Source organism: Epinephelus fuscoguttatus, linkage group LG11 (genome assembly GCF_011397635.1).
Source record: "Epinephelus fuscoguttatus linkage group LG11, E.fuscoguttatus.final_Chr_v1".
Classification (NCBI taxonomy): Eukaryota; Metazoa; Chordata; class Actinopteri; order Perciformes; family Serranidae; genus Epinephelus; species Epinephelus fuscoguttatus.
Genome location: NC_064762.1, coordinates 39,245,641 through 39,317,729, shown reverse-complemented (window position 1 = coordinate 39,317,729; position 72,089 = coordinate 39,245,641). Strand labels below are relative to the sequence as shown.

The 72,089-nt window shown below is 41.6% G+C and overlaps 2 protein-coding genes, 1 long non-coding RNA gene and 1 pseudogene across 3 annotated transcripts; all 4 read left to right on the top strand.

The window, feature by feature from the left end:
* The first annotated feature begins 17,931 nt into the window (after positions 1–17,931).
* Positions 17,932–43,627, top strand: LOC125897611 (uncharacterized; annotated as a pseudogene).
* LOC125897437 (uncharacterized) lies at positions 25,757–26,882 on the top strand. Its single transcript, XR_007450428.1, has 3 exons — positions 25,757–25,858; positions 26,190–26,483; positions 26,765–26,882. It is a non-coding gene; the product is annotated as an uncharacterized LOC125897437 (long non-coding RNA).
* Positions 43,628–46,541: 2,914 nt separating the features above from the next.
* LOC125897424 (trace amine-associated receptor 4-like) lies at positions 46,542–47,525 on the top strand (the record flags this gene model as incomplete). The annotated part of the gene is made up of 1 exon (XM_049590762.1): positions 46,542–47,525. A coding segment is annotated over one exon (984 nt), but the record flags the coding sequence as incomplete, so codon positions are not given.
* A 20,306-nt stretch (positions 47,526–67,831) lies between these two features.
* On the top strand, positions 67,832–69,204 carry LOC125897610 (trace amine-associated receptor 1-like). The gene is made up of 3 exons (XM_049591003.1): positions 67,832–67,862; positions 68,345–68,527; positions 68,600–69,204. Exons 1-3 carry the CDS (start codon positions 67,832–67,834, stop codon positions 69,202–69,204), a joined length of 819 nt encoding a protein of 272 aa, XP_049446960.1.
* The last annotated feature ends 2,885 nt before the right edge of the window (positions 69,205–72,089 follow it).

The window sequence follows — 72,089 nt, the reverse complement described above, 5'->3', positions numbered from 1 at the left end:
GTGTCTGACTTCCTGTTGCCAGTGGGTGGCACTATGTGTATGACTACGAATATTGTCAATGGATGTGTTCAGGGTGGGACTATTATCAAAAATTTGAAGTGTGGTGCAGATTGGACCATTTATGGGAAAGTGATAGGAATTTTGTGTTTCATGGGGAGACATCAAAACCTGATGCTACATCTTGGCCACACTGTTCAACACTGACCACATGTTGCAATAAGTTTTGATCACAAATTTGTCTTCATGGTACACACCAGTTTGAAGTCAATCAGATTATGTCTGCAGGAGGAATTCATGGAAAACGCCAAAATTGACCATGAAATTCACAATAGCCTACTTCCTGTTGGGTTTAGCCTATGGGTCCAAGAGGCTTTTAGTGCATCAGGGCGCGATATGTGTGCATACCAATTTTCATGTATGTCGGTGAAACACGCTGGCGTGGTAAAGCCATTTTGCTATGCCCATCAATGAAACTCATATTATGTGTCCAGGCCTACACTATTAAGGAGCATGTTAAGTCTCAGGCAGATTGAACAAAAAACACTTAAGTTAATGTCAATTGCTGTGTTATGGTAAAACATCGACCATAGCCACTCCGCCACGGTGACACACTTTGATGAAAACTCACAGTTTCAGACAAAGCTTCATGAGGCTTCATATGGACATCACAACTCTTCAGCTTTGGATAATGAGGCATGAACCTCAAACAGCACACTTTGTGATCAGAGACAGGGAACTGGCAGAGACATTACAGAGAATCACACCACCAACAGATTAAGTCCAGTGTATGACCTTTGTTATGTGTTGTGAGATTGGCACGCTGTGTAATACTGAGACAGTTTAGGAGTGAGATGAAATCACTGGCAAAAGGATTAGATGGGTCACCAATGTGGATAAGTCACCCAAGAGGATGATGATAGGGGACAGGGCACATACAAATGTTAATAGTGATGAGAATTCAGTGAGAAAAACTGAGGCGGGCTTGGATGGTTGATATATGGCAGCAATAATGATGGATTTGGAACCTGTGAGTTTTACTGCTAAGCATTCAAAAGAGGTATGATTGGGGTCAGTGACAGCAGTGACTCTGATGTTCTCATGATGATATAGCACAGCGGGATCAACCCCTTCACCCTGCGGCTAAAAGACCAGCGTGGCAGGATCAGAGGTGTAGAGAGTCTGCTGGTAATAATTTTAATATTATGTCTAAAAGTTTAATTCATTTATTGTCAGAAACAAATAAACTTAACCGTTACATTAAAATCGTATTCATTCATTAAAAAATAAATAAATAAATTAGTATAGAAAATTTTCAAAATATGTATTACGAGGATACGGGTGTGTGTAACACATGCACCAAAGTGCTGTACAAAATACAAGAATGACACACAAATATATAGCAATACAAAATGTACACAGTTATAAACAGGGCTGCCCCTGACCAAATTGGGGCCCTAAGCGAAATTTTATTTGGAGGCCCCCATCCCAAATGTATCATAGGTACAAAATGACCATACAACAACTTGCCATTTAACTTGACAACCTTTACTGGCAATAACAAATGTACTGTAGATACAGTAGTTTGGCTGTATGAGTCAAATAAAATAAAAAATTCAACCTGAAATAAATAAATAAATATTAAATAAAAATATCTTCAAACTGAAATAAATAAATAAACAAATCTGAGTCACAAATAGCCATCAATTACTCATCAAAAGAAAGTAACTTCCACCACCTCAATCCACCACCCTTGATTAAACACTGAAAATAAAATAAAAGAGGGAGACAGGTTTTTCCTATTTAATCTTATTTTGTTATATTTCTCCCTCTCCCCTCTCTGGAAGCGTCCGATCTCCCTCAGCCCTCCACCTCTCCCACCTTAATTAAACACTGAAAACAGAAATAAAATACAGAGACATTCTTTTCTATTTTCATCTTATTTAATTTCTCCCTTTCCCCTCTCTGGGAGCATCCGACCTCCCGGCCCCGCACATCCCCCCGAGGCTCAGGTCTCCCCCTCCGTGGAGCCTGCCCTGCCTTCCCAGCACATACTCCTGAGGCTCTTTTGGATGACATGTCGACAACTCTTCACCTGCTGCAGCTCTGCAAGTGCCTGCCAGCGCACCCCTCTTATTGTTCAGATGTCGAGTGCTGTCAATCATTGCAGCGACGCATGGGCGGTCAGGTCTCGTCTTTCCTTCCTCGAGCTGATTCTGATCCCCTCGCGCAAAATGTGGCCCCCCATGGAAGATGAGGCCCTACGCACAGCACGTGTTCTGCGTTTAGGGAGGGGCGGCCCTGGATATAAAACAGAATAAAACTGGTAAGAGCATGAAAAGATAAAATAAAATACTAAAATATTAAAATCACTACAGACAACCAAAGACCATTGAAAACATGTATGTTTTAAGATTTTTCTTAAAAGTGTCAATGGATGGGGAGCATTTGATTGAGAGGGGAAGGCTATTCCAGAGCTTTGGAGCAGTGACTGCAAAGGCACAATCTCCCTTACCGACCAGCCTTGCTCTTGGAATGCTTAAAAGACAATGTTCAGGGCCCAGTATTTCAAAACTCGTAATCTGGATCAGAATAATCCGGATAATGAAATCCTCCTTTTCTCAGTAAGGGATCAACGTGATCCTGCTGACTTTATCTGGGTATTTCAAAACATTGGCAGGGTGGATCACTTTGATCCCAATCTGACTCGATACAGATTTCCAAATCTCACAACTTTGCCGCTGGATCTGAAACATGGCGGACTACTTCACAAAGGAGCAGTTGGTAGCACAGCTTTCACATCAAAATGAAAGTTTAGCTTTATCTAATGTGTTGCGTTTTTAAGACCATACAAAGTCCCAAACCATCTTATGTGAGCCAGCTATTTCAATTGTCACCTACTTAAAACGTGGGCATACCTATCTCTAATTGAGCCAAGGTCATGCTAACGGTAGCTAACGCGGCTCCATTGACTTGCATGTTAAGTAGCTAGCAGGCTAGCAAGGTAGCTGGCTTTGCTGATGTATTTTGCGGTCTATGGTTTAATTTAAAAGGGAATTATTCTGAAGTACGGCATACATGAACTCAAGAGGGCGGTGAGACAAATTGAACTGGCTGACGAGCAGCTGAAGCTGACGCTGCTCCAGCAGAAAGACAGAATTGAAAATAAAACTTCTGGAAAAGAAGCTCACCTCAGACCTGTGAGCAGTCTTTAGGTTCTGTGACACTATTTTGATTTACATTTTGTTTCTAACTGCTTTTTTAATACTTTGTTTGAATTGCCATGTGCTTATTATGTTAATCCCTGTGTTGTTTCTTGCACTCTATGTAAAGAAAAGAATGTGCTATACAAAAAAAATTGCTTTGCATTGCATTTCCTTGCCTTTGTCTGACCACAAACATATGTTGGATGTTTTGGTACAAACAAGTTACAATGTTAGGTGAAACTAGTTGAGAAATATGTCTGTATTTGTTACTCTTATTTACAGCAGTTTCAGGAAGTATGGCCAAACAATATTTTCCTATGCTTGAAATTACTTACAACTAAAACTCAGGATCAGGATCCTCTTGATCTGTGTTGAAATACCCAGATCAAGGATTAATCCAATCTGGCCAGGATAATCCTATCAGATCACTTTGAAATACTGGGCCCAGAGGATCTAAGAGGTCGGAGGTTGTTTAAAAACAAATAAAAGAACCTTAAAATCAATCCTGTATTTGATGGGTAGCCAGTGCAGGGATGCTAGCACTGGTATAATGGTGTCTCTTTTTCTGGCACCAGTGAGGAGTCTCGCTGCAGCATTCTGCACCAACAAAAAAACAAGACAAAGATGACTGGCCAACACCCAGGTACAGAGAGTTGCAATAGTCCAACCTTGAGGAGATTAATGCATTGGTTGCAGTCTTGATGTCATTGTGTGAAATGATGTACTTGAGTTTTGCAATGTTTTGTAGTTCAAAATAATAGCCTTTCAGCACAGTGTTAAATTGTTTGTCAAATGTGAGAGAAGAGTCAAAAATGGCATCAGGAGACCTGGCATAAGTGTGAACATAAGATGTGAGTGGTCCTACGTGGCTGACTACGCTGTTTGTGTTGTTGGGGGACCGAAAACAATGACCTCGGTTTTGTTATCGTTTAACTGAAGGCCGTTTGTTGCCATCCAGGATTTCACAAGCTGGAGATAGTTCAGGATGGATGTGATGGAGCTGGAATCACCTGGGTTTAACAGAAGATAAATTTGTGTGTCGTCGGCATAACAGTGAGACATTAAACACTAGCAGAATTTCACGCTGCTTTTGGTGTCTTTAGAGACACTATTTGTGAAATTTTACAATGCAGGGAGGAGTTTGATGCATATTTCACTATTTTATCAGACCTTGCTCTTTTCTATGGTGGCTCTCTCTTTCATGTGTTTTAAGTGTTACAAATCCTTCTCTACCAAAGTTACCATATATATCCAAAAATTCAGTCAGATTGTATTGGTCTATAGTTGATCTGTCACTAAATCAGTAGACATTTTGCTGGCCATAAATCCCTTGTCTGCTTCATCTGTGGTTCATTCTCAGAGCAACAGGTACCTTTTCCCTCAGGATACAGGTCTCCCATCTGCATAAATTTAAATGAGAATGTTTGTATGTTTCCTAATTATAATGTGTGTAGTTGGTATGGATACAGCCACCCATGCTCTGTATGTCCCCAGAGGCTGCATCCAACAAAATTGGGGAAATAAATATGAAGCATGCTTCGACTCCAGTGAGTGTCCCAGCTCTCTCCAAGGCTCTTTCAGACCACCCCAACAGATGCTTTGTCAATTATCCGATCGCTGGCTTAGTTCAAGGATTCCTAGCAGGCCTATGCTGGCTCCCCAGAGGTACCCATGCCTGTAAAAACTTACAGTCTGCCCTCAAGCAGCCACTGGTAGTTGATGAGCTCCTGTCAAAGAAGTTAAAAAGGGCTACACAATAGTTGTATTGTCAAAATCCCCCTTTTCTGCAGAGTTAGTTCTATAGGTGTCACTACCAGGGAATATTCTCACATAAAAAAGTCTCATCATTAATTTCTTTAAGCTCCTCATGATTCTTCCACTCAAAGGATGAATAGTTTAATCCCTCAAGAGCCATGTTTCTTTGTTCTACACTTTTGTAGCTTATGCTGTGCAAATTATTAAGTCAGCAGGGGTCGTTGCACGGCTGGGAAAGGCAGACATTACAGATGCATTTAAAGTCATGCCACTCCATCACTCGCAGTAGCATCGTTTGGTGTAAAATGGTGTTTTTAAAAGTTTTACCTCTTTGTTAAATTGACATTTGGTTGCCACAGTAGCCCTCCTATTTTTAACACCCTGTAAAAATCCTTATGCTGGATTTTCTACAACACCTGCAAACTCCCCTTTGTCCTGCATCTTTTAGATGATTTTCTAGTACACTGCTCAAAAAACTTAAGGGAACATTTATTTGCCCCAGTATAACACCGCGTCAGTTAAACTTCAGGGATATCAATTTCCAACTTCCATTTAGGAAGCAAAAGTGATTGTGAAAGCAAAAGCAAGACAACCTCCAAAAGGGAAATGGTTTTACATGTGATGGCCACAGACAGCTGCTCTCTCCGAATCTTTCCTGATTGATTCTTCTCTAGTTTTGTGTTCTGCTAGTGTACTTGTCTCTTCTGGTAGCATGAGGCGGTACCTGCAGCCCAATCAGGTTGCACAGGTAGTCCAGCTTCTTCAGGATGGCACATCCATACATGCAGGCACAAGAAGGTTTGCTGTGTCTCCCAGCACAGTTTCAAGATCATAGAGGAGATACCAGGAGACCGACCATTACACGAGGAGAGCAGGACAGGGCCATAGAAGGGCATCATCCTAGGACCGGCATCTGCTCCTTTGTGCAAGCAGGAACAGGAGGAGCACTGCCAGAGCCCTCCAAAATTACCTCCAGCAGGCTACTGGTGTGCATGGTTCTGACCAAACTGTCAGAAACAGACTCCACGAGGGTGGCATGACAACCCAACGTCCTCTAGTGGGACCTGTTCTCACAGCCCAGCACCATGCAGCTTGATTGGCATTCACCAGAGAACACCAGAATTGGCAGGTCCGCCACTAGTGCCCTGTTCTCGTCACAGATTAGTGCAGGTTCACGCTGAGCACACGTGACTGGCGTGTGCTCTGGAGTCTGGAGACGCCATGATGAATGTTATGTTGCCTGTAACAACATCCACAATGACCGGTTTGGCAGCGAGTCAGTGATGTTCTGGGGAGGCATACCCTTGGAGGGTCACACAGACCTACATGTCATAGCCAGTGGTACCCTGACCGCTGTTAGGTACTGGGATGAAATCCTCAGAGTGATTGTCAGACCTTACGTTAGTGCAGTGGGCCCTGGGTTTCTCCTGGTGCAGGACAATGCCTGGCTTCACGTAGCCAGAGTGTGTAGGCAATTCCTGAATGACGAAGGGATTGATGCCATTGACTGGCCCCTTTGTTTCCCTGACTTAAATCCAATTGAGCACCAATGGGACATTATGTATTGGTGCATCTGATGCTGCCAAGTATCACCACCAACTGTCCAGGAGCTCACTGATGCCCTTATCCAGGTCTGAGAGGAGATCCCCCAGGACACAACCCACCAACTCATTAGGAGCATGATCAGACATTGCTGGGAGTGCATATAGGCAGGCAAAGGCCATACACACTACTGAGTCACATTATAAGTTGCCGTGATAAAATTCACATAAGTGGGATCAGTCTGTGATTTCAATCTTTTACCTTGATTTTTGGTGTGATTTGATGATTTTGATTTTGATCAACCAAGCCTCTGCAGGATCTTTTGTACTCCACCTCCAATTACATGCGACTGGGTATAGCCAAAACCACAACCACGGCGCCTATCTCTGAAACAGACAACAGGACAATATTACAGTATATACCGTACACCAAGAGTGTTCAATAGAGTATAGGCTATTGTGAAATATTGTAAAAAAAAAAAAAAAAAAAAAAAAAAAAGGACATCATTGGAGTACAATACAGTAGTGTGTCAGTGCTGATAGGACACAGTTGTGGAATGTATAGGACTTACTTGCACATAGTCATAGCGAATCTCCTTGATTCTGGCAGTGTTCCTCTCAAAAGGAACCCTGTATACCTGCTTCATCCTCATGGAGTTGCGTTGGAGAACACGGTCCACTGTGGATAAACTCACTGTTGCTATATTTTGGAATATGTGTTGGTCTGCAATGTCCACCTCCTCCTCCTCCTCCTCCTTGTCCTCTTCCTCCACCTCCTCCTCCTCCTCCACCTCCTCTTACTCTCACTCCTCCTTGTCCTCTTCTTCCACCTCCTCCACCTCCTCTTACTCTCACTCCTCTGCCTTGCTGCTCACCTCTCTCTTCAATGTTGCCACCATCCATTGTTCTCCAAACAAACCAGAAGCCCATCTGTGACCCTTTTATAACAAATTGCTGATTGCTAATTGCACAACAGCCTTTGGAGTTTAGAAGTGTGATTGGCAGTGTGTTATGTGTGAACAGCAAGAGAGGGAATTCAGGAAGAGTGTGCAAGATATAGGGAATTGTGTGTAGTGTTGTGAAAAATGTGTGGTATGGAATGGGAACGTGTGTCTCAAGCAGAGATTGTGCTTGGAGTTCAGCAGGATTGTTTTGGGAGTTGGTACATGAGTTTCAGATTGTGCACATTGTGTCTGATGTTCCAATTAATGTGTTTAAGCAATCGTGAAAAACGGCTTGCTATCTGCTTGCTATAGTGATGAGGCCTAACACAGGACACCTGGGTGGGTTTTCAGCTGCAAACTGCACTCAGCTGTGTTTGGAATTAGTATTATTTCATTTTATTGTCAATATTTTGATATCATTTTCTATAGATTTCAATATGGCTGCAGCAGAAATGCACATTATATTTCCATCATTCTGTTTTGTTGTGTTTTGAACAAAGTGTGTTAGCATTTGAAAAAATGTGCTTTAAAAGTCTAGTGTTTTGCAGGTGGTGAACTCTGACTGAGAAAAGAGTTCATGAATTTTGGTAACTGTGGTCACTGAATGCATTTTGTGTGAAAGCAATGAAAAGTAATTCACAGTTTGCTCAACATACACTTCTGTTTTGCTGACTGTGTGAAGAGTTTTGACAATGTGACTTCAGTTCTGACCAATGCTTGTTAGCAAGTGAAAAAAACTGTAAATCACCTCTGAGGTACCTTTCCCAAAGAGGGAAAAATTATAGCCAATTACTGAAATCAGTCTCATAAAATACTCAAACTATCAATGTGGAGCACTTATTAATAATTAAAACTAATAACGATAACCAAAAATACCATATTGATACCATGATTTGGGGAGTTCTTGACAAAGCAGAGGCTGACTATTCACTCACACTTATGCAATATTAGGCAGCAAGTATGATTTCAAGAGTATTCATTCACAAAGAAATAAAGCAAAATAAGATAAAAAAAAAAAACACACTAATCCTAACTAGAATATCCAAGAGTGGGTTTTTATATATGGTGTGTGTGTGTGTGTGTGTGTGTGTGTGTGTGTGTGTGTGCGTGTGTGAGTGTGTGAGAAACAAGAGCCGTCTGGCCTACAAACAACTGAAACAACAGAAACCTACAAAACGGGGCGTCGGTGGCTTAGTGGTAGAGCAGGCGCCCCATGTACAAGTTGTTGCTGCAGCGGCCCAGGTTCGATTCCAGCCTGTGGCCCTTTGCTGCATGTCACTCCCTCTCTCTCTCCCGCTTTCACGCTTGTCTGTCCTATCAATTAAAGGCTTAAAAATGCCCAAAACAAATCTTAAAAAAAAAAAAAGAAAACTATAAAACAAGATGTCAGAAAATTGTGGGAGGTTCAAACCTCGCCACATATGGTTAATCAGAACAAAGGGACAATAGAAGAAAAGCAGGAGCTTTGAGTTCCCACTGTAAGTGTAGTTATGTTGAAAGCTTGCATGTGTAAGTGTAAGTGAACTGCATTGTGTAAATGGTACCTCGCTTAGTGGAAAGGATGTTTAGTTGCATGCAAGACTATCTGTGTAAAATAACACTAAGCCCAGCATCGTGGGTACAAAGTTCAACAGTCCAGCTTAGCTTGTACTGTTGACTAATTCTGAGGCCAGTTGAAACGTTACCAGTCCATAGATGTAGGGGAAAAAGTGATGGCATGCTGCTTTTGTAAGGCAGCAGTTGTTCGTTGTGGACGAGCCTGACTTAGAAGAAGGGTTCCAATTGTAGTGTTGTACTTTTTCACATTAAAAGTCACAGGAGCAGGTGCTGTGCTGCACCTATAACTGCACCCAATAATGATATCAGTGTTCTGGTGCATCTCGGAGTACTCTTTTCTACATTACAGCAGAACATTTACATAATAAACCACTAAAGGTCAGCAAAAACATGATTTTCAGCTGTTGTTAAAATGCTGTTTAAAGGTGTCTAAAGAGCATAACCCCTAATTTTAATTATTTTCTAACCTCTAGAAAAACAGTTCAAATAAACACAAGAAATGTGTGCTCTAGAGAAAGGATCAGTGCTCAGTGAATAATCTCCTAAACCCTATGATAAGCTATCATGGCAAGGCTTAACTATACAGACCAATAAGCAGTGATAACTAATACGTCTTTGGGGTCATCAGGTGGGAACCTCCTTTCACCAGTGTTTCATCTAGTTGGTCCCAAGACACCTCCAGGAGGCTAGACAGTGATCTCTGGCATCCCAGAGACACTCCCCTAATGCAAGCTCTCACTGCTCCCTACACCAACCCAACAAACTCCTTTACCTTACTTACACATGGCTTTCTCAGCCCAAACAGCACTGCCACCTTCAACAAACCCAGGCTCCATTTATGCAAGCTCCAGGTAGTGACCGTGCCGATACTACCTTTCCTAGCACATTCACCTTACTCTATTTCACACACTACATAGCATAACTCCAATATAAGCTAAAGTTAAAGGAGACAGAGAAGTTAAACTCACAGGATCAGGATCAGCAAACATACCACCTTGCAGCATGGTCTCAAACAAAAAGGATTCAAATAGGCCACTCCCACACTTAAATACTTCCTCTTCCTGGATTTTCTCCTGAGAGGACTGATTGGTGGATCTCTCCACCTGATCTCAAGGAGTTATGTACCCTACTGAGTAGGTCCACCTGCTGCCCCCCAACTGACATTATTCCTCCTCATCCAAATCCACTGACTAGATCTAGCTGCTTAATCTGACAGGAGCCAGACAGCTAATCTTGCTATGAATCCCCTACACCCCACTTCCACTGGACAAATCCTAGTTTTCCACCCTCGCTGCTCAGCTTCTGCTCCTAAGTCTGCATACCTAAGCTTTTTTTTCATAGGCTTCTTCCACTGAGTCTTCCCAAGGAACTGTCAGCTCAATGAAATAAACTACCCGTTGACTCACTGACCACAACACTATGTCAGGCCTCTGATTGGTAAACTATTTCCTGGGGAACAACAAGCTTTCCCCCTAAATCTACTTGCATTTCCCAATCACAAGCACCTTCTAGGCGGCCACACTTTTGCCTCCTTACTAATTTATCACTTCCATATTTCTCCCCCTCACAGACAAACTGAACTGCTAAACTCCTATTCTTAACCCTATGGGCCCAAACGACGCATAGTGCGTCCAAATTCACACCTGTTCTTCTCTATTGATTTTCTCCGTGACCGTACGTCATAGCGATAAGCCACGCATATCACGTGAAACAGTGGAATTGTAGCTTTCCGACAAAGCACTTGTCAGTAGTCCAATGTTTTCACAGTGAAAAAAAATGATAAGGTTACACTAAAATTATGTATAACAGAGCTTTCATACAGCTTTGCACACACATTACTCTTGGATGGATTACTCGCGAATGCAGGCTCGCACAGAAATGCCACGCATATCACATGAAAGCACAGTACCAGGGCTTTCCACTGATACCACACACATCATTGTGCTGTCATCCCATCATGCTATAAATCCAGACTAATTGTCTACAAAACAAAAACCTGACGAATTTCTTTACAATCCATTATACAGATCTTGTTATCAGTCACTTCATATAGTGAGGAATATTGTATCTTACCACGTCTTAGTCTTGCGTGTGTTTCTCCCTGTCTATCCACATTTGTAGTCCGTAATTTCTTGCAATAATGAAAAAATACTGGCAATCATGTCTGCCTGGCACAAACCACATGTTTTGGACAGCTGTGAAGTGACAGAATGTCCCAGCATCATGGTTCTTATATTGCCATATTCCAGAGAGTCTCCCCTCTTAATGAAGAATATGACATTTTCCAACTTGCTATGGTGAGATACATGTAAAAATGTAAGAATTTAGTCACACGGATTTGTTTTTTTCATTGATATAAAAATTAATATAAAATCCAGGCACATAGAAGGACATGGAATGATGGCAAATCTGGTTAGCCCAGATTGTCCTGAAAAAAAAACAAGATATAGCATGTGTATGTAACCTTTATAATGACTGTGATATGAGCTTAGAAGTAAAGGCAGTAAAAATACCCCAAAAACGCCTAGGGCCCATAGGGTTAAAACCCTCTGAATTTACCTGCCCCTACCAGGAATCAAATACAATTCTCCTTCATACTCCACAGGTCCCTCCAACTAACCTTCCTCTTCTCTACACTTTCCCAATTCAACCACTGTCCCTGTTTAGCCTAGGCCACTACCTTTGCACCCCTTAATATCTCCTCCTGTCTACGTATCTGTTTGAACTCTGTTTTTAGCCTCATTGTAGCCTGTAGCTCTAACTGCCTCTCTGGGCACCACGTTCACGATTGCACGCGAGACCAGCAGAAGCACGTGAACACTTTTGTCTCACAGTCTCACGCAAGTGCGCAGATGTGAACGCGGTGCACAGAGAGGCAGTAAGAGCTACAGGCTACAATGAGGCTAAAAACAGAGTTCAAATGACGTTTTTCCAGAGATATTTTATGGTTTCGATTATTTGTTTTTGGACACATGAATGTAGCATTTGAATGTAGCATTCTTCTCCAATTTCCTTTCCAAACAGAAGACCCTTTGCTCACCAACATGGTGGTTATTGGGAATGGCAACATTAGCATCTCTGAAAGGTAATCTCAAGCAATAACGTCCATTGTCAAATTCAGCTGAGCTGTTCATAATTTCCATGAATTTGAGATCTTCTCTGGACATTTCTGGCTTTTCATCTGTTGTTTTTTCATTGAAATTGTGGTTGTATTGCTTCACCAGCAGTTCCTCTAGGTGAGCAATGGATATTCGGTTGGTAGTAACGGTGTGACAGCTGCTCTCAGTCTCACTGCCTTCTCTCAGTGGTCCATTTATAACCCAGCCCAGTAGGGTTCTGATGGCATACGGTCCTTCACCATTACTGTTGACTACCTCCCACGGTTCCATTACTTTAGGAACGTTAGTTCCAATTAAGAATTCCACATCAGCATCAATGACAGGAATTTCCACAGAGTTTAGGTAAGGCCAAGCACTTAACTCTTCCTGCCGTGGAATGTTATCACAGGTAACAGGCATCTTGCACTGTGTGTACACATCAGGTAATTCAAAGTATGCTACTACAGAGTGCAGCTATCTCCAGTCCTGAGATGACGTGACTGTTGACAAACCTTTCTTGGTTCATTGTTCTCAGGAGAACAATGACCTTTAGCTCCCTCATGAGTTGCTTAGAGCAGAAAGTGGCTGTGCTGCCAGGATCCAAGAATGCATAGGCGGTCAGCATTTTGCTGCCTCTGTTAACCTTGATCTGTACAGGTACAATTGCCAAGACGCCATCCTGTGCTCCAGCCCCTATATGGCCGCATGTCTTAGGAGAAACTGCATGACTGTCCTCTGGTGTTTCCTGCTGTGTGTCCTCTGGTTTGGTTTCTTTTTTTGAATGGATGTGGAGAATGGTAGGACGCTTCAGGTTACACAATTTGCAAGACAGACGCCTATGACAGTCTTTGCTCATGTGTCCAACAGATAAACACCCAAAACAAGCACCTTTCTCTCTTAAGAAGTCGATTTTGTCTCGGTGCAACTTCTTCTCCATTATGGGACACAACTCCATTTTGTAACCCTCTTCACACAGCAGACAAAACACCTTTGTTGGTTTATCAGGTAAGTTTTTCCCCTTTTGCATTTGAGTCAGAGTTTTAGAATTGACAGCTGCCACAGAACTTGCAGAACTGCTTCCTTTTCAGTGTTTCTCCATTTTCCCCTCAGTTTATAAGGTAGCTTCAGGATAATAGCATGCATGTTGGATGGCATATTCATTTCTGACATGTATCTGACATCCTCCATAGCATTACAGCAGACACAGAGAAACAAGGCGAAAGCTTGCAAAGCCTTGATGTCCTCTGATTTTACTGGTGGCCATCCAAGGGCTTTTTCCATGTATGCACTGGCTATTTTTTGCTCATTTCCAAAGCGTTCTTGTCAGAGTTCCTTTGCACTTTGATATCCCCTGTCAGGTGGCATGTGTTGACAGCTCTTAACAAGTTCTCTTGGTTGTCCTTTAGTATATTGCTCTAAAAAGTAAAGACAGTCTATGCTGCTGACAGCCTTTCCTTCTACTCCATGCTCAAATGCTCTGATGAATGCACTATACTCAAGTGGGTCTCCATCAAAGGTTGGTATATTTCTTGGAGGTAGTGACAGTGAGGACTGTTGCTGCACAAGAAGAGCTGTAATGTCATTTAGCCGTTGCATGATGGTAAGAAGATTGCCTTGGTCCATATTGGTTTGCATTAGGTCAGCACATTGAATGGGTTCCTGCATAAAATGCGTGGTGGGTTCCTGTGTGTGATGTACATGATGCGTTTCCTGAAATCCTTGAGACATGGTTGGTTTCGGATTCAGAGCATGAACCTTTGGTCCAACATGTACAAAGGTTTCCTTGGGTCATGCACCCATTGATATGGCAGCTTTGTTGCATCCTGTAGGTAGAAGATTGAATTGATTATTTGAGTCCTTGAGGTGTGTTGACATTGACACATTGCTGCCTCTTGTGGGTGGATGAATGAACTGATGGTTTGAATGTTTGGGCTGTGCCTCCATTGGTATTGCAGTTATGCTGCCTCCTGTTGGTGGATGATGGTATTGATGGCTTGAATATTTGGGCTTTGCCTCAGTTGGCATTGCAGCATTGCAGCCTCCTAGGGGTGGATGATGGATTTGGTGCTTTGAACCATGCGGAACAAATTCCATAGCATAGGGTCTGAGAGGTGTTTTGCGTTTTGACCTTTCCAGATATGAATTAATTCCATATGAATGGGCTCTGGAGCTCTGAACATCAGAACCTGTGTACTTCAGCACAGTAACTTTTGCAATGTGAGCAGCAATTTGACTTTGCAATTCCAGTAGTTCCTTTTTCCGTCTGATTTGCTCCTCCTGAGCCTCCAGTTCATGCTTTTCTGTGAAGGCAGCTGCCATAGCAAAAAGAGCAGCCCTTTCAGCCTCTGCTTTTAGACATGCAGAAGAGGCTGAAGACCTTGAAGACCTGTAGCTAGAGCGGCCAGCTGATGAGCCTGTTTTACCACCAACATTAGAAATGCTGTCACCTGGACCAATATCATTAGTGACCACAGCTATGTTTGGAGCATCTTTGTCATTGACCACAGAAGCAGCATCATTATTGACCACATCATCATCTTCACCACCACCACCATCATCATCATTTTACTCATTTTTATCAAGCAACCACTCTTCCATTTCTTGTATTATTTCTTTGCATTCGGGTTTCAAACCATTCATCTTGTTTTAGCATTTCATCCTCAAGTAGTATTGGTTTCAATGATTGATGCAACTCTTTGGTTTCCACACAGAGCTTTAAGAACATTTCACACATTGCCTGCACCACAGACACATTTTCCTTTGAAGTCATTAGATGCTCAACTTCCTTTGTTAGTTTATGGAGTTTCTTTATTCTGAAATTCCTTTCCTTTTGTTGTGACATTATTTTTGCTTCCAGTGCTTTAACAGTGAGTTTGACTGGTCTTTTTTTACATTCATTTTCCGCTTCACTTTGATTGACAGCTGCAATCACGTCACTCATGTTGATGGATATGAGCGCCAAAGGCTTTATTTTTTAATTGTAGCAGGATTTACCTGTATCCTTTTTGTGAGAAGGCCAATCTCTTCCACAGAGCTTAACAATTCTCAAACAATCCTACTGTGATTCTGCGTTGCTTTTGCCCAGGCTGAGGCTGTCACTTGTCTGCATCCCGTTCCTATCTCGTTACCTGGAGAGGTTGAAAAGATATACGTTTCTTCCCTGTTCCAAAACCAAAATCAAATACTGAAAAGTGTAGGGTTAGCTAGCTAGCTACTGAAGATCAATCAATCAATTTTCAATCAATCAATTTTATTTATAAAGCCCAATATCACAAATCACAATTTGCCTCACAGGGCTTTACAGCATACAACATCCCTCTGTCCTTTGGACCCTCACAGCAGATAAGGAAAAACTCCCCCAAAAAAACCCCTTTAACGGGGGAAAAAATGGTAGAAACCTCAGGAAGAGCAACTGAGGAGGGATCCCTCTTCCAGGACGGACAGACGTGCAATAGATGTCGTACAGAACAGATCAGCATAATAAATTAACAGTAATCTGTATGACACAATGAGACAGAAAGAGAGAGACAGAGACAGAGAGAGAGAGAGAGAGAGAGAGAGAGAGATGCAGGACAGACGGTAATGACAGTAGCTTTCAACAACATTAATGAAGGTAATAATATTATAGTTATAGTTCTGGCTACTGTGGTACAATATGTTGAAAGTATATATTAATATCTGGCAGTATACATGTGTGATAATAGTCATATGTGTATAATAACAGTAGAAGTATGACTAATGACTAATGATGGCAGCAGCAGCAGGAGGCATCTGGCAGGACCACGGCAGCAGCACAACCACATACATCACGCTATCCAGGCACCGCTGCGATATGAGTTAATCTGAGAGACAGTGGAGCACAAAGGCTCCGGAGAAGAAGCCAAGTTAGTGACATCCAGAATGGCCGAGTTAGCAAGATGCAGTAATAGGATACAAGAGAGACAGAGAGAGAGAGAAGGAGAGAAGGTGCCCGGTGTATTATAGGGGGGTCCTCCGGTAGACTAGGCCTAAGTCAGCCTAACTAGGGGCTGGTACAGGGCAAGCCTGAGCCAGCCCTAACTATAAGCTTTATCAAAGAGGAAAGTCTTAAGTCTAGTCTTAAATGTGGAGACGGTGTCTGCCTCCCGGACCGTAACAGGAAGATGATTCCACAGGAGAGGAGCCTGGTAGCTGAAGGCTCTGGCTCCTGATCTACTTTTGGAGACTTTAGGGACCACGAGTAACCCTGCGTTCTCAGAGCACAGTGTTCTGGTGGGATAATATGGCACTATGAGCTCTCTAAGATATGATGGAGCCTGACCATTTAGAGCTTTATAAGTTAACAGTAGGATTTTAAATTCAATTCTGGATTTTACTAGGAGCCAGTGCAGAGAAGCTAAAACAGGAGAAATATGATCTCGTTTCTTAGTTCCTGTTAGTACACGTGCTGCTGCATTCTGAATTAGCTGGAGAGTTTTTAAGGACTTACTAGAGCTACCTGATAATAGAGAGTTACAGTAATCCAGCCTTGAGGTAACAAAAGCATGGTCAGGATAGGCCTAATTTTCGCAATATTATGCAGATGAAAAAATGCAAAAAATGCAGTCCGTGAGGTTTGTTTTAAATGAGAATTAAAAGACAAATCTTGATCAAATGTTACTCCGAGGTTTCTTACAGTAGTGCTAGAGGCCAGAGCAATGCCATCTGGAGAAACTATGTCATCAGATAAAGAGTCTATGAGTTGTTTGGGGCCAAGAACAATAACTTCAGTGTTGTCTGAATTTAACATCCGATAAGTATGATATAGCCTACTGAATGTATACACATGCTGCTTTTGCTTTTTAATGATTATAACAGTGAAAAAAGGCCAACCCTCCTGTACAGGAACCAGTGAAGGGAAGCAGGGAAACTTTGCTGATATTGAACCAGCTGTGTGTCAACACATTGTGCGCAGATGAACGTTGTTTGACTTCTTCCGCAGCCCCCCGACAGTCCAGCTGCCAGTCTGGGTGCTGGAAGCAGCACGGGGGTGAAGCTAAACACTGTTCATCTGCACACACTGTGATGCCACACAACTGGTTCAATATCAGCAAAGTTTCCCTTTATATTCATTGTCTTCTGTGGTGATCAGCAGTGATGTGGTGGTTCACTTTTACTCTGTGATCTGTAGGCTTTAGCTTCTTTCTTTCCTTTCTTTTTATTAGGATCCCCATTAGCACCAGCAACAGCATTGGCTATTCTTCCTGGGGTCCAACATACATACAACATACACATAAACATTCTCACTTACGCATAACAAACACATATCAAACATACATTTACACATAACAAAACAAAACAAAGCAATGACAGCTCCCTTAGTAATAAACAAACCACATAGGAAAATATAATGGTCATCATTTAACGGACATCACAGATTTACAAAATCCCTTAACTCATTTTCCACATTCAGATTTCATTTTGTACTTCAGTACTATCTTAAATAATGTAATATTAATAGATTAGATTGGAGACTACTGGAGAGACAGTTGACAGCCCGGAAAGACCGCAGCCGGGGCAGGAAGGGGTAGCATCCCAACTTGCATCTTCCTTGAGGAAGAACCCAAAAGAAGCTACAGATCAACCTACTGAGACATACCCCCAGGGGAACCCGGGAGGGGGGGAGGATGAGTTCCTCAACAGGACGGATCCAACGGTGATGACTTCAGCAAACGGCTTAACAACGACGATAACCATAAGATGCAGTTGCAGGAAGGTCCGCAAAAACGAGCGCCGCCTTAAAATCCATCAGGGCCGAATGAAATGCTTGGTGCAGGGGAGTGCATCACAGCACACAGGACCCAGTCCTGGTGAGACGACGGAGGAGCCCGGCCAGGAGACACCCCACAGAGCCCAGAACCTCCAAGTGCTAAGCTCCCCAGCTCCCAGCAAAGTAGCTCAGCCGCAGCGTATCAAGTGGCCTCCCACAAGCCAGCACAGAATGTGGCATCAATTCGATGAGGATGCAGCCAGAATCATCGAATCAACAGCAAAAGGGGATGTCGACAGACGGCTCCAGACCATGACCACCATTATTGTCACTTTCGGGGCACAGAGGTTCGGTGTGGAAGAGGGAAAGACCATCAGACCCAACTTCACTATGAACCGAAGGGCAGAGAAAATCCACCAACTGCGCAAAGAGCTTCGATCTCTCGCAAGACAGTTCAAGGCAGCAGCTGAGGAGGAGAAACCACCACTGGCTGAGCTCTGAAATATCATCAGGAAGAAACTGATGTCCCTGCGCAGAGCTGAATGGCATAGGAGGCGGAGGACAGAGAGAGCCAGGAAGCGAACTGCATTCATAGCTGATCCTTTCAGATTCACCAAACAGCTACTGGGGCAGAAGCGCAGCGGCCATCTAGACTGCTCTAAGGAAGAAGTAAACCACTTCCTGCACAACAGCCTGAGCGACCCTGATAGAGAGCAGGAACTGGGACCCCTCAGAGCCCTATTGGACATACCATCTCCCACTGCTGGCTTCAACACCCGTGAGCCCACCTGGAGCCCACCTGGAAGGAAGTCCAGGAGGTAGTTGCTGCTGCCAGAGCCAAATCAGCCCCAGGACCAAGCGGAGTACTCTACAAGGTGTACAAACGCTGCCCAGAGCTCCTAAGAACCCTTTGGAAGATCCTGCGTGTGATTTGGCACAGAGGAGCTGTAGCAGACCAGTGGAGGCAGGCGGAGGGAGTCTGGATACCCAAGGAAGAGAATTCCACCAAGCTGGAGCAGTTCAGAACCATCTCGCTTCTCAGCGTCGAGGGGAAGCTCTTCTTCAGCATCCTATCCAGAAGGTTAACAGACTTCCTCCTCAAGAACAACTATATTGACACATCTGTCCAGAAAGGAGGTATCCCGGGTGTACCAGGATGTCTAGAACACACCGGAGTAGTGACCCAGCTGATCAGGGAGGCACAGGAGGGGAAAGGAGACCTTGTTGTGCTTTGGCTTGACCTCGCCAATGCATACGGCTCCATACCCCACAAGCTGGTTGAGACTACCCTGGACCGACACCATGTACCCAGGAAGATCAAGGACCTAATCCTGAATTACTACGGGAACTTCAGGCTCAGGGTCACATCTGGGAGTGTAACATCAGATTGGCATCAGCTCGAAAAGGGGATAATAACTGGGTGTACCATCTCAGTCAGCCTCTTCGCCCTTGCCATGAACATGGTAGTCAAGGCAGCAGAAACAGATTGCAGAGGCCCTCTGTCCAAGTCTGGCATTCAGCAGCCATCAGAGCCTTCATGGATGACCTCACTGTCACCACAATATAGATACTCAAGGGCCTGGAAAAGCTTATTTCTTGGGCAAGAATGAGCTTCAAACCAGCTAAATCCAGGGCCATGGTGCTGAAGAAGGGAAAGGTGAAAGACAAGTTTCGCTTTCTGTTGGATGGCACGGCAATCCCATCTATCATCGAGAAACTGGTCAAGAGCCTGGGAAAGGTCTTTGACTGTAGTCTCAGGGATACAGCAGCAATACAAATTACCATCAAGGAGCTTGAAACGTGGCTGTCGGCGGTAGACAAGTCTGGCTTACCCGGGAGATTTAAGATGTGGATTTACCAGCATGGCGTCATACCCCGGGTACTCTGGCCTTTGTTGGTGTACGAGGTGGCCCTGTCAACAGTAGAAACCCTGGAGAAGAAGATCAGTAGCTACCTCCACAGGTGGCTGGGCTTGCCTCGCAGCCTCTGCAGCGCAGCACTGAATGGAGGCTACCCAGACAGCAAAAAGGTCCGGGAAGGATACGGCCACTTCCGCCCCACCTCCGTTTACCAGTCAGACCCGTAGCATGTACGCGCAACGTATCTGGCAGATGATTGGTCTGCAGCAGATTCGGGGTCTGTCTGTGAGACGGAAGCGCTCTTCAGCTGCGGCGCCGCGCCACTGTGGCAGGATCGAGCTAGGTAAGTGCATATTCAAACGTTATAATTAATTAGGATTCTGTTAAACGTGAGGTGAGTGTGTTTGAGCTAAGTTATCTTTTGTGTGTGAAGCAACTGTGGCATCGCTAAACAGTACTGTTGGCGATAGAGTTTATTTGATAAAGAGTGCAAACACGTAGGCCTACGGCTAGCATATTTGCATGCCTCGCTAACATGGTAGCATCTCCACTCCGCATTAATTAGGATTCTGTTAAACGTGAGGCGAGTGTGTTTGAGCTAAGTTATCTTTTGTGTGTGAAGCAACTGTGGCATCGCTAAACAGTACTGTTGGCGATAGAGTTTATTTGATAAAGAGTGCAAACACACAGCTATTAGCATATTAGCATGCCTCGCTAACATGGTAGCATCTCCACTCCGCAGAAACTATCCATTAGCGGTTGTAGCACAGCATAAACTACATTTCATCGCCGCCGACATCCAGATTTATTGTATTAGAACTATAACGCTATTGTCCAATGTAACGTTAACATTCCCTTCTCATTAGCATAGCGTTAGCTTCTCGTTAGCATAGCGGCAGCATAACGTTAGCATCAGAGCTGGCTGCCCCTGAAAACCCTCTGTACATGGAAATAAATGAGTGTGGAATTACTCTGTGTCTCAGTCCATGTTCAACATTAAACGACATGATCTCTCCATCTTGTTTGTTTTTTAAAATATGAATTATAGAGTCTGCCAGTAAACCGGAAGTCCGTTAGCATTTAACGTTAGCAATCTCGGTTCCCTCCTAAAAGTCAATGCGTTTTTTGAATGGGAGAGTTTGCTAAAATACCTCATCGGGTCTGTGGTTAACAAAAGCTTATGTGATTATGTGTTTCACGTTTTGTTCTATGGCATAAAACACGTCGGTAAAAACCTGTTTGTGAATTATGAAGCTCCTACCTGTGTTTTTATTTAAAAAAAAAAAAAGGCGGCTGCTAACTAGTTGCTCAATAGGATTGCAAACCCTTTCGGGGACGTTAAACACCTCCAAACAGGCCAGAGTGTTGTGATGGATTTTATTTATGGCTCTTCAACAAGTAAAAACAGTTTGATTTCACTATTAGACAATATTTTTAAAATAAAACGGCCGAACTCATTTCGTTCTTCTGGCTTCAAACACGGCCTAAAATTAATAGTAATGTTTCTTCAATCATTTCAAATTTGTCTAACTGGTGAAAGGGCGTAAAAAAAAAAAAAAAAAAAAAAAATATATATATATATATATATATATATATATATATATATAGCTGAACTCTTGTTCATTACTACTGTTCTCATTCAAATCACTTGCTGGTTTTCTACCCGGAAGTAGTTGTACAACAAGGCGATTTGTTCTGTAAAAGGTGTTCATATGTGAAGTTAACTTTTACTGGGAAAATGCCACATGCATGAAACCTATTATGGTTACACATACTAGTTGTATCTCTATACAGTAAGAAGCATTTGTTGCTGGGATCAACAAAAAGAAAATTACATAGACCCTTTTGCACTAATTTAGTGGAAGAGAAAAATGAACTATGATTTGCATCCTCTTGATGGGTGCCGAGATGCACGCACAATGTGGAATCGGAAAACTTCACTTGTGATGCTTAGAAAAATGTCTGTTTATTAATAGTATCAGAGCATGCAGACAACTAGGCATTTGTGATGAACAGTTTACTTTAAATCGCAAAATATAGAAACAACTATTTTAATCACAACTGATGGTTATTTGCCTGTAATCTGCATGATCGTCAGGAGGGGTTATGATTGTCGGTCACATGATTATGATTACAATGACAGCCCTAGCAGAGGGTGCATGACTTTAAGTTACTGGTACCTCTTTGAGTTAAATTGACTGAAAACATTGCCATGTATTGTAGAAAACACTGTATAATCTAAGAAAGTGAACCATGGAGACGAGGGTGGTCTCCAGGTCTACACTGAGAAGGCGTGCACGCAGAGACCTTGACAGGACGCTACGACAAATGACCAATGACTACAACACTGTGCTGGGGGACACTGCATCTGATATAGACATGGACATACCTGTCAATCAAGGCAGGGATGAACAAATGGACTTTCCTAGTAGACCAGACCCAGACCCAGACTCAAACCCAGACCCAGACCCAGACCCAGACTCAAACCCAGACTCAGACCCAGACCCAGACTCAAACCCAGACTCAGACTCAGACCCAGACTCAGACTTGTCAGATGATGTTTTCGAGCCAAGAAGTAGCCTCAGGGAAAGTATCTCTAAGTGGGCCCTGACCTTTGGTGTTTCACTTGTTGCGCTCTCAGCGCTTCTAAGTATATTGCGATTTTACCACCCTGAGCTGCCAAAAGATGCTAGAACTATCCTTAAGACTGACACTCGCTACGCTATTCAGAAGAAGGTTGGGGGGCAGTATTATTATTTTGGTATATTTTCTTCCATCAAGAGGACACTGTCACAGATCATTGACTCTGTTACTGATTGTTTTACATTGAAGTTACAGATAAATATCGATGGGTTACCCTTGTTCATGAGCTCATGCGTTCAAATTTGGCCTATATTGGGACTGTTGGTCAGTGTTCCAGTGAAAGAGCCTGTTGTGATCGCTTTATTTTGTGGGATGAACAAGCCAAGTTCAGCGAATGAATTCCTGAAAGATTTTGTTATTGAACTTCAAGAACTCGAGAAAGGCTTTGATTTTAACGGGAAAAGGCTTTTTCTAAAGATTGACTCTGTAATATGTGACACGCCTGCCAGAGCATTTGTGAAGTGCACAAAGCTACACAACGGATATTATGGCTGTGATAAATGTGTCCAGCGAGGACTGTATGTGAACAGACGCATGACATTTCCATCTACTGATAGCATGCTTAGAACTGATGAGTCTTTTGCACATCAAGCTTATGAACACCATCAAAATGGGCCAAGTCCTTTTCTTGGTTCAAATGTTGGCATGGTGACACAATTTCCCCTTGATTACATGCACTTGGTTTGTTTGGGTGTTGTCCGGAAGTTGTTGCTTATGTGGCTCAGAGGTCCTCTTACTGTTCGTTTATCTGCTAATGTTGTTGATCAAATGTCTGAACATATGAAAGAACTGCGGCCTGACATTCCCATGGAATTTGCTCGAAAACCAAGATCACTTAGAGAAATAGACAGGTGGAAGCCCACTGAATTTCGGCAATTTCTATTGTATACTGGCCCTGTCATATTGTCTTTGTATTTGGAGACTACAATGTATAACAACTTTATGTTGCTTTTTTCTGCCATTTCAATTTTGATCAATCCAGACCTTGCATTGTCCTACTGTCAGTATGCGCAGACATTACTTGAAACATTTGTGAAACATTTTGGTGAGATATATGGCAAAGATGCTATTGTTTATAATGTGCATGGTTTAATTCAACTACCCCTGGATGTACAGCAGTTTGGTAGTCTAGATCACATTTCAGCGTTTCCTTTTGAAAACCACCTCCGGAAGATGAAGAAGCTTGTTCGCAAACCAGACCGTCCTATCGCTCAGATCATACGTAGACTGTCGGAACAAAGTTTTGCTGGGACCTGCATGACGCCTGGTCAAGGCTCTGGTTTGACGGGTCCTTTAAAAAAACAACACTTTGATGGACCAGTTCCTGATGGGCTTCATGTTAAAGGACAGTACGGTCAGTTAGACTCTGATCAGTGGACAATGAAAGTCTCAAGAGGAAACAACATCTTTTTGATTGGAGAGGACATTTGTGTGATAGACAACATTGTCGAGTGCATCAGTGGAATATATGTTGTGTACAGAGTCTTCTCTGAGAAAAAGGACTTCTTTACATACCCATTCAGCTCTGACCTGCTAAATATATACTCTGTGAGTCAAGCAACGGGTCCAATCAAATATGCAGAACTGTCAGCTGTTACAAGAAAATGCATTGCTCTTCCACATAGGAGAGATTTTGTGGTCATGCCTTTACTTCATTCATCCAAATAGAGCTGCAACAATTAACCGATCGACAGAAAATTGATTGCCAACTATTTTGATTCTTTTTTTTTTTTTTTTTTTTCATTTTGACCATTCTTGGATTTGAAATTGATATTGATGATGCACAATGTACTGACTTAAAATGATCTGAATATGTGCCAACGGAATGCACTCTTCTGTCCACGCCCCCTTTTTTTTTAATCTTTTCTGTCAAAGGATGTTTCTTGTAGTGGAATTTCTTGGTGAGAAAAAGTCTGTGGCTGTGCTGCCACAGTCATGGTACAAGGATGGAACAGTTTACTGGCCAGACTACAAGAATGATGACAAAATCAACAAAGCTGCAAGATCAGCAGAAAAGCCAGGCGAACACTGGACCAGACATGATGCCAGGGTGTTGACCAGATGTGGTGAGTGATTTCATTAAGCCCACAGCACATGGTGTTAGTCCTTAAGTTAAAACTGACAGTTTGACATTTTTTTAGGTGATTATTTGACAGCCAGGCAGGCAATGAAAAGGTCTTTGAGATGTCAAACATCAGAACTGGATTCTGATCCTGAAGAAGACTTGACGCATGTCAAGAGGAAACGTAAGCCACCGTAAGTCTGAACAACAATCAGATACATTGTTAAAATTAATTAGAATTAAATAATGTACTTAAAATTACATTCAGCACTTTACAATAAAGAGGATTAAAAATTTCTCTAAGGGATTGTCATTAAGATATTGCCCTGAACATGCACTAAAAGAATGGAAGTTTCACAACTGTGTGGGTTTTATCATTTTATTGTATTTAGGAATTAATTCAGATTTTTCTTTTACAAACAGCAAGCACTTTGAGTCAGACAGTGAGGAGGAAGAGGCTCAGCCACCTTTAAAATCTAAGCCACACCAATCATCACCACAGACTGCACCACCAGTTCCACCTCCTTACCGGTCATCATCACCAGCAGTTCCTCCTCACCGGTCATCATCACCAGCAGTTCCTCCTCCTCACCGGTCATCACCACCAACAGTTCCTCCTCCTCACCGGTCATCACCACCAGCAGTTCCTCCTCCTTATCGGTCGTTGTCATCATCACCTCCACCAGTGGCATCTTCAGTGTCAACCCATCAGCCTTTATCACCAAGGCAAATGAAAATACACTTCAATTCCTACATAAATTCCTTTGCAATTTTTTGAAAGAGGCGTACAACTGTGCTGCATTTTCTTTCTTCTAGTTTTTGTGTTAATATTTTTTGGGTCAAATGCTCTTCTAACCCCCTCTTTCTTCATATCTCTTTGCTTGAACCCCATATAGAGGCCGGAGCCCAGTGACACCTCATCGGTCTGCATCAAGCTCAGCATCTCGCGATTCAATGCCACACCAAAAGCTGCCCCTACATCGGTCATCACCAAGCCCACAGCCATCTCTCAGTGGGTCTCCATCGCACACAGCTCAACGTCGGCCATCTCTCCGTGGGTCTCCATCGCACACAGCTCAACGTCGGCCATCCCTCCGTGGGTCTCCATCGCACACAGCTCAACGTCGGCCATCTCTCAGTGGGTCTCCATCGCACACAGCTCAACGTCGGCCATCCCTCCGTGGGTCTCCATCGCACGCAGCTCAACGTCGGCCATCTCCTCGTGAGTCTTCATCTTACACAGCTCAACATTGGCCATCTCCCCGTGAGTCATCATCGCACGCAGCTCGTCGGCCATCCCTCCGTGGGTCTCCATCGCACGCAGCTCAACGTCGGCCATCTCCTCGTGAGTCTTCATCTTACACAGCTCAACATTGGCCATCTCCCCGTGAGTCATCATCGCACGCAGCTCGTCGGCCATCTCCTCATGGGTCTCCATTGCACGCAGCTCAACGTCGGCCATCTACTCGTGGGTCTTATGAATTGCAATTCTTTTATATGAGAGTGTGTGTGTGTGTATATATATATGTGTCCATATATATAGGTCATAGTTTGTATATATATATATATATATATATATATATATATATATATATATATATATATATATATATATATATATATATATATATATATACATATATATAGGTATATTTTATACTTTACTTTACTCTTTTATATTATTGCTACATCTGTCTGCATTCACTAAGTACTTTCTTTCAGAATGTTTGGAGCAGCTGACAGATGAATTTCCTTCGGGATTAATAAAGTATCTATCTATCTATCTCTATTGCACGCAGGTCAACGTCAGCCATCTTCATGCCCACAGCTATCTCCAAGTGGGTCTTCATCACACGCAGCTCATTATTGTTCATCTCCGAGCCCCCAGTCATCTCCCCGCCTTTCTTCGTCGCACGCAATGGAATCTCAGTGGTTATCGTCACGCTTATCTCAGTCATCGTCCTGCCCAGTGCCATCTAATCAGTCCTCATTCTCTGCACAAAGGTCACACCTAAGCTCCAAAAATGCTACAGAACTATTCAAGCCATCTTTCAGAGTGGGGCAATCTGAGATGGAGCACATACCTTGCTCTGGTGAGTTCTTATGTACTTATTAGTTGCACATTAACACAACACATCTTTTTTTATTTATTTTTCTTCCCTCAGTGTTTCTATAGTGTGTGATAATGTACAAGTGGCCAGCTTTTACAAAGTTTGAATGTAAAACCTAAATGTAAATCAGATTTATCTACTAAACTAAAGAGATTTTCATTTCATTGTGATGGAGGACTGATTACTATGGAAACACTCCTGACTAGGTACACGGTGCATGCATAACCATGTGTAGGTGTGTTTTCTGTTCTTGTTCTTCTCAGTTGCAGAACGGTACATGCTACATCTGCTTGAATATCAGAAACAGCAGCTAAACCAACTGATGGCTATGGTCAACTCAATGCCTGGGAGAACAAACAATGAATGTCCATCTGAACTGCCCGAAGATATTCAGTTTCCCTTTGCCTCGATTGATGAGGTGCGAAACTTTGAAGATTGGCTGAAGGATCCTCACAATTACTCACAGAGGAAGAACCTGGTATGAATTCGTATGAACTTGTATTTTGTGTATAGGCAGGGATAGCATGAGGGGTCAGACATCAGACACAGCCTTCCTACTACTCTATTATCTGTACATTTGCTTTCAGTTTTTTTTTCCAAATCAGTTTTAAAATTGTAGGGTTGGGCAATATGAGTAAAATCTTATATCACAGTATGAGTAATTTCATATCACGGTAACGGTATATATCACAGAAAGGTTTTTTCCACGTAAATTCAATTAATGGCTTACTGGGTAAAACATTATTTCACCTCTTCTAAAGCACTTTGTGTTAAAGTAGTTTTTATAATTATGTCTTGTCTATTTTTTCAGATTGCTTCTTTGGCCTGCATTGGGGGAAAGGACACAAAGTGGCTTACCTGGAACATTCTTTCACACATCTATTCTAAACATTTGACCCTCCAAATTTGTTGGAAGGGAACAACAGGCAAGCTTTCATTTAAGCAGATGGAAGCAACAACAACAGTGATCCGCCGTAAGTATGACAGTCACCTAAATTACCTCAATTCATAATAGAATCATTTAAAGGTACAGTGTCTGTGTTTTTCTCAGATGTTCATTATCAAAAATCAATATTTTCATAAATGTGTCCTCAATCATGTATAGTGACCTCCACTAATGAACCGACAAGTAGGGATGCAAATTATCGATAAATTCATTAACTGTTAGTTGATAGACCTTAACAACAGACACAAGCAGTAACTTGTTCTTGACCAACACAATATTTAATACATACAGATTAAAGCAAATCTTACCTTTCTGGAACTTTTGCACATTTCTTTGACTAAGTTAAAATGCTATTAATAATCTGATGATACATTAAAATGTAAGAAAAACCCAACAGGGTTAAAACCTAATCATTTTTCCATTCTCATATAATTTTTTGAGAAAAGTCTGACCAATAATATTATTCGGTCCGATTAATATGATTTGACGAGCGACCGAACATACTTGATATGTAATGACTTTGTGGGGGACGTGGAGCTGTTGATTTTCAAATGTTTGTCCTCTGCTGTGTGAAATGCCAGATCGGTAAGAACTGCTTTAAATGGTCTTTCCTGCCACTACACTACGATGATTACTGTATTTAACTACTTAAATCACAGTAGCATAAACTGATTGGATGAACTCAGCCGGATGTAAACATCTAGGCTTATAGTCCAGAATTTACGGTACATTGCAAGAAGCAGTATCAGTAAGTACTGTTGCTTTGTATGTTTGTATACAGGTGCTGTACGCAAAAACCATGTGGCAAAGCAAGCAACAGACATCGACATTGACAAACATATCATGAAGTGGTTCCATTTGGGCTCAGACAGCACCCGCAGGGGAAGTCGCCTGAGTCGCACACAGGTAATACACTGGAAGCAGCGACTATTCGCTTTGACTCTTTTTTTTTTTTTTTTTTTTTTGAAGAATAAAAAGTCCTAATTCTCTGGTTATTTCAGAATCAGAATCAGCTTTAATGGCCAAGTATGTGCACACATACAAGGAATTTGACTCCGGGTTTTTTTGTTACTCTCAGTGTCTACATACATAAAGAGAGAAAGACATACAGAACAGGACAAAGACAAATGAACAATAAATTAAAGAATATACATGAATAGTGGTCAAATGTCAGGTGTCGGGAGTCGGGACAGTCAACAGGTTCTGTACATTGTAGTGCAAATAAACAATGAGGTAGTGCAATGGCATAAATAATAAATACTGGATAAATATGTTTGTGTATTATGGGTGATATGTACATTGTATGCTTGTATACAGTATATACACATATATATATAAATATTATAAATATTATTTACAGCGGGATTGTGATTGGCAATATGTACAGCAGAAATATATATTGAAACAATCAAGTTTAGAAAAGTGACAAGATTTTTCTTTTCCAGGTCCAAGGCTCTGAACGAGAGGCTGAGGATGACTGATGGCGACGACGGCGACGACAGCGACGATGACGACGACAGCAACGACGACGACGACAGCGACGACAACGATGACGACGGCGACGATGACGACGGCGACGATGATGTTTTTTGGTTTTTTTACTTTAAATGTGCATACTGTTGAAAATGTTGAACCATCCCGCATAAAACAATAACGTTCAAAAGAGAAATATTTTCTTGAAAACATTTTTTGTATCTTTGTAACTTTGTCTTATTGACTTTAAATGGTTCTGTTATTGCCACAACATTATTAAAGGGATAGTTCAACATTTTGGCAAATTGACCCATTGCCATAATCCCTAAAGTCATAGCAGTAGATTAGTTACCTTTAATTGTCGGTGCAAGCTGAATGTGCAGGTCACAACTTGTCCACCAGAAGTTGTGGAGTTGTTGGATTGTGTATTTGATGAGTTTGATGAGGAAAAACAAGAAATCCCATGAGCCTCCGTGGTGTAGCTCTGAGCAGCTCACGGCTCTGCTCCGCCGTTCAGCTTGCACCGACAATTAAACCTATAGCGATTATGGCAGTGGGCCAATTTGCCAAAATGTTGAACTATCCCTTTAAGTACTGTGGCTTTAATCCTGTAAAGAATACAGTTTGTAAGTTTGACTTTAAATGTTATAGAAATGCATAAATGAAGGTTCATTAAGGTTCAAAAGAGAAATTCTTGTCCTTCAAATATATTGTTAATAAAGCCTGCTTGTTGAAAGCAAAACATTGTGATTGTTTTATCACTCATAGACAAAATTTGATTAGCCATTAAAACACATAAGTGTGATAATACTTCATGCTTAAATGTGTTTTATTTGCAATTTTTTTTAATCTTACAAGAGCTTACAAGAGCTTTTGTTCAAATATAGACCACATCCGCCCTGGATCCGGGCCACATCTGTCCCAGATCCGTGCCAGATATGGGCTGTAAACGGTTGTTTTTTTTCGGATCTGTTCCAGATCTGTAAAGAGGATCCGTGCCGGATCTGGGCCAGGGTGCAAATATTGTCTGGAACGGATCCGATTTCAGGATTAGTACCAGATTTTGGACTACATCCGGCGCGGATCCAGCCCAGATAAATTTGCTGTCTGGGTATGCTCTATCGGGATTCTAAGGACTCAAGAGTTGCATCAGCGGGCATCATGGTGCGTACAGGCAGGAAGTGGAAAGCCCAGGAAGGCCTGGAGGTAGCCGAGTCCTGGCTGAGACACAGAGCTTTGGTGGGCACAGTGGCAACGGTGCATGCAGGGTTCGGTGCTTTTCCTCAGCCCCACTATGAGAAGGCACACGGGCAGGGCAAACACCAGCTAGTCCTGAAAGAGGTGCGGGCAGGAGTCGAGGAGGAGCGGACCAGCAGGATGGTGGGCATGCAGAAGCAGGGAGCATGGATGAGGTGGGAGGGGGCACTGGACAGGAAGGTGACCTGGGCCGAGCTCTGGCAAGCAGACCCAAAAAGGGTATACACTGACTACAATTCCATTCAAACTAAAATTATTCCAATTTAACAATATGAAATATGTTAAATCATAATTCATTAAATACTAAGAGATAATGTTTTAACTGCATTTTGAACTGATCTTTATTACTTTCATGAGCAATATGAACTGGCAGAGAATTCCAGCCAACCATAGCGCTATACAGAACTGTTCTCTGTATTATACCTTGACTCACTTTCAGTATGAACCTCCTTTCTGATGCACTTCTTGTTAGATAACTATGTTGAGCAAAATGGGAGAGTAATCTTTCATACAATAATTTCAGTGCTCTTGTCACATGTATATTTCTTAGAAAATTTAATAAAGCATAGGTAGACCTTTGTCTTATAGATAACCAGCCCAGACGATCATGCATGCTGGTCACATTGGTTCTGTAAGAACACAACAGAGCACAATGTGCAGCTTTATTTTGAGCTACTTGTAATTTTTTCAAGTTCTTAACTAAAATACTTGACCAAACTACAAAACAGTAATCGAGTTGCAATGTCAATTCTGGTTTGAACTGATACTTTGAGCAAAATAATATAGACTTTGTTTTTTCCACATTAAGAATTAATTTATTGCTTATTATCCACTCAGCCACTAACTTTAATTCCTCTTGTAAAATGTTGTTCAGTTCACCTATTAAAGGAGAAGTAGCATAAATTGTTGTTGCGTTGTCTGCATAAATAGCAATATTGGACAAAAGGGAGATCATTAATAAATACAGAGAATAATAATGGTCCACAACTACCTTGAGGAACTCCACAGGTCTCATCTTTGATGCACTGCCATTAAAGTAAACAGTTTGTTTCCTATTCGTTAAGTAACTATCCATCCATTTTAACAGTAGTAACTGTAAATCCATAATGTTTCAACTTATCTAATAACAAAGAATGATCAATAACATCAAAAGCTGAACTTAAATCAAGTAACACTGCACCCACTAAATGTCTATTATCTAGCTCCCTCTGCCAATCATTAACCATTTGTGTCAGAACTGTACATGTAGAATGACCAGATATATAGGCATGCTGATTGTATGTGTTTAAGTTATTGACTTCAAAATAAGTTTGAATTTGTTCAAAAATTATTCTCTCCATAATCTTTCCTAATGCTGGTAACAAACTTATTGGACGGCTGTTAGAACCACAGAATGGTGCAGCTGAATTCTTTGACAAAGGAACAACTTTTGCTATTTCCCATGCCTGTGGACAGACACATTTGTCAATACTTAAATTAATACAGTTTTCCTCAATTGCTAAAACACATTTCACAAAACTTTCCTCCATTTTCCCAAAACTCTAAACACAACACACTTTTCTAAAGCTACATAAACAAAACCACACCTTCTCTCTTCAAAACTCAAACTTTCACACCAAAACAGCTGCTTAAAGCCTGCAAAAATTATACACTATACGCATCATTACAGACTACAACAAAACAACTGAAAACACAATGTTCAGTGTGTGAGAATGTTCTTTTTTTCACAACTGCCAAAGCACATTTTTAGAAACCTTACAGTATCTGTTCTCAGCATGGCTATTGGGCATTCATAGATTTGTGTGTTTCATATGAACAGTATGTAAATTACAGAAAATACAATATGTACACTACTGTACTGCATCACAACTCAATGCAAACACTACAGAGGACCCATTATACACAACAATACTCATTGAAAACAATGTTCAGGGTGTGATGTTTTTTATTTATTTATGGAACTATACAACACACACACACTCCACAATCATTGTGCGGCATCATGTCGTCGAGCTGGGTCGGGCCACAGGACCTCATCTACATCGCAGGCAATATTGTCCCTTGCCAGGCAAACTGTGCACTCTGAACTGGCTTTTATAGGTGTGGTCACATAATTTGCAACAAGTGTCTTCAATTTTGAGTCGTTATGTTTAATGAATGAAGCCAGGTGTGTTCATTGTGTTCAAATTTTGCTGACTGTGGCAAGCATTTTGCATCACATGAGCTTTAATTTGATAATTTGAGCAAACTTTTTTGCAACTTGTGTTTTAGCAAGACAAAATGTGTTTAGATTTATGAGAAAAGGAGGACTGTGGAGTTTTTTTTTTAAAAATGTGTTTAGAGAACTGGTCATTTGGTTTAGAGGATTGGCTTTTGTGTTTTAGCAATTGGGAAAAACTGTAATATGGCAGACAGGGAGCACAATAACATTAGATACCAATTTTAGAAACTTAACATCTAAATGATCTATACCGGAAGGTCTATCCTTAAATTTATTTATTAGATGTTCAACTTCTGATACAGTTACACTTTCAATGTTAAATTTACACATTTTATTCTTTGTAGCCAAATTAATTCCCTCATTATTTCTATAGAAGCATCATAATTTGTTGATTGCATTTTACTTCATAAATTATTTACCTTATCATAAAAATCACTAAAATAATAAAATAATTTGCAATACGTTCTGGTTTAGTTAAGAATTTTCCTTCCACTTCTAGAAATGTAGGACTAGATTTTACTGTCCTTCCTGAGAGATTATTGACTAGTCCCCATTACTTTTTCTTGTCGTACTTTACATCCATAATTTTATTTTCATAATATAGCTGTTTTTTCTTTCTGTTTAATATAGTCAGATAATTTCGTATTTTCTTATAAACTTGCCAGTCAGACTCATAACATGATGCTACTGCTACCTTTTTTGCATCCTCTCTCTGTTTGATGAGTTGCCTTAATTCTTCATCTATCCAGGGTGATTTATAATTCCTGACCATATATTTTCGGAGTGGTGCATGTTTCTCTATCACTCTCAAAAATAGTTCCATAAAAATTTGAAGTGCATCATCTGGATTATCATTCTGTAGTACATATTCCCAAGAAATATTTTTAACATCATCTTTAAAAAACTTTTCACAAAATTTTCTCATTGACCTCCTGACTATTACTTTAGGTCCAGCTTTTGGAACCTTAGCCTTCCGGACAAGCACCACCAAATTGTGGTCACTACATCCGACTGGGATCAATAATGAATTGGAACATAAATTTCTACTATTGGTAAATATATGATCAATAAGAGTTAAACTTTTAGTCCCATCTTTCTTCATACATATTCTTGTTGGTTTATCCATCATTTGTACTAAATTGCTTGCATTAGTTATTCAAAAATAGGAGACAATGCGCTCAACTCACAGAAACAAAAACAAAAAACTGGGTGCTGAATTCCAAATAAAGTGTAAAGTTCAAAAAGATGAGAGGAACAGCAGTCCAAGTTTGTCAAATTTTATTTTGCCACACAGACGTTTCAGGTCTGGCCCTTCTTCAGTGTGCTCTGGCAAACAATACAACAGCACGCACAGGTGCGCTTAATTATGAATCAACCTGACTGATGCAGCTTGTAAATCACAGCAGTGGGAGTCAATTGGTGACTGAGTCACGTGACCATGCAAAAGAAAAGGATTATTAACAAAGAAATTAACCACAAAAATAAACCTAATGAGGATTACACATAGTTCATAAAAAACATGCAATGAGGATTGTTTAGCCAGGAAAAGGGAGGGCAGCTCAAAGCAGCAAGGCTGGAGGTTGAAGAATATTTGAGAAATACATATTCAGATTTAGAGAAGAATAGGATAGTAGGATAAGTGTGTCTAAGAAATGGATCCAATATGTCACTCTCTGAAGCAGGATCTTATCCCTGTTACCACCTCTGCATGGCATGTTAACCGTCTCAATGCCCATGTAATGTAGTTCACTTACAGTGTGTTTGTGACTATTTAAGTGTCTCGCAACGGAAGATTTTGTGTTACCTTTGATCATAGAGTAACAGTGTACACAAATATGACATGGAAAATTTCCAGAAGGAATTTTGGACATGAAATGAGTAGGTCTCTTGGTCAAGTCTGAATAAGTCTTGAATAAGTGTTCACTGGACTTGATGTTGTTGGTGATTGAGCATGAAAATGAAAAGCTGGGGAAAATCTGCACTGAGATGACTACTCTACATCAGGAGATGACAGAGAAAATTGCCAGTGACAGGCTCAAGAGCATTGTGGTAGCCTGGTTCCAGACCATAGACCCCGTCCACTGAGTAGGCTTGCATTACTGGTCTGGCATACTGCAATGAATTTGCGATTTATCTTGTCCAAACGATGGACGGACCAATGAACGCCGGGGGTCTAGCGATTAGCCAATCAGTGCCACGCTGATGTCAAGCTGTACGCCGGTGGGTAACTGGTAAGGATAGCAACAATGGCGACTGCTACAGATCCTACAGACCACATTAACAATGCTATCGCCACTACTCGTGTTAATGGAGGACCAAATTAAGGAAGCTGGTAAACTAAATTTAACGGCGATGCAGCTGGGCGTGCACGACGATGGAGACATTTTAAATGGGCAATGCTCGCTTGTTTTAGGCACCCCCGAGGCATGGATACTAATGATGTCAGATTCTGGGTGAGTCGTTGATCTCTACTGATTGGTTAGGGAAAAAATCAAATTCCCTCCCTCTTGTAAATCGCCTTCAATGGAGGCAATGTCAGACTGAAGATTCTGGGAGCTTCAGTCTGACACTCAGGCTAGCATCGTGGAGGACTGTGACGAAAAGATTGATAAATACAAACGTGAACTGGAACAACACAAGATGGCCAAATATCGGCGAGATGCTCTGGATTACAGGGATGACAGAGTTTATCCCTGGCTATCTGGAAGAGCCACAAGGAAACTCAGGCATCCCAGACCTACTTCAAGACATAACTCCACGAGTGCGTCATTGGAGGGTCTCAGTACTGACACGGAGTCTTTCAATCAACGTTTTTTACGCTCAAGAGGAAAGGTAACTCCAATGACGTCACCACCCAGAGAAGGAGGGGGCAGAGGCAGAAAACGAGGCGGGGGAGGAAGAGTAAGCCCCGCCCAAGGGATTCCCCAACAGAGTCCAATGTGATTAATATCTCCAGTCAAAAGTTAAGTACTGATCAATGTACATTGTTGTCACGAGGTCTCTCCTTTGTTCCTTCTAAACAGGTAGATTCGTTCACCACAAGAGCAGAATTGTTCAAATTTTTTAGAACCACAAGACTGAAAGCTTTCTACTCGAAGGATACTGTTAGGAGTCTTGTGTCTCATCACACTCCCATTCAGTTACAACAAGCTTCCATTGGTAAAAAAAGTTTTCAAACCCAAAAGTACATTTACACCACAAGTGAACAATCTGTCGGTCGAAATTTTTTGTCAGCTTGTTGAAAAAGATGTGTTGGACTTGTGTGCGCAGAGTACAAAAAAACCTTTCCCCTCTAATCTTTTAGAGTCAGAGAGAAAAGCACTAACAGAACTGATGAATAATGAGAACATTGTCATACAGCATTCTGATAAAGGCGTAGTTCAGGACAAAATGTCATATATGAAAGAAACTGAAAGACAATTAAGTGACAGAGATGTATACATTCCTCTGAGTTTCGACCCCACCTTTAAGTTCGCTGATGAAATTAAGTCTGTGCTGAAATGTGCTTTATCTGATGGACAAATCTGTGAGAATGAATACAAATATATGGTCCAGGACAACCCGATTTGACCTGTTCTTTATACTCTTCCCAAGATACACAAAGACTTATTAAATCCTCCAGGCTGGCCAATTGTGTCCAGTATGGGATCTCTCACAGAGCCACTCTCCCAATATGTGGACTTTCATATTAAAGCCTTGGTTTACACACTGCCCTCGCATCTCAAAGACACTACGGATTTTCTGAACAAGCTGAATGACTGCCACTTGGAATGTAATGATTTGTTGTGCACCATGGACATTAATAGTTTGTATCCTAGCATACCTCACAGAGATGGTTTGGATGCTCTGCAACATTTTTTGAATCAAAGAACTGAAATGCACCCCTACTGAATTTTTGTTGTCTTTGTCTAAAGAAGTTTTGACAAAAAAATTTCAAGTTTCAGGATCAATATTATCTCCAACATCGTGGCTCCGCTATGGGTTCACCATATGCTAATTTATTTACGGGGAAATTTGAGTTGGACTTTATTTACAATCATAACCATTATTTTCGATTTATTAAGTACTATTGGAGGTACATTGACGATCTATTTTTTGTTTGGGGAGGCAGTGCAGATGATCTCAAAGCTTTTCATGCTTTCTTGAATTCCAAAAAAAAATCCATTAAATTTACATTGTCATATGATCTGAGTTCTATTCCATTTCTAGATGTTCTGGTGAAAAAAATTGGAACTTCTTTGCATACAGAGGAAAGGAAACGGATAGAAACACCTTTTTGCAATCTAGCAGCTATTATTCGCCAGCATTAAAAAGAAGTTTGCTGTATAGCCAGTTATTGAGGATCAGACGTATTTGTGACTCTGATGATTCATTTGAACAACATGCTAAACATATTTGTGATGGTTTTAAATTGAGGGCATATGAGGAAGATGCGTGAAATGACCATTTGAATAAGGTGCGGCAATTACAACGTTCTGATTTACTAATATCCAGTGGCAGAAACAAATCTTCACAAGATCTGGCTTTGGTGTCGACCTATAGTCCCATATCTAAATCACTCAAACAGGTTGTGAGTAGATATTGGCACATATTGGATAGCAACCCCCAGATTGGTGCTGCAGTCTCTACTCCACCGAGATATTTTTATAAGAGATCGGTAAATCTACGAGATTACCTTGTCAGGTCAAACTTGACCAAGAGACCTACTCATTTCATGTCCAAAATTCCTTCTGGAAATTTTCCATGTCATAATTGTGTACACTGTTACTCTATGATCAAAGGTAACATATTTTCTCATCAAAAGTCCGGAGTTGACATTAAAGTCAGAGGCAGAATCACATGCAATACAAAATATGTGGTTTATCTGTTAAAATGTCCGTGTAATTTATATTATGTTGGTAAAACAAAACGTGAGTTAAAAACCAGAATTTGTGAACACAAGTGTTCCATTCGTAATAATAATGAAAAATCCTCCGGTGCGAGACACTTTAATAGTCACAAACACACTGTAAGTGAACTACATTACATGGGCATTGAGGCGGTTAACATGCCACGCAGAGGTGGTAACAGGGATAAGATCCTGCTTCAGAGAGTGACATATTGGATCCATTTCTTAGACACACTTATCCTACTATCCTATTCTTCTCTAAATCTGAATATGTATTTCTCAAATATTCTTCAACCTCCAGCCTTGCTGCTTTGAGCTGCCCTCCCTTTTCCTGGCTAAACAATCCTTTAACAAACTTTAAAGGGTCCCTGAAAAAAATCTGTCCTTACATATTCCTTCTTCCTCCTCTTTTTCCTGAGATGCTCTGCCCTTGTAAGAGCTGCTAGCCTGCTACTCAACTCCTTTTGCAACACATTAATTCCCTCCCTTTCTTCTTCTGTAGCCTTTTTCCACTGCTTTCTTAACTGTCTCCTGTCCTTAACTAACTTCTCTATTTCTCTTTGCCACCTAGACTTACCTGACTGTAATCTCTCACCCCTCTTTCTCTCATGCACCCCAAACCTCTCTGCACCGTATGAGTAAATTCTATCTCCCATCTTTTCTAACTTTTCTATTGCATTTCCTCTAAGCTCTGTTTAAGATTACTGACCAATCTCTATTAACTATCACCCAGTCTTTACTAACTCTAACCTTTTGCTCCATGGTTCTCTCTCTGACTGGCCTGCTAACCTCAGTGTCACCTGCATCCCCTCTTACAACCTCCTCCTCCTCCTCCTCCTCCTCCTCCTACTCCTCAGTGGCAGTGTTACTAATATCCTGCGAACTGTGGTTTTCTACCTGTTGCTGGACTTCATCCGACTGACTCAACTGACTTCTTAGGAAGTACTGATCAATGCGGTTACTCTGCCCTTTCTTTGCCACACACATCTTCTTTCCCTGATGAGTTCTGAGGCCTTTTATTGATGTTACTTTCTGCCAGCCACAAGGACAAACCTGAAGCATCTTGTTCTCGATTGTGCTATTTTTGTCCTCAGATGTGCTAGCCTTGCCCTGAGTGCTGCTAATTCTAGCCCTGGTGGATAGGTCCATGCCCCCACCCTTCACTGAGTCACAGATCCAATGCATAGTCGTGTCTGTTCCAGTGTCTGTTACCGTGTAATCCACCTGTGAATCATTTTCCACCCCTGCTCTCGCTGACTCTTGGGGTATTTTCTCTATGTCAGCTGTAGCTAATTTTGGTTGTAGCAAGGTTGCTAGGCCTAACCACTGCTGCCATGGGTTGCTAGCCCATGCCAGCACCTTTGGGGTCTTTTCCTTCCTGTCAGCTGTCTTTCCAAGCGGCCACATGGTATTTCCCTTGTTGTCAGCTGCCCTATTCACAGCAGTCACTAGCTGGGCTAGCTCTGAGTTCAAATAAACACAAGAAATGTGTGCTCTAGAGAAAGGATCAGCGCTCAGTGAATAACCTCCTAAGCCCTATGATAAGCTATTATGGCAAGGCTTAACTATACAGACCACTGAGCAGTGATAACTACCACGTCTTTGGGGTTATCAGGTGGGAACCTCCTTTCACCAGTGTTTCATCTAGTTGGTCCCACGACACCTCCAGGAAGCTAGACAGTGATCTCTTGCATGCCAGACACAGTCTCCTAATGCCAGCTCTCACTGCTCCCCGCACTGACCCAGCAACTTCCTTTACCTTACTTACACATGGCTTTCTCAGCCCAAACAGCACTGCCACCTTCAATAAACCCAGGCTCCATTTATGCAAGCTCCAGGTAGTGACCGTGCTGATCCTACCTTTCCGAGCACATTCACCATACTCTATTTCACACATTGCATAGTGTAACTCCAATATAAGCTAAAGTTAAAGGAGATAGAGAAGTTATCACAGGATCAGGATCAGCAAACAAACTCACCTTGCAGCATGGTCTCAAACAAAAGGGATTCAAATAGACCACTCCCACACTTGAATAACCTTCCTCTTCCTGGATTTTCTCCTGAGAGGACTGATTGGTGGATCTCTCCACCTGATCTCAAGGAGTTATGTACCCTGCTTAGTAGGCCCCCCTGCTGCCCCCCAACTGACATTAATCCTCCTCATCCAAATCCACTGACTAGATCTTGCTACTTTAACTGACATTTCCTTCACTGTCTTCCTCAAACTCAGTCCCTGCACTCCGGGTTTCCCTGGGAGCGAGACAGTTGATCTTGCTATGAATCCCCTACACCCCACTTCCACTGGACAAATCCTAGTTTCCCACCCTCGCTGCACAGCTTCTGCTCCTAAGTCTGCATACCTAAGCTTTTGTCTTACATAGACTTCTTCAACTGAGTCTTCCCAAGGAACTGTCAGCTCAATGAAATAAACTATCCATTGACTCACTGACCACAACACTATGTCAGGCCTCTGATTGGTAAACTATTTCCTGGGGAACAACAAGCTTTCCCCCTAAATCTACTTGCATTTCCCAATCACAAGCACCTTTTAGGCAGCCACACCCTTGCCTATTTACTAACTTATCACTTCTGTATTGCTCCCCCTCACAGACAAACTGAATTGCTAAACTCCTGTTCTTAAAACCTTCGGAATTTACCTGTCTTTGTTTCCCTTCGATGCCTGTAGCTAAACTTTTCAGCACCTGGTTATGTCGCCATGTATAACGGCCTCGTGACAAGCTAACTTTACAGCCTGACAAAATATGCCTTAAGGTTGCAGTACCTGAATACAATAGGCATGATGGGTCCCCATTTACCCACAGTTTTAGGTTCTGGGGGGTTGGTAACACATTGTATGTAGCCCCTACCAGGAATCTAATACGATTCTCCTCCATACTCCATAGGTCCCTCCAACTAAGCTTCCTCTTCTCTACACTTTCCCAATTCAGCCACTGTCCCTGCTTAGCCTAGGTCACTGCCTTTGCACCCCTTAATATCTCCTCCTGTCTACGTATCTGTTCCACAACCAGCTTTCTTTTTATCTTTGGGACCTGCTTTATTCCACACCGGTTTGCCTGAGCCAAGCCCCAGGCCTCCCCAGCTGAACATTACCTACAATCTCTGCATGCCTAAGAGCAGCCTCTGCCTCCTGAACTGCCGATCTTGGGTTCCATTTCCTGCTCTTGGTTGGATTTGGAACCACACTCCTAACTACCATGTCCTTACTCCCAGATAACAACAGCTCTGTCCTGACCTTGGCACATTTAAATTCCTCTGTTAAGCTAGATACTGGCAGGTAAAGTATGCCTTTTCCATACAATGCAACACTACTTATTTAATTTAAATAATTTATTTGTTTAAGAAGGGACAGTGTACATCAATGAACATTCCTTTTAAAGAAAGAAAAAGAAAATGTAGAAGCACCCAATTGCAGCCAAGGGCTGATTTACATTGGTAGTCCCCCTGCCAGATGTTTGTCAGCATAGTTCCTAAAAAAGTAATGAAGAATCAATACACTACACATAAAATATGCACTTACAAAATACAAAATACATTAAAACACATAACGATCTTATTGTCACAGTATAAAGTCGCCCAGCGACACAAACAGTAACATTTCACACATCGTGTTGCCTCCAGTGCCTTAAGTATGTGTAAGCTTTAGGCCTTGTTTCTGGATGCAACCAAGTAATAATCAGACGGGGGGGAAGGGGCTGTATGGGGTGTGTGGATAGAGTGCGAGCCTGTAGCAATGCAGAGTCCAGTACATAGTTCTTGTTGTAGTTGTGATCAATTGTGGTGGATAACAGTAATAGATGTAAGGACAGTGGGGGGGTTAAAGTGCTAGAATAATGGAGAACAATAGAAGTTAAAATGCTGTAGAGCTGGTTTCCAAGTGCTGTCAGTTACATTGCAGAGTACATGGTAAAAAAGTAAGCCCAAAACAAAAGAGAGATAAATAATGATAAATAAATAGGAGAGCAAAAAAAAAATAAAAATAATAATAATAATAATAATAATAATAAAATAAAATAAAATAAAATAAAAACAAGTGAATAAATAAATAAAGAAAGAAATCCGTAATAAGCACCCAGGGGAAAAGGGACTGTTTGGGGTGTGTAGGTGGAGTGTGAAACTGCAGCAATGCAAAGTCCAGTTCATAGTTATTGTAGTTGTGAGTAATTGATTGTAGGAGTCAGTTATATTAAGAAGTGCATGGTAACTAAACACAAAAAGAAAGAAAAAGGGAACCATAAATAAAAAACAAAGAGTCACACAAGAAAAACAAACAAACAAACAAACAAACAAACATATAATGTACATTAATTCATTAATTGTGGTTGCAGCTTTGTGTACTTTTTAGCCACTTGATTGAGTACAGCTTTAGTAGTTAATGACCTGGCGCCAGATGCTACCTAGGAAAGTTAGTGAATCCATATTCAATGTGAGAAAAGACAATTGCATGTATAAACACCCTGGCTGCCGCTGTTGTCAAAGATGGCCTAATTAACTTGAAATTGGAAAGATTGAATTTAATTGTTCTCGAGGTCTTTTTAATGTGGCTCTTGAAGGTTAGGGTTGAATAGATGGTGACCCCTAGGTTAGACACCTAGGAGCACCCAACCACTTCCTAATGTAGGAACTGACCAACCTTTCAATTCTCCCCACAACGGATATTGGAATTTCATAAATTGACAGTGACCTTGGATATAGCCCAAACTACAAACACCACAACTTCAACTTTCCTGGAAGTTCTGATTTATCTATTCTATCCAATCCTTCAGCCACATCTTTTCGCAATTTCACCACCTGTTCCTCATCATTCAACTCCACATTGTACCACCTACCTAAGCTCTTTACTGACTTTCCCCTAATTGTTGAGATTTTCTCATCATCTATGACAAACTTCCTATCACTTAACTTCCCTCTACATATTGAGATGCTTCTAGACTTACTAGGCTTGATCTTCATGCTGGCCTACTTGAGGTTCTTACTTACCTTCTCTAGTAGCCTCTTTGTACATGGCATTGTTGTGATCACCAGTGTCATGTCATCCATGTAAGCCCTAACTGGTGGAAGGTGCATATCTTGCATATAACATATTGTTACTTTGTTTTGTTTTGTTGTGTTTTTTGTTGTGTTTTCTTTTCTCTTTTGTTGTTCTGTGTTGTTTTGTTGTGTTTTGTTTATCAGGGGTCCAAGCAGTGACTACTGCTGGAGCCCTAATGATTTTGTTCAGATTCTTCTTATTTTTATTTTCCACTGCCAAAATGTTTGTGCTTCCTGGCCTTGGAGCTGATGGGGTGGGTTGGAGAGGTCATCAGGAAACTACCTGCACCTGGCAAGTTCTCCTGTTTCTGCCTAGCTGCTGTGAATTCTTGTAATTTAAAAGTTGACATGTCATGGTCTGGGTTTGCTAGCAGTGTTTCGGGTTTTTTGGTTTTGTTTTCTGTTGTTCTCCTCCACCTTTCTCCCCTCCCTTACCTTACTCTTTTCAGTGTGTGTGTGGCCGGAGGCGTGGCTGACCCACTTCCCAGCTTCCCGCTCTGCAGCCGAGGCACACCTGAGTCTCAGAGGCCGTTTACACGTGGCCAGCTATTTTCATAAACGGACATTTCATCGTCTCCGTTTTCAAAAAAATCTTCGTTTACACTTACCCGTGTATATATACACAAGAGCACGCCAAACCTGTAGGAGGCAGTGTAACGAGAAGCTCAAGCCTTCCATGTATCCATTGTCACCATAGCAACATAGGTCGCACTTTTGACACAGGCACAAGTTCCGGCGCATACTGTGACGTCGGCTGCCTATAACGCCGTTTATCTCCGTTTATCTCAGTTTACATGCAAATGTGCAACCGGAGTTTTCCAAAATCTCCACTCTGGCCAGAGTTTTTAGAAAGACTCGTTTTCAAAGGAGAAATCTCCGTTTGCGTGTCAAGCGAAGGGCACAAACAAAGGAAGATGTCTCCGTTTATCAAAATCACCATGTACATGTAAACGGCCTCTCATTCATCAGTAATCACCTCTCCATAGAAGACCGGTCCTCACTCCACCACACTGCAAGATAATTCCATCCTGTTCGGTAGTGTGACTTGAGTGATTCCTGTGTACTTTTCTAGTAAGCTCGTTAGATGATCTCCAGTGTGTTTTTTCCTCGTGCCTCAACCTGTTTTTGCTTCTCCGGTTCCCAAGTGTGTGCCTCGCTGCCTCCTCACCTGCCGTGTGTTCATCTCACTACCACAGTGTGAGTTCTGGAGCTTTTCTGCCTGCCACCAGCTCGCTGCAGTCAGCCAGCCTCCGGTCAGCCAGCCTCCGGTCACCATCACTGCTCAGCACTAGCATTTTTCAGTTTGTATCTGCCTGCCTCCGTTTTGTGAACATTAAAAAACAGTACTTTAATTCATCCTTTGTGTCCGACTCCGCTACTGTAGTCCAAGCCGAAACCCAGACCGCGTCAGAATTGTCTGGCCACTATGGACCAGGGGTGGAAGTAACGAATTACAAATATTTACGTTACTGTAATTAAGTAGATTTTTTGGGTACTTGTACTTTTATGAGTATTTTTTTCAAGTGTGTAATTTTACTCATAGTTGAGTACAATTTACACCATGTAATCTATTCACTACTTTTAAAATCATAAGTCGCTACTGAGTACGCCCACAATTTGAATTAATATTCAAACCTTTCATCTGCATCTTTGTAGCCAATAAGGCTGTCCGATTGCGACCGCGCCAATTAATCTATGACGTAAGGAAAGGACAACTCTGCTGCAGCAGGCACAGGTGTCTGGCGGTAACATACCTACACAGCGGAGTAGAGACTAATTTATGGACTGAAGATTTGGAAATAATAAGCCAAGGGTGAGTGTCCATGCTCTCCGCGCAAATCCTGTGACCTCCGTGCCGCAACATAACGGCTTACCGGCGACAGAGAAGTCCGACTCCAGGTCCAGTAATTTCCTCTTTCGTTGGTGTCATGACTGCCCAGTAGTACCTGGACAACCGAGCCATGGCGGCACACTGTATGTGGCATGTCAGAGGAGAAACGAGCTGTTCACATTTCTCTCTCTGTGGCAGGTAATGGCCCACAAACCTCACCGCACTTTAGGGACTGTTCATTATTTATGAAGGGACTGTCCTTAACTTCAGGGGAGGAGGGTGGCTGGTTGATTTTTATTTTATTTATTTATTTTATTTTGATCCCCCCTATGTTAACCAGTTATTGATGCTGTTTTTGAAGTATGAATAAGTCAGTAAGTAATTTAGTCCATTGAAATATCATTGATGTATTATAGAACAGTGATTTATCTTTTTATAAATGACAAAAGGCACATCTGCCTCATTTTTGCTGTGGTATCGTGATACTACTCAGAACCGTGACACTTTCATTGGTATCGTACAGTGGGTCCCAATTTTGGTACCGTGACAACACTAAATGTCACAACCATTCCATTCGGAGTCGTGCAGTGAGGCGGCTCGGGTGCCGCTTAAAAAAGTGTTCAGAGGTCCAAAGTTTTCCCCTACTTCTAATTTTACAAATTAAGCACTGGTTATTAGTTTGGCTAAGATAAGTCTGCAAAGATATTGTCACTGCCACTGGTTTGCCTGATATTAAAATAATACGGAGCTAGCTAACGTGTGCATGTGCATGCATGCATAATTAAGCTACAATTCTTAGAAATGTTTTAGCTTAATATTTGGACAACCACCGTCATTACAATAAATTAAATCTGTAGTCATTTAATACTCACAGGCCTACATTCAGCAGGCCTATATTTTGTGTTAGAGTGACGCTATGTCATATGAAACATTAACCATGAAAATGAACCATGTCATGTTAGCTTGTCGGTAAGGGTGGTAAATCGTGCTCCAAATTCAGGCTAACATTTAGCATGGAAACAGGGCATGAGCAAGGGGTCCCTTGTTCTCTTACTTCAAGATACCTGAATGAAAATGTTTTCGTATGATAAGCATTACCACAGACACATCCACTTCACTTTAATCCCTTGTAGTTTTGCGCAAAACCCACGCTGTTATTTTGCGTGCGGTATTTATGTAATTTCACCTATTCTATTTTATTATTCCTGCATATTGGGGTCCTTAAACAGTATTACAGTATTAACAGTATTTTGTATTCATGTGTGTGCCATGTGTTTACACTCCTGCCTCATAATAGGCATATCATTGCAGTAATTTCACTGTATGAGGTGAGCTGTTTTTGATATTTTATACAGGTGAATCAAATCGAATGCCTGCTATTGACGACACAATAAAACATCCATCAGTTAATTGTTTTTGAGAAGAGTACTTTGTACTTTTACTTAAGTATTTTTTAAACACCAGTACTTTTACTTCTAAGTGAGTACAATTTAAGCAATGTAACAGTGCTTGTACTTGAGTACAAATTTTCAGTACTCTTTCCACCTCTGCTATGGACCCAGCAGAGTCGGAGCATTGGAAACAGGCACTCGCTTCACAAGGCGTTTTAGTGGGGCAGCACGAGGCGGCAGACCGTGTCATGACATGCCATATCCTCTGTTACTTTATTAATTTTCAAACTAAAATTCTCAATCTCATTTGACAAATCTTAAATATCCAGTATATTGAACTCACAGCACACAGATTGTCATTCATTTCATAATTAATTATGTGAAAACCTACAATTACCCAGAAAAATCAGCTGTTGTTGTATTCAAGCAAGAACACATTTGCACTGAACACAACATCAAATGTTTTACTTCTTGTCGCTTAGAAACAAGCATTTAAATGCTTGCAATATGTTTGGACCCCAATAAATGCCACTTGTGGCTTTCTTTCCCTTTTTTTTGAGAAAAAGTAGTCAGAGTGAAACGTTATGTGACTTTGTGTTCATTAGCTTTAAAATAGTCCCTCAGAGTTTTTGGGATTAATTTCAAAGTCATAATGTGAAATGATGTATGGGTCTGACAGTTTGAACATGCATGGATATACATTACACAAGGAGTTGTATGACATGAAATGCCGCTCCTCTGATCATAATATGCAAATACGTTCAGACTAATAAATCTAATCTGAAGATGCTGCTCAGCAGCACAGAGGCTGAGGAGCCCCATCAGTACAGATGCACAACCAGGATTAGTAGGCATGGTGTGTAAAACTAATAGAGAATACTAAAATCAACTGAGAATCTAAATACAGAAAACTGAAAGCGATGTGTCATATAGTTTTAAAACATGTTCTTGCACATGTTACCTTGGTAATACAATAATTTATGCATGGAAACCACATTCTTTCTCAACAGGTCTGATGACCTCTGTAATGAATCTGCAAATGTATCTGGTATAACAGCAGTCATAACTTCATATGTATTATGTGTCTTTGTTGGCTGTTTATCAGTTCTTATAATGTGTGGAAACCTTCTGGTAATAATCTCTATCATTTACTTCAAACAGCTCCACACTCCTACAAACTACCTCATCCTCTCTCTGGCTGTGGCTGACCTGCTTGTTGGTGTTGTAGTTTTGCCTTTTAGCACAATACTGGCTGTAAGCTCATGTTGGCATCTTGAAGGTTTGCTCTGTAAAGTCCGACGCTGCTTTGATATATTTCTGTGCTCATCTTCTATTTTTAATTTGTGCTCTATTTCTGTTGATAGATATTATGCAGTGTGTCAGCCTCTGAGGTACAGAACTAAAATAACTGTCCGTGTTATTGTGATCATGATCCTAGTGAGCTGGACTGTTTCTGCACTAACTGGAATTGGTGTCACAATTCGGGGACTGAATGAAGAACAATCTAACAGGTGTCATTTATTTCAATATTCAAATTTAGTAAGTTTAGCAATGGTGACTGGTTTTACCTTTTACCTTTCAAGTATCATAATGTTCACTATCTACTTGAAGATTTTGATAGTGGCACAGAGACAGGTACGCAGCATCCAGAACACAACCTGTCAGAACACAAAGTCTGGAGCAACCATCAGTAAGATGGAGAGAAAGGCCACCAAAACTCTGGCTATTGTTATGGGAGTTTTTCTCATCTGTTGGACTCCTTTCTTTCTGTCTTTCACCTTTAATCCTCTGACTGATTACACAATACCAGCCTCTGTGATTGCATCATTTAAATGGCTTGGATGGTCAAATTCAATGCTCAATCCATTTGTCTATGGTTTCTTTTACACCTGGTTTCGCACATCTTTCAGAATGATAATTTCTGGGAAAATATTTCAGGGTGATTTTACTAAGTCTAAGCTCCTTTGACTCATTATTAACTTTCTGACATTTCACTAATGATGTAATTTGACACTTAAGATTAGCATCTCTTTCCCACTATATGGCAAATATTTCCATCAAAGTTATCACTGTCCTAGATATACAGTATATGTACATATAGTTCAGTGTGCAGATGTATTCTGTGTGAATGTCTGTAAATAAATTTAGGATCCACAATCTCATTTTGTCTTATTTACTGTTTGCATTAAGTAACACTGCATCTCTATTTTGAATACAGGAGTACAACTCAGTTTTTAATGACTTTTACTTCACTTCACTTTACTTGGGCCCTTGCTATAGCACATACAGCCTTAAACTAACTGTAAGAAATTAATGAGTGGTGAAAATATCTCTCCTTTACAGTTGTTTTAGTCAGTGCCTTCATCATTTTGTTTTGTCTGCAGATGATAAGGAAATTAAGAAACAGATAGATGGTTCAATGTTTAAAATGATGTTTATTAAGCAGGGTTGTGCAAAGTACATTTACAGTAAGATCTAAATCAGTAACATTAGCAGTTAGATGCGCATTGCTCACAACACTGTGAAGAGGGATGACTTCTTGGTTTAATTGTTTCATTCTACGTGCGAGGCAGACGTTTAAAGATGTTGACATAGTCTTTGTTTATCCTGTTAATTTATTCATGAAAAGAAGACACCACATTTATGGATGTATACTTCAACATCTTTAACATCCTTTATCATGCAAGCACATACACTTTAATATTATATCATCTTATCTTTATAGTTATGGCCATTTTCTGTATCCACAGTGCAGTATATGTATGGAAACCTTGAATTATCAGTGGAAAAGTGAAAGTAAATGTAACATAACTTGTGCAAAACTGTACTCAGGTAAAAGCAGGTCAGTTAAAATGTAGTCTGGGTAAATGTTACCGTGTTACATTATTAAAAAGAAGAGGGAGTGAAAAGGAAAAAAATTATATGATAGACCTATTGAAGTAAAAAACACAGTGAGGCTACAAAATATAGTGCATTAACATGTCAACATATGCACATATTCACACAGAGCCTATATATCCAAATCAACAATTACTGTAGTTTTATAACTAGGTTTGGGAACAAAGATCACATCTCAAACACATTACATTTCTTGGCCTCGCCAGCTCCTCCATTGCATCTGCCCCACAAACTCTCTCCAACTCCAGATCGATCCTCTCCTCCATCCACGAGGGCCAGGAATTGTGATCTCCATCGGTCGCCTCCTCCATGCAGCAGCATTCTCCACATCAGAATCTAAACGGGACATCAGAGGCCAGACAGCGGACTGTATCCAACGCGTCCCAAAAGGAAAAGGTATTCCCTTCACCTGCAGCCACAAGCCGGTTCCAATTCCACGCCGCACCATTAAACGCCATGCCTACGTAACTTCCGGCATCTAGAGATCCTTGCCAGAGACATCCATGCTAGGATTGCCGCCCTTGATGTCACAGAGACTCCACCCCCTTGAGGGCAGCAGCCAGTACCACAAGCTCCCACTAACAGTGAGGCAGGTTGTATAGTTTCAAGTTTTAAGTTACTTATCCACCTAATTTTTCATGGAAACACGGAGGCAAAACAGAACACAGCCAGCTATATATACATATATATATATATATATATATATATATATATATACATATATATATCACATTTTTCACGTCACTATATCACCGTTTAGACTAATCTGATGTTTGTAAAGTCTATAAACACAATGATCGAACAAACGTTACTATTTCTGTGTGCATGTTTTGTTTGTAAATAATAACATGGTTATCGTAGATTAGCTGGGCTAACCGTTAGCTGTTAGCCGCTAGCAGTATCTGTAATTCAATAACTCAATAAACGGTCTGTGAAAAAAATATTTTTTCCAGCGGATGTTTTAGTTATAACATGATTGAGCTATACTGGAGTAGTTTCATGTCGTATCCAACAACGGGAGGCTTTTAACGGATGACGTCCTGATGTTAGCTTTGCTGCTGCTGTTAGCTGTCCCTGTCAGCTGCAGTCACTGATGCTTTCTAGACATCGTGATTTCCCAGAACTGAATAAATACCACACATAGCAACACAAAACTGCTTTGCTAGCTCAATCATGTTGTAACAGCTGGATGGTTGATGCGTACATGCTGATTCAGGTGCTATCAGAGCCAATCCGCACATCATTATGGCTTACTAATCAACTCAATCAATAAAAACAACCCGTCCTGTGTTAGGAGTGTATGTCGCTGACAGAAAGAAAGAAAGAAAGAAAGAAAAGGGGGAAAAAAAGATAGAAAAGCAGCGTACACCTCACATATTTATTTCTCACAGTTGCACACACGTTTGGCTGGCATGCAGAAGCATGATTTGTGTGTCTGTGTGTCGAGGGTGCGAGCCGAAGCTTCAGCTGCTCAGGTAGAGAGGCTTATCCCGGTGTGTTTTTTCGCTGATTCGGTTCTGCAGGTTCTCTGCTGGTACACTGGAGATGGGGACCACGCAGTTTGTCTCACTCGGGATAGATTGTGCTTTTTTGGTTCATAGTTTTTGATTGACGTGCTATTTATTCGCGTTTAGAGGGAATAAATTTCTGTTATAACGGAAATGTGGGCACAGTTATCTATATAAATACACAGACTAACTAACTAACTAACTAACTGATTGACTAACATAAACAACTGAAAATTGAAAAAAATTAACTTGCTCCGTTAGCTCCGGTAAGGGAAAGCATGAGGGAAAGCGGCTGACCGGAAGTCATGCACAAAAAAACGGAAGTTGATCAGTATTTACTTGCGTGTTTGAAAATAAGGTGGATTGTCACATACAATTAGGGAAAACCATTATTGTTTGTTTGTTTGGCAAACAATAATCTCAAATCTCAGGTTCCTTCTACCAATGCTCATTTAATAAGTATTAAGGGAAATCTCTCAGGTAGCCATTGCCCATTTAATTTGTACAAAAGGAACCACACAAGTAAAACAAACTAACAAACAAACAATAACCCTATGGGCTCTAGTTTTGCAGACCGGGCGAGGCGGGGGTGCAGAGCACCTGCGCTTCGCCAACTGGGTGTGGCCAGGCGGATTTTGCAGGTTTGGCACACCGTGCGCACTGGTGCAGCTACTCGTCTGTCCCACCTCTGTCCCTCCTACCTGCGCAAGTTGGAAAGAGGGAGGAGAGAAGGCGTGGTGTGGGTTTTACACACATCACACCAATCAAATGAGCCCCTCTCCTCGCCCTTAAATGCGCCGCGTGAAGGCGTAATGAGAGTTTACTCAATTCGCCATTGCAGAAGAGAACAGTAGCGTCAGACAGCCAAACATCTCCCAGGAGGAAACTGATGAGGTCCAAGCTCACAGTGTCCGAATATACGGAACTGCGAGCAGACCTCCACGGGCTGATGATGCAAAGGTGGCCTGGGAGGAGGTCACCACAATTGTAAATCAATGTTGCGTTTCTCTCGTGCGCGCGCTCTCTCTTTCTCTCTCGCAGTCTCACTCTGTTTCTTTTCTTTTGACTTTTCTAAGATGACAGATGCTGAATATATACTCCCTATCTGATGCTGTGGCTGTTTGTGGTTGGCTGAGAGGAATGTGAACTCATTAGTTTGCAGCTGTGTTAATCAAATCAGGTTGGGTTTCCATTACGCGTGCCAAACGTGCCAAATGGTGCCAATCCCCTTTGATCTGACATCAGATGTGACGGGACAGTCGATATAGAGATACATTTATGTGCTGATTGCAGATAGTTGCATTGAATAGTGTTTTTTGGGGTATTTATTGCATTGTTAATGTGCCTGATATTCTGGAAACCTGCCTGTGAGGTTTTGGTGACCTGTGCGCACTGTCCGCCGGTCAGCCAAACTTCAGCTTACACCGGCTGTGCTCCGCCTGCGCTGATAGTAGACCTGGTTTCAGCTGGCGAGCTTTTAGCGCACCTTTGGCGAAGCCTTTTGGCACGAAACTGTCACTGCGCCAAGCTGGATCTGTCGACACCTCCCCCTGCTGCGCCCCACATCCATCTCAGCGCACCTCGGTCTGCCAAACTACCAAACTGAGCTCGCCTCGAGTTGCACTGCTCGAAACTAGCTCTGCGCGGTGTTCGCCACTCTGCGCCACCCTGCGCTGCGCCGGGAAACTAGAGGCCTATGTGTTACTTTCTCAGGTCATTCCATTCTGACTTAACCATCTCCAACACTGTGAAGAAGGATGACTTGCTGTGGCTGTGGAGATGGTTCCCAGCCTGAAATACCTCGGTGTTCACCTCTCCAACACCCTCACCTGGCGTGACAACACCTGCAGCATCATCAGAAAGGTTCATCAACACCTGTACTTCTTGAGGAAGCTGAAGAGGGCAGGACTGAACTCCAACATCCTCAGCTCCTTCGATGCGGTGGAGAGCACACTGACTTCCTGCATCACAGTGTGGTATTGCAGCTGCACAGTGACAGAGAAGCAGGCACGGCAGAAGGTGCTAAAGTCTGCACAGAGAACCATCGGTTGCAGCTTACCAGCCCTCTCGGACATCTACACCAGCTGATGCAGAGACAGAGCAACCTGCATCATGAGAGACCACCCACCCTGCACATGGACTGTTTTCCCCCCTCCCCTCAGGCAAGAGGCTGTGCAGCATCCGGGCAAGGACTCTCAGGCTGGACAACAGCTTTTTCCCGGATGTTGTGAGACTATTGAACTGTTCCACATTGCCGCGCCTCTGAATTACAGACTGCACTTTTTAAAAGACTGTACTTTAAAGTGGAGTTGAAGCACTGAACAATATGACTGTGGTTTGTTAGATTTAAGTTTTAAGTTAAGTTTATTTCCTTTATTAATCCCCCTGAGGAGAAATTCGATGTTTTCACTCTTGCTTGTCAATTACACACAGGTCCGAAAGACACACACATGCACAAACCAGACTTATACATGCACAAATTGGAGAGATGTCAGAGTGAGGGGGCTGCCCTTGGTGAGGTGCCCTGAGCGGTTGGGGGGTTCGTTGCCTTGCTCAAGGGCACCTTGGCAGTGCCCAAGAGGTGAACTGGCACCTCTCCAGCCACCAGTCCATGCTCCATATTTTGGTCCGGACAGGGACTCAAACATCTTACCTTAGGCAAGATATGACACAGCAATCAAACTTGATATTTACCCAGATTTGCTATTAAAAGTAGATGTATTTCACTTTTTCGCCAGTAGGGCGTAGCCATCTTTAAACGAGCTAGTTAGTGACGTCACACAAATGATTCGGCTCTGTCGTTCTCTGTTCGCCGGTAGGAGTTGGTGAAGTGTTTGGCAAAATGGATGTTGGTAGAGAAAGCAAAGGAGACGACGAAAGGAGAACCCGAGGAGGATCGTTTTGTATTGCCCCTGGGTGTTCAACTGAGTTTTATCGACTTAAAGAAGGTGGTAAACTGGTCCATTTTCACATCCTTCCTGTGAGGAGACCACAAGTGATGCTCCGCTGGCTGTCTGTTTTGAAATGCGACAGTCCACCTGTCGGACCTGGACTAAGAGTTTGCAGTGACCGGAAGATTTGTTTGTCGGCCCACAAATCGGCTGAAGCCGGATTCCGTGCCATCAGTGTTTTCCATCAGTGTGATTTTAGCCGGTACAATGTAGGGGAAACAGACAGACCACTGCATACGGACACTACGGAGTCTGTTCTCCACCGCAGGGAAAGGGCGCAAAAATGCGCAAGCCAGGCAGAAGAGCGAGAGGTAGCGTTGCTGTAAATGTAGCCTATAATATTGTAGCGTCCGCCAGGACATGTGGAAGGACGACGAGGTTATTCGGCAAACCACCGTTTATTACTCAACAGTACAGGTTACTGTTGGCCGTAACCACGCCGAACTACTACACCAAACAAGGACTTAACTGTAACTTTAGCTCAAACCATACACAGCTGCTCTCTCCTCCAGCTCGCTTCCAAAACACACAAGCACGCGCACTCACACAGCCCTCATCCCCATCACACTCGCACCCCGCCCCCCTACCCATACTCATTCAATCCCAAACATGCCATTAACTCACAGAACATTGACATTACAACAGAACATTCACTGCAGGGTCGCTACAATATTGATAATCAAAGGTACACTTGTGAAATTAAATGAATCTACAGCACAGCACAACAATAGCATAGAATGCCAAATCAGCTGCCGCTGACAAGCGGGTATTTAAAAATGGCTTATCGCTCGGAAACAATACAATGTTACGGACATGTAGCTAACAGAGAATTAGGAAATGAATCGATGGTTGCCTTGATCCTCAGCCTTTATGCCTTGCCAAAAACCTATACCTGACAGGGTGCCTGTCAGGTTTAGGCACCCTTTCATCACCGCTGTTGTCCGAGTCAATGGGAATAGATCTGACTACTCCATTGTTTCAACCGCAAATTACCTTGCTAACTAGTCAGAAGTCCAGTGTTGTGGCAGAGCTCCTAGTAAACAACCATTCTCGTGACGTAAGTGCTGGCGAAAACAAAGATGGCAGCGCGCTATGGTCCAAATACAGCAAAAAGACATATTAATTAGTGGATTTTCTCAATAATGACTTACAGTTAGAATGTCGTTTTTGTTGTGGTACATCTAACTAAGTCATTAAAGTTAAAAATGTGTGTCTATTTTGCTATTTCATCTCCACTTTAAGCTGTTGCACTTTTCTGTATGCTGCTACTGCCACAATGCTGCTAAACTTGCTTATTTATTTATTTACTGATACTGACTTAATGTGTTTTTATTTATCTTTTTTATAGCTCTTAGGTTATCATTTATTAGTATTTATTTATTTTTAATCATAGTACTGAGACCTGAGTACTGTATTTCGTACTAGCTATTAAGCTATCTGTAATGATCTCGTCCTAAACACACCCTCAGCCCACCTTACTAGCCAGCGTCAGCTCCCCTTTGCCTTTCTAGACGTTACGTCACGTTCATTTGCAGTTTTACCATGCATTGTATCCATAAAATGATAATAATAATGATAATAATAAAGAAAATTTTCTCCTCTACCCACAACTACTTATTCAGAACCAGCTTTCAATTAATCTAGCCTCTGGCAGTTGAGAATCGTGTTTTTAACATTAAAGCACATAAATCTATTCTGGGCGGCACGGTGGTATGGTGGTTAGCACTCTCGCCTCACAGCAAGAGGGTTGCCGGTTCGATCCCGGGCGTGGGAGCCCTTCTGTGTGGAGTTTGCGTGTTCTCCCCGTGTCAGCGTGGGTTCTCTCCGGGCACTCCGGCTTCCTCCCACAGTCCAAAGACATGCAGATTGGGGACTAGGTTAATTGGTGACTCTAAATTGTCCGTAGGTGTGAATGTGAGCGTGAATGGTTGTTTGTCTCTATGTGTCAGCCCTGCGATAGTCTGGCGACCTGTCCAGGGTGTACCCTGCCTCTCGCCCGATGTAGCTGGGATAGGCTCCAGCCCCCCCGCGACCCTCAAGAGGATGAAGCGGTTAGAAGAAGATGAAATCTATTCTACTAGAGCACAATATTACATATTTATATCAGTATGACCCTGAAAAAAGCATAATAGGTCTCCTTTCAATCAATCAATCAGTCAATCAATCAATCAATCAAACTTTATTTATATAGCACATTTTCATACAATAAATTGTAACACAAAGTGCTTTACAGAATAAAAGGACAAATGCCACAAAATTGAGTTTGCCTTTAAAAATATCCATACTCTCTGCTGCCCTCGGATCCTCTGGCAGGCTATTCCACAGACGTGGGCTGTAATAAGAAAAGGGCGCCTCACCGTGGATTTTAGTTCTAACTTCTGGAATAATTAACAGTCTACTACCAGAGGACCTGAGGGTCCTAGAGGGCTGATTAGGTTAAAAGCAAATCAGATAAATAAGAAGGACCAAGACCATTAAGAGCTTTAAAAACTAATGAAATAATCTTAAAATCAATTCTGAAGGGAGAATATTTTCCAGTTGCAAAATGTTCTAAAAATCAGCCCAGCAGCTCTATTTGTGCTACTAATGTGACGGGAAAATTTGCTTTGTGTAGAGTGTGAGCACACCATTGTTGGGATTCACTGGACCACAGATGATATGTCATATGTGCAGATTTAATATGGACATGGGAAGGCATCCCATCTTAATACAGTGTCCTAAAATGGCTGCTGTTGTGTCCTTTGTTCTTCAAAACAAAGCACAGCCATTTGGCAGTCATCTCTTACAGGACGCCTTACTTGTCACACCCCAGGGAGAGTCCTGCCCATGGACCCAGTTTTCAAATATGATTGGGCACAACTGTCCCAGTGGCATGTGACCCCATGATGTCACCGGGACAACAGGCCGTCCTTCAAGGACTGGTAACATAACAACTGGATATGGCATTTTTACAGTTGTACAGGCTAGGCAAAACTGTAACATGTATTGATTTGTTGTCTTTTGTTTTATTGTCAATCAATCAATCAATCAATTTTATTTATAAAGCCCAATATCACAAATCACAATTTGCCTCACAGGGCTTTACAGCATACGACATCCCTCTGTCCTTATGACCCTCGCAGCGGATAAGGAAAAACTCCCCAAAAAAAACCCTTTAACGGGGAAAAAAAAACGGTAGAAACCTCAGGAAGAGCAACTGAGGAGGGATCCCTCTTCCAGGACGGATAGACGTTTGTTGTGATCTCTTTGTAGTCAGATTATTGGGTTGTTGGCTAGACTGGCTTTAACTTTGTCAATTGTGATTTGATATTGTTTTCATTGAGTTATTGTTGTGATTGTTTGTAGTTAGATTACTGGTTAGTTGGTTTCACCGAAGCTAAATTGATTTCAGTTTGCTAAAGCTTTGCACAGACAACTTACATGCAGCAACTCATCCTCTTTACTAATCCAGACCCTTTGGCTTTCAACATGACTATTCTTTGAGAGGAAACTCGAAGTTCCCGCTGCTTTTCTTTGTTCCATTGTCTGACTGATCACATGGCCAGGTAGACCTCTCACTGACCTCTGAGATCATCTTTGATTCCACCATCTTTGATCAGGCCAATCCATTAGTAGGCTATCACAGCAAAATCGCCAGTGTTAAATTAACTCTGAGAGTGTTGAATTTAACACTAGAAAAGTGTATATATGCATCCACTATTTTAAGTGTTAAATTAACACTTTTTAAAGTGTTAATGTTTTTACACTCATCTAGAGTTATTTCAACACTGAAAATGAACACTGGCTAACACCTAAGTAGTGTTAATAGTACTCTACACTAGTGTCAGTGTTAGAAACTCAACACTACCAGACTACACTTGACTCTAATAAACAATAATGGGTGTAACAATTGACTGAAATGAAGGTGTAGAATAATTAACTAGAGGGTGTAGATTATGGACGACAAATGCCCCCTCCACAGCCAATGGCCCTAAACTGAACCCACCACCCCACACATCTTAATTACAAAAAAATACCAGACAACTTGCTCAGAAATAATTCTCTATAAGGCACCACACATTAACCACACATTTACCAACAGTGAACTGTGAAGTCTCATAGGAAAACTGCCTATCAGAAGGTCTGTAGTACACTAGGTCATCTACACAGATTACTCTGAAAACAGCCATTTTCTCCTCAATGCCAAACGCATTTAAGTGATCATCAAATAAATGGTAGAGACCTTACAGATTAAAAGATAGGCATTGTCATCTCTAACAATTATCCTGTTGAACAAAGGCAACTCATTTTCAACTCTAGAACAGACAGACATCCCAACCTGATACTCTGTGCCATAGCTTTTGACCCAGGAAGTGGTGGAAACAGAAGACACATCAAAACTTTCATTCAGAGCCTCACCGCCCTCTAAACTGCTGACCAAGACTTCAGTAATGGGACCAAACTCAAATCTTTTGAAATACAAATTCTCAAAATGAAAAGCTAAGTGACTATGATGTTTCTTAATCAATGTTTTTGCAATGTTTTTAAAGTTTTTTACTGACTTTTTGAAGAAATTCGGCTTTCCTTCAAATCTCATGCACCACATGTTTATGAGTGGCCCAATTTTCCTGATACGGCTTGGGTAGTGGATCATTAGGTGATGTTTGGGAATCAAATTGCGCTCTGGAAAGAGAGATTTAAAAAGCTTGTGATGATCAAAAATTAGATGTTTTAAATAGGATGTCATACCATGGATTACAGTTGGGGAACAAACAATGATGACAGAGTAACAAGTTCCAATAGCTATCATTCCTATCAACTAAATCTCCAAATATCAATGGAGTATTGCGTAAGAGGCACCATGACTGGACAGCATTAAGGCCAAGATCTTTGCTATTGTCATCCAGTTTAAGTCCACTTGGCCTGTTTTTTCTCTGTGTATATCCATAATTAAAACTTACAATTCTCTCAGACAATGAACTCAAGGATATGAAATACTGAAATACAAGCTCAAGCTCATACTAAACCACTCCCTTGAGCAGATCGTGCATTATATCTACAGCATAGTTGTCTGAAGTATGGAAAAACTGGAGGGTATTGGTGGAAAGGCTCGTTTAACACCAAATGTTGAGATCAAAGCAGGATTTTGTTGAATGGCACGGAGGTGTTCTGCATTTGAACTAAAAGTTAAACCCGGATGATCTTCACCAAAAACTGACTGCAGCTCTCTCTTATCACTTAAACAAAATCAACAGCAATAATTTGCACTAAATGATTCAACAAAACCAAAAAGGCCATGTAAAGCTAAGTTGTCTCCAGTTACCTGAAACACTGAACCCTTCACAGGCCTGTCTGAAAAGGACACCTGCAATCCTTCAGTTTCTAAAATCATCAGACCCTTAACTGGCTTTAGAATGGGATCAAATCCATATTTCTTCAAGTCCAATGAGTGGAACAGGGCAACAAAATGAATGTTCACTAACACAGAACTGAGCTTTGGTGGCAAACTTCTCAAAATAAAATATATACATCCAAGTTTGTGCATTCTCTTTTTTGAGCCTAATGGATTAGCAGTTTCAAAATCGTCATAGTAGAGCTGGATCTGAAGAACATGTTCTTGTTGGGAAAATAAACTATGATTCCTAAAGTAGGAGCTATGATTCCTAAAGTAGGAGCCATCACTCACATCTTGCTTCCGGCTTTCTTACAGTGCAGACACTCTGCTGCTTGCGCTCCGCTTTGCTTACATTCTTTTGTGGATATACTTGTTTTTTTTCTGCTAAAAGCTACAGAAAGTAGATCCTGGATACTTATAAAGCATTGGGACTTTAATTTGTGAAAGATACAGAGGACTACTGCCATATTTTCACCACTTTTTCACCACTTTAGTACTGTGTGAGCAGGGCTGAGGCACAGTGCAAGCCTTTTGCTGTGTCTGTGACTGGAAACCTGTGATTAGGACAAGGACAAGATGGCAAAATCTGTGAGCTGCACAGAGTGTGAGCGACTAACCGAGACGATAAGGCAGCTTCAAAAGAAGAATGAAACGCTACAACAAATTTGTGAGAGTGAGCAATTCATTGACTCTGTGGCAGCTAACATACAAGGTGCTGATGGACAGACTGGTGTATATGGAAATACAACAAATGTGGAGCATACCATCGCTGACTTGGCTGACACAATCCCATGGATATGTCCTAACACCACTGGATCAGCTGCAGAGGCTCCCAAACTGGCCTTTCCTAACGGCCCTTCCTACTGGCACAGGACTGGTGCTCGACCAAAAGCATCAACTCCAGCCAGGACTTGGGCTGATGTCACTAGACGCCAAGGCAAATCCAGCAGGAAATCAGTCAAGAGAGCCCCAACGCTCACCCCTCCACTTGAACTCTCTCTACACAACAGGTATGATGCACTGGCTCCAAATGAAATATGTGACAATACCAACTACACTGAACCCAGGCAGGCCAAGGCGATCCAAAATGCAAGCAATAGCCCCAAAACCGCTGCTAGACCCAGGGCCAGAAAAAACTATGCTAACTCCACACCTGAGAAGCCAAGGGCCAGGAGAAGTATCGCTAACACCACACCTGATCAGCCAGATACCATCCTGATTGGAGACTCAATAACCAAGCATGTAAGAATGGCAAAGACTGAAAATCTAACAGTGTCTGACACGTCTGTCAGGGAGCTAACTGAGCTGTTGCCAGTGATCCTCTCTACACACCCCAGTAACATGAGGATCATCATCCATGCTGGGTCTTTTGACATTCTACGAGGAAAAACTGGCTCTGAGATCCTGAAAAAAGACTTTTCCCTGCTCCTGGAGAAACTGAGTGACTGTCAGTCACAAAATGTGTTCATTTCTGGCCCCATTCCAACCCTGGGGAAAGGAATCGAGTCTTTTACCAGACTCCTTGCCCTGAATACATGGCTGACATTGGCATGCTTCACTCATGGGATAAAGTTCATTGACAATTTTAACATCTTTTGGAACTGTAAGGATCGCTTTCAGCATGATGGGATTCATCCGAACATCACTGGATGCAGACTACTCGGGGCCAACCTACGTCATGCTCTTGGAATGCCATACCAAAACAAGAATGGACAGATAAGAGCCAAGGACAAGTATGGGGCACAGAGACAGACAGCCTGCATCTCTCCCCCTTCACCTGACCCTTTGCTCCACATCACCCAAGGCATTCAGAGGATGTCCCTGTCCCAGTCAAGGATCCAACAACCCCCTCCTGCCCTTCATCACAACCACCAAGGAGCCAACGTCGCCCCCCCAGCACCGGCGCAACCACTAAGGAGCCAACGTTGACCCTCCCCACCACAACCACAATCACCACGGAGCCAGCATCAACCGTCCCCCCCTCCACCACGCTCACCAATCAAGGAGTTGCCACACTAAAGCTCAGTCAAATTGATGAACTCTTAAATAGTAGCCCTAGACGTCATCACTCAGGTGCCTGTCAGAGATGAGTCAGACCCCATGCCGCTTCCTGAAACATACCGGCAATCTTAAATAGCTGGTGGCATGGTCAAACACATCTTGTAATTGAAAAGTATCAGCCAGAGTCATCTCCAAGGTCTGTCATTCCTGTTTTGACTAGCATCAGGAAAAACAATGTGTACTCGAAGCGCACAGCTACTCTATCTAATCTTACTCCAGTTATGCGTCAGCCACAGACTGTGTCAGACAATGTTAGTACATTAAACTTAGCTTTATTAAATATCAGATCTCTGGCTGGCAAGTCACTATTAATTAATGATTTTATTATCAAGAGAAACCTTGATTTTATGTTTTTAACTGAAACTTGGTTAAATGAAAACAACAATGCAGCAGTACTTATTGAATCAGCCCCCCCAAACTTCCATTTTATCAGCTCAGTTAGAGAACTCAGGAAAGGAGGTGGAGTAGCCACTTTATTTAAGGATGTTTACCAGTGCAAACAGTTGTCATATGGGAAGTTTGAGTCTTTTGAATATGTTGCACTGCAGTTGAGATCCTCCTGTCAAGCAGTATTAGTAACCATTTACAGGCCTCCAAAATATAGTGCACACTTTGTTGATGACTTTTCTAAACTATTGTCTGTTGTCTGTATTGATTTTGACTGTGCTGTTATAGTGGGTGATTTTAATATTCATATTGATAATTCCAAAGATGGCAGCGCAAAAGAACTTTTCTACGTCCTGGACAACTTTGAACTTTCCCAGTATGTAACAGAACCAACACACAATAAGGGACATATTTTAGATCTAATTATCTCCAAAGGGCTCAACATTTCTGAGGTTGTGGTGACTGATGTTGCCTTTTCTGATCATTACTGTGTTTTCTTTAAAATGGCCATCTCCCCTGACACCAGTAAAAGTACAACAGGGGTAATCAGAAAATGTTATATCAACGAAAACACCTGTACACTATTCACCCAGGATTTTATACCCACACCAGCTGTGCCCTCAGTCTCTGTCAATGATCTGGTTCATAGTTTCAGCTCTAAAGCTATGAATATTATGGACAATATTGCCCCCATGAAGGTCAAAGTTGTCTCTGGTAAGAAAAAACCACCATGGAGGAACGCCACACAGGTAAAAGCTCAAAAAAGAGAATGCAGAAAAGCAGAACACAGGTGGCGAAAAACCAAACTCCAGGTTCATTATGACATCTATAAGGAATGTCTGCACATCTATAGCTTGGAGCTAAAAAGGGCGCGGCAGTCCTTTTTCTCTGAGATTATCAACAAAAATAACAACAATACATGGACTTTATTTACTGTTGTTGACAGACTGAAAAACCCATCAGTGTCAGTCCCTCCTGAACTGCTATCCACCAAGACATGCAATGACTTTGCTTCTTTTTTCACAGACAAGATTTTAAAGATAAGACAGACAGTCTGTAACTCCAACACAGTGGCTATTTCACCTGTGCCTCATAAGACTACTCCAGTTAATTTGGCACTTTTTCACCCATTAAATTATGGTACTTTGACAGACATAGTTAGAAACCTTAGGTCCACTACCTGCTGCCTTGACACTCTGCCTACAAGCTTTTTTAAAGATGTTTTTAGCTGCACAGCATCAGATATACTACAGATAGTCAACTGTTCTCTTCAGTCAGGCCTTTTTCCAACGGCCCTGAAGACTGCAGTCATTAAACCTCTCTTAAAAAAGCCTAATCTGGATGCCTCAGTAATAAATAACTACAGGCCCATATCAAACCTACCATTTTTAGGAAAGATCATTGAAAAGGTTGTTTTTCAGCAACTTAATACCTTCTTGGAGCAAAACAATATCTTTGATGCCTTTCAGTCTGGATTTCAAGCACATCACAGCACTGAGACTGCACTTGTAAAAGTTTTAAATGACATTCATCTGAGCAGTGATGCATCAAAGATTTCGGTTCTGGTATTACTGGACCTCAGTGCTGCATTCGACACAGTTGACCATAACATACTGCTCAACTGACTAGAAAAGTTTGTGGGACTTTCTGGCACTGTGCTAAATTAGTTTAAATCTTATTTACAAAACAGGGAATTCTTTGTGTCACTTGGCAATTATGAATCTCTGCGAACAAAAATTACATGTGGAGTTCCTCAAGGGTCCATTCTTGGGCCTCTTCTGTTCAACATCTATATGTTCCCTCTTGCTCAGATTATGGAATATCATAACATCTGCTACCATACTTATGCAGATGACACAAAACTTTACATAACAGTGTCACCAGATGACTACAGTCCCCTATATCTACTAAATAAGTGCATTGACAAAATCAATATGTGGATGTGCCAGAATTTTCTACAACTCAATCAATCAATCAATCAATTTTATTTATAAAGCCCAATATCACAAATCACAATTTGCCTCACAGGGCTTTACAGCATACGACATCCCTCTGTCCTTAAGACCCTCACAGCGGATAAGGAAAAACTCCCCAAAAAAACCCCTTTAACGGGGAAAAAAAAACGGTAGAAACCTCAGGAAGAGCAACTGAGGAGGGATCCCTCTTCCAGGACGGACAGACGTGCAATAGATGTCGTACAGAACAGATCAGCATAATAAATTAACAGTAATCCATATGACACAATGAGACACACAGAGAGAGAGAGAGAGAGAGAGAGAGAGAGAGCGAGAGAGATGCAGGTAATGACAGTAGCTTACAACAACATTAATGAAAGTAATAATATTATAGTTATAGTTCTGGTTACTGCGGTACAATATGTTGAAAGTATGTATTAATACCTGGCAGTATACATGTGTGACAATAATCATATGTGTATAATAACAGAAGAAGTATGACTAATGACTAATGATGGCAGCAGCAGCAGGAGGCATCTGGCGGGACCACGGCAGCAGCACAACCACACACGTCACGCTGTCCAGGCACCGCTGCGGTATGAGTTAATCTGAGAGACAGTGGAGCACAAAGGCTCCGGAGAAGAAGCCGAGTTAGTGACATCCAGAATGGCCGGGTTAGCTAGATGCAGTAATAGGATACGAGAGAGAGAGAGAGAGAGAGAGAAGGAGAGAAGGGGCCCGGTGTATTATAGGGGGGTCCTCCGGCAGACTAAGCCTAAGTCAGCCTAACTAAGGGCTTGTACAGGGCAAGCCTGAACCAGCCCTAACTATAAGCTTTATCAAAGAGGAAAGTCTTAAGTCTAGTCTTAAATGTGGAGACGGTGTCTGCCTCCTGGACCGTAACAGGAAGATGATTCCACAGGAGAGGAGCCTGATAGCTAAAGGCTCTGGCTCCTGATTACTTTTGGAGACTTTAGGGACCACGAGTAACCCTGCGTTCTCAGAGCGCAGTGTTCTGGTGGGATAATATGGCACTATGAGCTCTCTAAGATATGATGGAGCTTGACCATTTAGAGCTTTATAAGTTAACAGTAGGATTTTAAATTCAATTCTGGATTTTACAGGGAGCCAGTGCAGAGAAGCTAAAACAGGAGAGATATGATCGCATTTCTTAGTTCCTGTTAGTACACGTGCTGCTGCATTCTGAATTAGCTGGAGAGTTTTTAAGGACTTACTAGAGCTACCTGATAACAGAGAGTTACAATAATCCAGCCTTGAGGTAACAAAAGCGTGGACCAATTTTTCTGCATCTTTTCGGGTCAGGATAGGCCTAATTTTCGCAATATTACGCAGATGAAAAAATGCAGTCCGTGAGGTTTGCTTTAAATGAGAATTAAAAGACAAATCTTGATCAAATATTACTCTGAGGTTTCTTACGGTAGTGCTAGAGGCCAGAGCAATGCCATCTAGAGAAACTATGTCATTAGATAAAGAGTCTCTGAGTTGTTTGGGGCCAAGAACAATAACTTCAGTTTTGTCTGAATTTAACATCAGGAAATTGGTGCTCATCCAAGTTTTTATGTCTTTAAGGCAATTATGGAGTTTAGTTAATTGATTGCTTTCTTCTGGCTTCATTGATAAATACAACTGAGTATCATCCGCATAACAATGGAAATTTATAGAGTGATTTCTAATGATGTTACCTAAAGGAAGCATATATAGAGTAAACAGGATTGGTCCGAGCACAGAACTCATGGAACTCCAAAACAAACTTTAGTACGTAAGGATGGTTCATTGCGAACGTCAACAAATTGAAAACGATCAGATAAATAAGATTTAAACCAGCTCAGTGCAGAACCTTTTAGGCCAATTAAGTGATCCAGTCTCTGCAGTAGAATTTGATGGTCAATTGTGTCAAACGCCGCACTAAGATCTAATAAAACAAGTACAGAGACGAGTCCTTTGTCTGAAGCAATCAGAAGGTCATTTGTAATTTTAACCAGTGCTGTCTCAGTGCTATGATGCACTCTAAATCCTGACTGAAATTCCTCAAATAAATTATTATCCTGGAGAAAATCACACAGCTGGTCTGCGACTACTTTCTCAAGGATCTTTGACATAAAGGGAAGATTAGATATTGGTCTATAGTTGGCTAACACCTCTGGATCCAGGGTGGGCTTTTTTAGTAGAGGTTTAATTACAGCTATCTTAAAAGACTGTGGTACATAGCCTGTTAATAAGGATATATTGATCATATCTAATATATGAGTGTTAACTAAAGGAAAGACCTCCTTAAGTAGCCTAGTTGGGATGGGGTCTAAGAGACACGTTGATGATTTAGATGAAGAAATCACTGCAGTCAATTCTTGAAGAGAAATTGGGGAGAAGCAATCTAAATATATATTAGATTTTACAGCTGTGTTTGAGGTTAGATAGGTACTATCTGAGGACAGGAGGTCATGAATTTTGCCTCTAATAGTTAGAATTTTGTCATTAAAAAAGCTCATAAAATCATTACTGCTAAGGGCTAAGGGAATACAAGGCTCAATATAGCTTTGACTCTCAGTCAGCCTGGCTACAGTGCTGAAAAGAAACCTGGGGTTGTTCTTATTGTCTTCTATTTATGCTGAGTAATAGTTTGCTCTGGCATTGCGGAGGCCCCTCTTATAAGTTTTGAGACTGTCTGTCCAGATTAAACGAGATTCTTCCAGTTTGGTTAATCGCCAATTCCTTTCAAATTTTCGCGATATTTGTTTTAACTTACGGGTTTGAGAGTTATACCAAGGAGCGAACTTTCTTTCAACTAAACACAGAAAAACTGTGATAGTTGTTTTTGGCCCCAAAGAACAAAGATCAATAGTCAGTGCTCACCTTGACGCCATGACAGTAAAACCTACAAATCAAGACAGAAATCTTGGTGTAGTTCTGGCCTCAGACCTAAATTTCAATGGTCACATTAAGACAATTACTAAATCAGCCTACTACCACCTTAAAAACATAGCAAGAATAAAAGAATTTCTGTCTAAACAAGATACAGAAAAACTTGTTCATGCTTTCATTTTCAGCAGGCTGGACTATTGTAATGGTGTCTTCACAGGCCTGAGTAAAAAATCACTCAGACAACTGCAGCTCGTCCAGAACGCTGCTGCCAGAGTCCTCACCAAAACCAAGAGAGTGGAGCACATTACACCAGTGCTTAAATCACTGCACTGGCTTCCTGTGTATCAAAGGATAGTCTTTAAAATCTTGTTATCTTGTTCTATAAAGCACTAAATGGTCTTGGGCCTAAATACATCTCTGATATACTTGTACGTTATGAAGTATCCAGACCCCTCAGATCATCTGGAACAGGTTTACTCAGTGCTCCCAGGATCAAAACCAAACAAGGTGAAGCAGCCTTTAGTTTCTATGCTCCCTGCCTGTGGAACAAACTTCCAGAATATCTGAGGTCGGCTGAAACTGTCAACTTATTTAAATCAGGGCTTAAAACATTACTATTTACTGCAGCTTACCAGTGAACTAGATATGTAACTTACTGTTAGGATAATCTGTAGCTACTGTTTTTATATTTGTCTGCTGTTGCTTTTGCTTTATGTTTGCTTTTTAAATGCATTTTCTGCACTGTTTTTCTTGCTTTTAGCTTTTGTTTTTAATCATCTATTGTTCCTTTAATGTTTGATCTTAACGTATTTCCCTTGTAAAGCACATTGAATTGCCTTGTGTATGAATGTTGCTATATAAATAAAATTGCCTTGCCTTGCCTTGCCATCTCTGTAAAACCACATCTGGTGTGGTTTTGCTTTTTGGAAAGTGCTACAGCGTTCACTGTTCCTAAACATAGAAGAAAAAGACCCCAGGATGGGTACTTACATTAACTTATCATTGACAGGAACTTGCCTATATGTGCCTGTTGTTCCATCTCTGCGCATATCAAAATGAACGCCAAGAACATGCTCTACAGGTTCTACTATGTACCATTTTTCCTCAAAATGTCTCATTCTTTTAGATTCTGTGTTAAGACATGAATGGATTTTCAAGTTTATCAAAACAATCCTCAACATGCTCTAAGGTTACTCCAGGTGCACCAGAAGACAAACAATTAACAACAGCTTCTTTTGCATGAGCATGGCAATAACAGAGCTGCACATGTCCAATATGTTCCGTTTTTCAATTGGAATGTGTGCAGTGACAGTGACAGGAGGATCCACATTTCCTTGCTCCACTGAAGTTCCAGCTACAGGCTCAAACTCAAAATTGCTGGCAGGATCTGAATCAACACAGACTCCATATGCTCGGGATAAGTGCCACTTGTAACCAGAGTATGTGCAAAAAACAAATGAACATCCAGGTTACCCACAGTTCAAACGCAAAGACCTTCCGGGATACAATCCATGCTGAAACTTTAAATGTCTAAATAACACTGAAGAACTTATGTGGTGTTCCTTGCAAATGTAAAATGAGAACATATTAGCGGCCAACGATATTACCGGTCAACGATCTCTCTCTCTCTTCAAACGGCACTGTGAAGAAGCCTGGCTCTGATTTCCTTGACTCGGGGACTCTCCTTCATGTTGCCAACATCGGTGCCATACACGATGGTCTGGATGAATGTGTAGAAGCTGGACAGCGCCTCATCGTAGGACACAGCAAAAGCGAAATGTGGCTTGAAGAGCTTGTCAAAGGCAGCAACTCTGGTCTGCATCATGCAGGGAAGGGCCTTCTGGTCCAGGATGATGTAGAAATCCTGGATGCTGTTGCATCATGCTCGTCTTCATGCTTCTCTCCACCTGAGAGAGTGAGAAATTAATCACATGAAATAAAATTTGGAATTATATATTATAGTTCAGTAAGCTTTAACAACCTTCCCTGCCCCCATACTAAATCTTTTGTCACTCAGATTAGGGGAAAAAAACTCATTGTCAGAGGCATGCAGAGTACTCTTTTCTACATCACTGCAGAAAGGTTAGATATTAAACCACTGAAGGTCAGCAAAAACATGGTTTCAGGTGTTGTTAAAATGCTCTTTAAAGGTGTTGAAAGTGCAAAGCCCCAAACTTTAATTATTTTCGGACCTCTATTAGTAGTATTGTAAAAAGTGAGGTTTGTTTTATGGGAATGTAGTCATGCTGCTTCATGGCCCATGGACAAAGTGGATAAAAAGTGGCTTCAATGTACTCCATTGAAATTTAAAAGTAATAACATTAAATGGTGTATGTGTATTGCAGTTTAACATGCATGGACAAACAAGGAATTGTATGATAAGTCATCATTTTGAGTGACATTAAATGCCGCTCCCTTAATATGTAAATGAGCCCAGAATAATAAATCTGCTCTGACTATGCTGCTCAGCAGCACAGAGGCTGAGCAGCCCCATCAGTGAAGATGCACAAACCAGGATTAATAGGCATGGTGTGAAACCTACAAGCACTAAAATCAACCTTTGAATCTGTATGTAGAAAACTGTGTTAAATTTTCTAGATTTAAGTCATATTATTATTGTAAATGTTATCTTAGTAGTAAGAACATTTATGCATGGAACCCACATTCTTTCCCAACAGGTCTGATGACCTCTGCAATGAATCTACAAATGTATCTGGCATAACAGCAGTCATAACTTCATATTTATTATGTGTCTTTGTTGGCTGTTTATCAGTTCTTATAATGTGTGGAAACCTTCTGGTAATAATCTCTATCATATACTTCAAACAGCTCCACACTCCTACAAACTACCTCATCCTCTCTCTGGCTGTGGCTGACCTGCTTGTTGGTGTTGTAGTTTTGCCTTTTAGCACAATACTGGCTGTAAGCTCATGTTGGCATCTTGAAGGTTTGCTCTGTAAAGTCCGAGGCTGCTTTGATATATTTCTGTGCACATGTTCTATTTTAAATTTGTGTTGTATTTCTATTGATAGATATTATGCAGTGTGTCAGCCTCTGAGGTACAGAACTAAAATAACTGTCCATGTTATTGTGATCATGATCCTAGTGAGCTGGACTGTTTCTGCTCTAAATGGAATTGGCCTCACAATTCGAGGACTGAATGAAGAACAATCTAACAGGTGTGTTTTATTTCAGCGTCTCACAAGTTTAGGAATTATGGGAACCTTTTTTGCTTATTACCTCCCAGGTATTGTAATGTTCATCATCTACGTAAAGATCTTGATGGTGTCACAGAGACAGGTACGCAGCATCCAGAACACCATCTGTCAGAATACAAAGTCTGAAGCAACCATCAGTAAGATGGAGAGAAAGGCCACCAAAACTCTGGCTATTGTTATGGGAGTTTTTCTCATCTGTTGGACTCCTTTCTTTCTTTGTATCACCTTTTACCCTTTGAGTAATTACACAATTCCAGTTTCTGTGATTGCATCATTTAAATGGTTTGGATGGTCAAATTCAATGCTCAATCCATTTGTCTATGGTTTCTTTTACACCTGGTTTCGAACATCTTTCAAAATGATAATTTCTGGGAAAATATTTCAAGGTGATTTTACTCATTTTAAGCTTGTCTGACTCATTACTGAGGTGTGGACATGGGCATATTGACAGGGTTTACACTGAAGATTAGCATCTCTTTCCCACTATATGGCATATCTTTACATCAAAGTTATCACTTTTCTAGATATACAGTATCTGTACATACAACTCAGTGTGCAGATTAGCCCCTCAACAGTGATGGACTCAGGATGTTTGAAGGGCAGAGGCGAAAAGGAAAAAAGGGCACCTACTGCATGACATGGGGCCCCATTGGTGCACAAGAAGCTAGTGTGTCATATATGGTGAAATGGTCTTCGTCCTTGATTCTTAATTAAGATTATACAGACAATCCAGGCTAAAAGTATGTTTAAAATGTTTATTTTATAAACTAAAGAAAAGAAAAGATTTTACACAAAGGAAAACTGAAAATCAGCAATAAACAAAGAAGACAGCATGAGTCTTTGTAGGCTATGCACTGGCTCTCTTGATGCTACTCCTTGTGGAATGGACACCCCTCTGTTTTTGGATAACTTATAACTAGTTGACAAGGCCCAACAGAGCAGCAAAACTCAACAAATCTCGCAGAGTGGTGGTCTATGCTGTGCTTTTGAAGATGAGCGGGATCAGTGGGAAACATTAAGGATGATAGGAGAGGGTACATGTTATTTGTTTTATCCCTTGACTCATTTCTCTCCATAGCATCATCTGTATTCTCTTCATGTTCATCATTATTTCTCTCCATAGCATCATCTGTGTTCTCCCTTCATCCTCAACTTCACCTCTCTCCCTGATATCATCACTTTGCTCTTGAATGTCTTCATATCCTCTATCTGTCTTGCATCCCTTGGCTCTCTGATATTTCAATCACTCTCTGTACATTCTTTATCTAAGGTGGAGAAAATAATATTTGTATTGTAATAGTTGAATATAATTGCACTGTAGGCTATGTAATATATGTCTAGTGTTGCAACAGATGCTCAGTGATTATGGCTCTGCAGGACAAGCTAGCTAGCAGTGAGGAGTAAACATACCTTTATCCTTAGCTCCTCCCTTGTTACTTTGGACCCAATTTTCCAAAGAGATGCTCCCTTTTGCAGCATTTTCCAGCTGCATTTTTATTAACTTTTGTTTCCTTTCTTTCCCTGGCATTCTGGAAGTGTAGATTATTGACCAATCAAACTTAATATCTTCTGTTTATATAGAAATTTAGAGCAAGGCTAGCACAGGATAATCAACTAGCTAGCTTCTTAGCTAAAGCTAGTTATCTCACATTAGCTAGGCTACCAGGCTAAAATGTGACACCACATGCTGCTACTATCAATAAAAGCACTTGCAGTGTACATACATTCATTAGTAATGCATCATTGGTAAAACTCAGTCTTTGCAACTTTGCTATAGCCCATTACCCACCTCAGCCAAACACAGCAGTTACATCTCAGAGTGCATTAAGCTCCCTCTGACATCTGAGCATTGGAGAGGGGTGTGTCTAAACTGAACACTTACATTGATGGAGTAGTACATTTTTAACAATGGCAATCAGTATTTTTTTTAGGCTGCACTTTATTATGTCATCACTGGCAATAATGCGTTTTTTTTTGTTTGTTTGTTTTTTACTTTCAAATAGAGTTAACCTACTCTAAACAATACAGAGAGAAAAAAAGGGACAGTGGATATGGAAGTGCTAACTAGATTTTAGCCCATTAGCCCGTTCCAAAAATGCAGAAAATATTTGCTAAAGGCCATACAATGTGTTTTGAAAGCAAGCAGGGTTTGACTCTTTGGAAGTTGCCGACTGTCGTCATTGCACCCACTTTGGAAAAGCCTGCCTTAGTAAATTTGGGGAGACTGTGGTTACTACAACATATTTTCTTCGCTGGAATTTTTTCTCTTCATTGTGAGGGTACTTTATAATGTGTTTTCTTGGAAGGGCATCTAAGAGATCACTTGATAACAGCACACCTTTCCATGGAAGGGCACTCATAGAGGGTTTAGACAACTGACAGTCTTTATAGCACTGCATCCCATTTTCTCTACTGGAAAAGGCACCATTTGGGCAACTGTCATGTAATGGCAGCATAGAGGGCACTTTAGAATGGCACCATAACTGTTCATCGTTTAGACCATTGGAAGGGCACCAATAGGGCACTGCATCACATATCATCCACTAACAGAGAATCATTAAGACACATTATTGAATTTTCTTGTTGTTTTCTATATGAAGGGCAGCCGATAGGGCACGTCCTCTGGTTTCATCACTCAAGAGGGCAGCCAAAAGGGCACATCCTCTCATTTTAGTAAATCAATGGGGCAGCCTGGGCCGGCCGGGCCTTCCTGGTAGCGCACGCCCCCCCTGTACAAGGCTGTTGCCGCAGCGGCCCGGGTTCGACCCCAGCCTGTGGCCCTTTGCTGCATGTCACTCCCTCTCTCTCTCCCCCCTTCACACTCATCTGTCCTATCAATTAAAGGCTTAAAAATGCCCGAAAAAAATATCTTAAAAAAAAAACAAAAAAACAATGGGGCAGCCAAAAGGGTACATCTGCTCATTTTCATCCAATAGGGCACATCGTCTTGTTTTGATCACACAAGAGGGTAGCAAAAAGGGGCCATCCTCTCGTTTCGCCGCTCAAGAGGGCAGCCCAAAGGGCACATCCGCTCATTTTCATCATTCAAGGGGGCAGGGTTTTCAACCAAGGCGGGGCAGTCGCCCCCCCTGAGTCCATCTGTGCCCCTCAAACAGCATGTATTCTGTGTGAATGTCTGTAAATAAATGTAGGATCCACATATCTCACTGTGTCTCATTTACTGTTAGCATTCACCCAGATAGCACACATACATCTGGCCGACGTCGGCCTGAGGACGGCACATCGGCCCTGAATTTATAACAACTGACAAGCATCGGCCGCATGGGTGGATATCTATTG

Bases quoted from the DNA above. Each gene is read 5' to 3' on its own strand.
- LOC125897610 (XM_049591003.1), top strand. From the start codon at position 67,832: ATGGACAAAGTGGATAAAAAGTGGCTTCAAT. The intron at 67,863-68,344 runs GTACTCCATTGA...GCTGTTTATCAG, and splicing joins GGATAAAAAGTGGCTTCAAT to TTCTTATAATGTGTGGAAAC. The intron at 68,528-68,599 runs GTAAAGTCCGAG...GTATTTCTATTG, and splicing joins GCATCTTGAAGGTTTGCTCT to ATAGATATTATGCAGTGTGT.